Source organism: Cinclus cinclus, chromosome 3 (assembly GCF_963662255.1).
Source record: "Cinclus cinclus chromosome 3, bCinCin1.1, whole genome shotgun sequence".
Taxonomy (NCBI): Eukaryota; Metazoa; Chordata; class Aves; order Passeriformes; family Cinclidae; genus Cinclus; species Cinclus cinclus.
In genome coordinates this window covers 82,957,881-83,029,969 of record NC_085048.1, presented here as the reverse complement: position 1 = coordinate 83,029,969, position 72,089 = coordinate 82,957,881, and the positions used below count along the sequence as shown (strand labels likewise).

General features: G+C 40.2%; 1 protein-coding gene across 1 annotated transcript; it reads left to right on the top strand.

The window, feature by feature from the left end:
• Positions 1–28,887: 28,887 nt before the first annotated feature.
• KCNK5 (potassium two pore domain channel subfamily K member 5) lies at positions 28,888–63,343 on the top strand. The gene is made up of 5 exons (XM_062490337.1): positions 28,888–29,194; positions 54,362–54,473; positions 55,863–56,029; positions 57,140–57,308; positions 58,156–63,343. Exons 1-5 carry the CDS (start codon positions 29,009–29,011, stop codon positions 58,968–58,970), a joined length of 1,449 nt encoding a protein of 482 aa, XP_062346321.1. The 5' UTR covers positions 28,888–29,008; the 3' UTR covers positions 58,971–63,343.
• The last annotated feature ends 8,746 nt before the right edge of the window (positions 63,344–72,089 follow it).

The following is a 72,089-nucleotide window of genomic DNA, read 5'->3' as shown; positions in this document are numbered from 1 at the left end:
CAATGCACTGAATTAGTGCTTCAATGCCCTTCCACAAAAAGAACTCAAACATCAAGCCTCAAGCCCTCTCTATGAGGTAACAAAATACCTTTGCCATATGCTTAACCCAGGATCATGATGAACTCACACAGTTAATTAACTGCTACTTGCCCTTTGGACTCTAAAAATGGTGAGGCTGGACTAGCATTAACTAATTACACACCCTCATTGCCCAGCTGCACCGAGTATCCTATCCTGTAGTTCATCTTCCAAATTGAGTTTATACTTTTTTGGGCTTTTCAACCCATTTCAGACTGAAAGCACAGAAGGACTACATCTGTACTTGCAATAGGGTTAAAATAAAGCATATATACTGTCTTTGTCAGTGTCTGGAAATATTTCTGTGTTATGACTATGAACTTCAAACATACTTTTAGGGGAGATATTTCACAATTTAAAATCAAAAGCACCTGATAGTACTCATTAATAAGAATGAGCCAAACGGTGACTATTTAGGAAACATTTTCAAAGATAAACAGTGATACCTGATGGAAAGAATGCAGATAAGGAAAGGTGGAAAATCATAAAGTACTCCATAAAGTGAAGCATCAGAAGAAAAATATGTTGTTACTTTTCCCTGCTGTTTTCCTCTGCCCAGGAACCTTGTTGTTAGTGTGTGTGGTGCTCTGCAAGGAAAAAAGAGATGCCTCTGTGCCTGTTAAACCAGCTGATGCTGATCTGCCTTCCTGACCTCACTGTTCCAAAGATGGGCTATTTTTGGTGCCTGAGGTCTGCTACACACACAGATGCTGTCTGTTGAGAGACATTGCTGAGGGAGAATTGCCTTCCCGAAAACTCCCCATGACAAAGGGCAATTGAGGCATCCTTGGCTTTGAGTAAACTAGAAACACTGAATTGGACTTGCTTTGACTCCAGGTTTTGTCTTGCTTCAGGATCGCTTGAGAGCTTGTGGCAGTGTAAATAGGAAGAAAACAGGGATCAGTGGCAGATTAGGAAATTGAAGGACAGCCTTTGAGACCCATCATCTAAATCCCAGTTAGAAATTCTTTGTGCAGTGTAATGCGGTAGCCAGCCTGAGTCTGGCTCTGTGGAAAAACTCTATCATGACTGCTGGTTATTGCCTCCCTTGAGAGAACTGGGCTGGGAGGCTTTCACCCTGCCTTGTCCCTGGGGGTGGCTGGGGGCTGCTTGTGGCAAAGGTTAAATCACTGCTTTTATGAGCTAGAGAGGAGAAGAATGGGGAAACAAGCGTCCAATAGCTGTGGGAAAGAGCCGAGGACAAAACTGAGAGCAATGGGGAAGGTCTGTGGCCAGAGCAATTGGTATAGTTTGAAAATCTCCTGAATGAACTAAGGCAGAAATCTGCCTTGGAAACAGACTAAAGAATAGAATGATGGTGGTGGACACTTGCTGTAAGAAAGAACATATGGTGCAATGCTGTTTTATTAATGAAAACATGAAGAACAAGGCAGGAAGAGTCATGATCGGAGAAAATGTTAGGATCAGAGTGATTTCCAAAAAAGCAAAAGGACAAGGAATCAGTGGCCATATGCAATTTCATTCTTACCCAGTACAACTACTAAACAGTAGTACAGATACTAATCAAGTATTTGTGGATAGAAAGCAAACACCTAACTGCAGACAACTTGCTTTCTTTGTCCTAGAAGTTTTGAATTAGTGAATTTGGCCTGATTGCCTGAACAGCTCTCAGGCTGGACTTCGTGTGCAGGTTCACATGTATGACACAGCAGTGCACCCACCAACCCCAACACCTGAATCTCATAACAGAGTTACATTAAGACTCAATTGAGGTATCTATTGACAATTTTTCCATCAGGGACAATATCAGAAAAACAGATCAATTTTTGCAAGAAATACAGTGTAATTTTAATGTCAAAAAACCCATTCAGATAGGAAAGTAAAGAAACTGTTAACACAAAAAAGCATTTTCTGTAGAATAAGACCTTCAATCAGGAGTGAATTGCCTTCATAGTGTATGCTAATACTGGTAGGGCTTTTTCTCTCCCTCAGATCTCAGTAAAGAGCTGTAGCTCATGAGGGCAGACTCATTCTGTAGGTAGTGTCTACATGGTTTGAAGTTATGGCAGAACAGATTATTAACTATGGCAAATAGGAAGGAAAAACAGTTAGTAAAAAAAAAAAGCAAGCAGCTAAATAGCGACAATCAGACAGTTTTGCTAGTACTGTCATGGGTTTTCCCATGATAACCTCTGCAGTGATGTCTACAAGAGCAAAAGAATGCTCTGTGTGTTGTAAGATGGTCTTTTATTCACAGTATGTTTGTGCAAGCTAGGAAGTTTTAAGTCCTTGATTTTTTGGGATTTTTTTTTTTTTACCAGATGCAGTCGTGGCTTTAGAGAACTAGTAGGAGTTTTGAGAACTTCTCTGTAAGTGTGGTTTTAAGAAACAACAGGAGCTGAGAAGCAACAGCATTCTGCCCAAAAGAGCTTCACACTGTGGCCTGGATCTGAAATTATATTCAAGTCAGGGGATTCATATAGGTAATATCTCCCTATGTACAAGGAGTAGCAAGACAAAGCAGACTCCAATATTAACACTCTCAAACATGTTCTGAAAGAAAGAATAGTGCTCAGAACCACAGAATTACTGAAGAGACAGATAGGGAGACATGTTCAAGGTTATACCCACTTTTGTTTATCTCCACTGAAATATAAGGCATTTGTGCCTTGCATGAAGGAATAGATCAAGATCAGTGTAACAAGTAAAGACTTTGGTGCATGTAGAATTTGAGTGTCACACAAGATCAGTTATGTTCCTACCTCTTTTCAGACAGAAGCGATTGCTGTGGCTGGCAAAGACATTATATGTGAATATCAGGTGGTATAAATTGGAAATGAGATAGTGTCATTGGACAGGGCAAAGAAAAGTGAGTACTACAGGATACTCTGTTGATATTGTGTTGATATCTGTTGATACTGGGCTACTATGTTCAAACCCACATAGTGTCAGGTCTAATCCATGCATATATTTTTTGGAAACTTTGCAAATATTTAGTAATAAAATCAGCCTTCCTTACAATGATATGTCAAATAAATATATAGACACCAGTGAAGCAAAAGCAGTTTCTTTTTCTTTTCACAATATCTTTTTCTTTTCTGTGATACTTTTACACTCAATTTAGTCACTTAGAAGTGGCTATTATGAAAAGGGATTTTTTTTCTTTTTTAAATGCATGGATATAACTAGGGCTCTTAATCCTTATTTAGCCACTAAGTTTCTGGAACTAGTGACATCTCATCCCTGAAGATGTCCTGGACATTTATCACACTTGGTGTCTAGCTGTGGGCCCATCAATTTAGACATTCATTTTAAAAAGCAGGTGAAGCTTTCCTGTGTATTTGTGTCCAGATTGAATGCCTACTGCACAGCAAACAGGTGAAAGGGCAATGATAGTGAGGTGAAGGCATTGCCTCAGGTATCAGGATATCTGGATATCTGGATTCTGTGCCTGGCTCTGCCAAGCCTTCTTTAAATAAGTTGCATCATTTTTGAGCTTCATTCTTTCCTATCTACAGAACAAGGAAAACAAATCCCAAATTACATTGGCATTGCTTGCATTGTGTGCATTAATTCATTGCTGTCTGTAAAGGAGATCAATCCTCTGATAAAAGGTGCCAGAGGAATGCAAAGTATGTCTATAATATAAATATGAAAATGGGGATACTGTCAGTGTTTGCCTTGGCTAAATCAAAGGTTCCAATGCCAGGTGCAGTCCCTCTGAGAGCTGAAACTGTCTGGTCTTTGGATATGTGGCAGGATATGTGAATTCTGATGAGGGCAGGAATAATATTTAGCACTAACAAAGATTTTCTTTAAAGGTGAAGCTGATGTTTCTTGGTAAGACAGAGCGCTTTACTGTCCAGCTTGTCATAGTTGTGTGATTTTTGTTGCAAAGAACGTGCTTCACCTCTGCTCTCTATTCCTGCTGGCTTCTGTTAGCCAAGGGTACATCCAGGTACTCAAGGACCTGTAAGTGGTCCATCACAGTTCAATGGCCCCTTTTATTTCTTACTATCAAGTCCCATAAGGTTCTTGTGACAGCCATTAAGTCTTTATGACATGTTATGGAAGCAACATAAAAGGAACATTTAGTAAGAGATTGAGTGAAGCTTTCTATTCAAAATTCACCTCAAATGAGGGTCAATGTAGGACACACAAGTGCACAAGCCAAATGTAAGTAATAATAAAGGGACTGTTTTGCAGAAATAGAACATCCAACTTCTGGACAGTGGCTGGAGTCAGCTATAGCTCAGACATATGTGATTCTTGGTGTAGTAAACTAACCTACTAAACATACCCTGTACAGATTTGTAAATATTAGCAAATGCTGCTCTTAACTGCAAGAATGCAAATTTAGAGGCAAAATTTCTCAAATGGTCTGGTCCCATGGGTGAAATAACTAGTAATGAGAATATGAAGAACAGTAGCTCCTTATTCAGGGGAGTGCTGTTAGCAGGGGTAGGGTAAGGATTTTGAGCATGGTCTTGGCCAGCCTTTTGAGGCCTTCGACGGTCAGTCTCACCACTTAGTCCTTCATCATCACACACCGTATTTCCAGTGTGTACCTCCCTCTTGGCCTCAGCAATATTTTGTAATGATTCCAGACCTCAGGCAATGGAGTCTATTTAAGCACCACAAACAGAATTGCTTCTTAACTTGGTTACAACTTTTTCCACCAAATCACATTTTCCAGAAAATAACACTTTTTCACTGGCAACTCCATATTTTATTATTATTATTATTATTTTCCCTCTGGAGACACACTGGTACTTTGAAAGCTCTTGGCAGAAGCCTGTCAAGTTGGCTGCCTGGCTAAAGGTGTGACTGCCTGATGGACTCAGAATCTGGCTGAACTTCTTGCAGAATCAGCCAAATCCCTTGGCTTCCCTGCTTATAGATGAGCAGGTATTTTGGCTGGCCGGTGGACTGAGTAATACCCATTTACTGGAAATTTGGCTCCTGGCATTTTGTCATAAGTACAATGTCAGCAGCCTGGAGTTCTACACAAAGCAGGAGCTGGTATGGTTGGTTTTTTCCTTCCTGCCACCACTAGTCAACAGTGGTGAATGAAGTGATGCCCTTTTATAAGCCATTGCATCCAAGTAGAAAGGTCTTGATATCACTTTTGATCCAGGTTTGTGTTTCAACTCCTGCCTTACACTGGTGGAAGAAGACTGTAGTGATTTCTCATGTGGTCTAAAACATTACTTGTTCTCATTAGTTGATTCATTTTTTCCAAGACTAGCAAAGAAGATAAAAGCTGTTGGGTGCCCCCCTTTTTCCTACACATCTTGTGATCTGTCAATATATTTCAAAAAGTCTCGTGGGTTATATCCTTGACCTTAAGAAAATATTAGAACTTTTCCTCATTCCTGCTACATGTGAGTGCATGTGATGGTCTTGCCTATTTTTGTTTATGTAGCGAAACATCAGTGCCCCAAAGGCACTGGTCATTCATCTACTTATGCCAGCATTCTTGGCACTGTCTTGGCTTTTTCCAGGCAGTCTTTTTGTGCATCAGCATCAACACATGAGACAGCATGCCTTATTACATCTTTTTCAAGGGACCTCTTAAAAGCTTTCCTTATTTGTCTTCTCTACATATTTTTTTGAATTTGAATGTAGCTAGCAAACAACCACTCTGACAAAGAATAGAGATGTCATGTTTTTGGAGATTAGGATCATTACGTTTCCACTGAATTTGTATGAATATTTTTTCAGGAGGTATAACTTTGTATATCTAAAGTGTAAAAATGTTTAGTTGCAGTCAGTCTAATACACATTTTCATTCAATTTGTCTTGTCCAGCCCAGCCCAGGAACGTCTTTTCTATCTCATTAATGTAACTCTTGTATATTCATGCAGACTATTGCATACTGCATACATTCAGTGCAATTACAATTAAACTTTGGACCACAATCCATTTTCCCAGATCCTCTGAGTTTTCCCATGTCACACAAATATATAAAACAGGTACTCCTTTCTCAAGAGTTTGCAAAGAAATTATTTGAGCTGGACAAATTTTGAGCAAAGTGTGTTTGGATTATCTGTCCCAGTGTTATTTTTAAATCCAGTTTGAATTCAGTAGATACCTTTGTCTAGATCCTGGTCTTTCTCTTCTTTTACCACAGAGATAAAGGAGGATGTGACAGATATAGGATTTATGTGACAGCCTGAGGGTTAAGTTATCACGTAAATCCAGTATCTCACAGCCTGGGCTGTGAGAAAGCCTGGTTAGCACCATTACTCCACATTACAATATTACAAAAGAAGACCACAGAAAAGTGTCCAGGAATGAGCCTCCACCTGTTGTGTGAGAAACTTCCTGGAAGGCCGGGGCTACAAATGTTTGTCCGAAGTGAAAGCGCATCAGCGGATAACTGGAGAGTGGCTCTTTGACCACACGTGCTGATTATGTCAATTTTCTGAAAGGTGAGCAATGGAGACAGAGAATAGAGTTGAACCTGGATAGTTCGTGTCCTTTGCAAGGCCAGAGCTCTTGAGGTACTGAAAAAAGGGGCAATTGTATCCTCCAGAGCAGTCCTGAGAACTACTGCTGCTCTACATGTTTATATTTACATTCTGTGAAAATTCTTGAAATTAAATATTTTGAATCAGCCCGAACATCACATGTAAAATTAAATAAATTTCTAATAAATTGTTTGACAAGAAGATTCAAATTCCAAATTTCCACTTTTTATTTGGCTTCCAAGGTACAAAATCAATTATTTCACAGCCATCTGGTAAATGTGTCTGATGAAATTGCTTAGAACAAATTTTACTGAAAATTTTCTGTGTTTATGAGAACATAACTTTCTGTGTTTTTGCTAAGAAAATTGCTAAGAAAATATTTAAACCATTTACCTTCCCTTTGGCTCTCCTATTTCTGTAAAGTTTTCAAGGACAACCAAAACATCCAAACACAGCCTATCCTTTTCTATGAGGATTTCCATGCTCATTATGTGGTACCCTCGAAAGACCTGTGAGAACAATCCGTGATTTTATGGGTGTTTTCTAAAAATGTATGTATTTCTCATTGTGTTGCACACTGAAGAGCAAGATACGTGCTGTCCCTTTCTTTTATAAGTACAGAAAATGAGACACAGGAAGGCAGATTGTTGGCTTGACTTTACCCAGACAAAACACCCAGAAGGGTTTTGGGTCAGAGGTTCTCTTATCTTTAGTGAATTGAAGGAGTTAGCCAATAAAGTACAGTAACTTATCACAGTCATGGTCACAGCAGTGTAAACTAAGGAGAGAAGTCTAGACGTTCTCCAGAAGGTGTCTAAAGCTGTCCACACTCAAATGGTTGTACTTATTCAGCTGAACGGGCAGCAGCTGCTGTTTGTGGGGTGGTAGTTGGAAGCTGAGTAGTGAAACTATTGTACAAATGCATGTAGCCTAATGTTGGGTCTCAGGTTCCCTACTGTTCTAGCAGCAGGAATTAATATGGTCACATTACCAGGAACACTGGCTAGGAACTAATGCAACAGCTTTATCAATGCAACAACTGCAAGAAAAGTGGGTAGTTCAAGCTTCTATTGGAATGATATCTGCTTCCTCAAACCGATGGTGCTCCACCCACATTGTAAAGCTGACCATCTGTCCAATGTCCTTGGTTAAGAGTGACCTCAGGAATTGTTTCAGATAGTTACACAGATTAGCTGAGCAGATGGCTTTAAGTAAACATCCACCCAAGTGGTTAACATGTGCTTATCACCCCAGCAGAGCTAACAGTCCTGTGCTTGCATTCAGAGTGATCAGAAGTCGGTTCCTCTGAGTGGTGCAACTCCTGCAGTGCCAAAAAAACGTACCAACATCAACTCTGATTTAGCAAAGCATTTAAAGCTGTGTGCAAATAGCACTGCAGCAATCAGACTTGAACCTTGAATTAATAATCTTGTTTTATTAGAGGAATACAGGAATTTCCACGAGAAATCAGTCTGAACATCTGGTCAGTCCAAGCCCACCTGAGACTGGCCAGACAGATGGAAATCCATCTGTCCATCAAAAATGGAAATTTCCATTCTTGATTCCCAATGGTAAGCAGAGGGGTCAAGAAGACACATGGAATTTCTCAGCCCCTTTTTGCCATCATGTGTCATCTTGTTGCTGCAAGCTTTGAACCTGAGAACTCTTTGTAGTTCAATATGTAATGGGTTTTTGAGTGAAGTGAGCATTAGTGATGGATCACTAATTTGAGTAAAGTACACATTGAAGGGTGCTGGGACTCAGGGAAATGAATGAGGTCCGACTGATACAGTCAAACTAGAATTGCAGACAAATCAGCTCAACAAGCATGTACAATTTCAGTTCATTTTGCATTGGTCTCAAAGCAAATACCTGTATTGAAAGGCATATGCTGAAATTACAGGTAGGGTTCCAGGCACCTAAAGATGGTTTAAATTTGGGCAGTCTTAATCTTAACTTCCCCTTTTTCTCTTTCTCAGCCTCATTTTCCTTCCTTCTTCCTTGTGCTAAATCTAATATTTATATGTCTGCAATATGATCTGATTGATGAGATCACAGAATGGTTTGGGTTGGCAGAGACCTTTAAAAAGCATCTAGTCCAAACCCCGTGCAATGGGCAGGGCCATCTTCAGTGAGATCAGGTTGCTCGGAGCTCCAGCTCTCAAATGTTTCCAGGAATGGGGCATTTACCACATTTCCAGGCAACCTGTTCCAATGTTTCGCCACCATCATTGTAAATAACTTCTTTTACATATCTAATCTAAATTGACCCTCCTTCAGTTTGAAAACAGGACCCCTTTTCCTATTACAACATGCCCTGGTAGAACATTTGATTTAACCTTCTAAAATTCCCTTAGTGGTATATCTAATTAATTTTCTCTTAGTGTTTGGAGCTGTACTGCATATGGGAGCACTGTATGTGCAGAGCCAAATCCTATGGCCAGAATCAGACCATACTTTTGGCGAGAAGCCACCAGAGTGGGAGAAGCAACAAACCTATTTTTAACAGGCATTTTGGACAAATGTCAGAAGAATGGACAATTCAGAAGAATGTCAACAGACAAATTACTACAACCTGCCTGAACTAGTTCAGCCCTCCTGCAGATGAAAGCCCAGATTGTATTGGGAACGTTTGTTTTGCCATTTTTCAAATATATGAAGAAATCAATGGCGTATATGTGGCACTCAGTAGAGTAAGTAGTTATTTAGATGGACAATCCCCAAACCCTTACTGCTGGCACTAAGGAACTGCAGTTCTGACTGGTATCCATATTAATCCTAATCCGCCTGAGCCACAAATTTAAGATGTATCAACTGCCATGCCTTCATCTATTAGTTTCAGGAATGTGGTTTCTGCACCAGATCCATCTGGAAATTACCCCCTCAAGACAGATTGCTTGTCAGTATCTCCTTAGGGCTTCTCTTCAGTGCTGAACTCTGCTTTTTCTATATTTTTTTTTTTTTTTAACCTTGGGGTGGCTGACATACATCAACTTTCTGAAGATAAAAGGAAAGGTAAAGAATACCTGCAGCCACAAAACAGTTGCAGTGGGACAGGAGACAGAGGCTGGCTGTGGGTTAGACCTTTAGTACAATAGGACTTCATAATCTTAGATACACCTGGGAGCTGTCTACCCTGTCATCTCATTCCTGCTGGCACACCTGAAGCATTTGGCTACATACCCCTAGTAAGACACAGTTAGTTATTCTTTGAGTTTCTTATGTAGATATTTAGATGTTTTTCTGTTCAAATCATCTTCCCTCCTCATGGAAAATACTTTCTTCCTGAAAGCTAGGATTAATGCTAAAACTGTTTATACTCACATTACACGGCAAGGTCTTCAAGTTTAGCCAAGAATATATGATGATGACGACAGACCTTCGTGTCTCAGATTCAGAAACGATGCCACCATGTCCAGTGTAGGTAGAAGATTAAAGTATTCAATCTCCTTAAATTATCAGACTGATGAAAGACACAGGGAAGGAAAATTAAGATCATGAAGCTGTCTTAAGCCATGCTAACATTTTGCTTACTCGGTGTATTGACACTGCCAGAAGCTACATCCTCATTCCTAACTTTTTATGAGTCTACATATTATAAGATAGTTTAACAGCTGGGGTTTTCAGCCTGCATGTTTGCAGTTCTCTCTCTCTGACTTCAGTTTCACTTTGCTTGTCGTCTTTCTCCCTTCCACACCCTGCTCTTTCCCCTCACTAAGAGATGCAAATACTAGATAACTGAGGGTTTAAGAGCTTGTGATCACCACCAGCTTTCATGATTGGAGATCATTATTAAATGAGACATGTGAATTCCTCGGGCATGGAAAAAGTGTAGCTAGCTTAGAGTTCAGGGTTCTCCAGAGAATTTATGCCTGGAGACCTGAGATGGTTTAAATGTTGAAGTTCCTGTCATTTCTGAGTGTGAAGGTGACCTCAAAGTGATCACTGCTCCTAACCAGCAGCTGGGCAAATTTAAATAGTTCTGGTCAGAAGTGTGAGTTCTCTCTTTGATCTCTCTCTGAACTGTTAATTGTTTATTGTCAATTAAATATTTACTTTGGACTTGTTTTCTAATCTAGGGCTTTATGCTGCGCAGTGCAGGTAGAGACTCTTTCCATTTTAAGACCACTGATATAATTTTCAAGATAAGCTTAAGTTTCAGTGTCTTACAAAAAGTCTGAGGCTCTTGAACAGGCAAGTAACTCCTAAAAAGAGTCTTGAACTTATAAGTCACTTTACAGGAAAGAAAACTATAATGATTAGACAGAATACACCCTGATATATAGGAAGTTTTGAGTAGATTTAAGGATTTAGCTTAAGTGAGTAGGCAATTAACTAAAGCTAAATCAAATAGAGAATGCTGTGTTCACTCAGATTATATCAGATTAACATAAGTTTCTATACAAATATAAGACTTACCTGCCTAATACTTTTATAGCTGTGTGAGTGAAACTTAACACAAGGAACTTCTCTGAGAAGCATGACCGTGTCTTTCCGTGGCATCATTGCTATAATGCTGTACTGCACCCTAAATTAAATAATGATTTGGTGTCATGCATTTAGATGAGAATGCTGATGTGGTACAAGAAAATCACCCATTACTTCTGGGTATCCTGAAGTTGTTCTCAGCAGAGAGACCTCATTTTACACAGACTCCCACGTTCTCAGCAATGGCACTGTGAGAGAGGAAACAAGGAAACATTTGGACCACTGGTTTTGAAACAACCCATGTGGCAAAGCAGGGCTGATAGCAGAGGATCTAGGCACCTTGGAGGATTAATGTGAGACACCAAGTCAGCAGTGTGGCACTGACACAGAGCTATGGACTTGGAAGCCCAAGCTCTTGGTTATGTTCCAGACCTAACGGCTGGACTCAGAACAAGCTGCACATCCCCAGTGGATCCAGCCTGCATTTTATCAGAAGTGCACTGACAATATTCTGGTGGAACATTTTGGAATTTATGAGTATATATTTTTTAATAAAACCCTTTTACATTGCAAGTTTCTCACTACTCTCAAAAAATTTTCACAATCACCTTTTGTCATATTCGCACAGTTTGTCCCAAAATATTTGATTAATTTGACTCTGATTGTGTTTGGAGACTGTCTAAAAATTCATTTGCAAGGAAAAATGACAAGAAAAATTAGAAGTAACTTTCACAAATCTTCTTCTGATGCCTGAGAAGATAAAATTATGCATATTAATGACATAATTTTATCTTTCCTTCAGCATCACATCACCTCACAGTGATTTTATTATTAAAATATTCTATTTCTCTCCTCAAATTTCTTGTTTGCTTTCTGTCTTTAGACAATTGTTTTTCCAGAACAAGCATATTCTTTTTATGAATTCTGTTCATCTAGCATGTGGGGAGGATACTGTAATAATATAATAATATATTATTAATATAATAAGCATTTAAAAACAGTTTCTATATTATATTTGTGTGGTAACATTTAACATGCTTTATGGTAAAAAAAATATAGTATAATAATCATTGTGCTGAAATATCAGTATATCTTGAGCTTGAGAATGTGTAATCCAAATGGAGTTTTTGTAGCTATAATAGCAATGTAGCTATTCATTTACTCACTGGGTTCTGATTCATCAGAACTCTTAAGCACTTACCTAAATTCCTGTGCAGCAAAGCATTTAATCTTAGATTAACTTAATGTTTTAAATAAGTTTTTGGTTTTTTTCAAGAAAACACTTAAACTAAATGTATCCATTATCAAACTGAATTATAACTCCGCATTAATCAGGACAGCCAACTGAGCTTAAAAGGAACCATGCAAGTCCTTTGGGCCATGTTTCCACCCAAAAATGGTACTGTTCCAAGTATGTTCTAAATTGAGGATGAAGATACATTGACACTGAAGTGTTTATAGGAGAGAAGTTCACTACAGTATGAGAAGCAGAACACTGTATCTGCTCTTTTCAGCTGCATTTTTCCTGCAGGTTTTAGCTATATAGTTATGCTGACAAAAGTCACACCTCAGACCAAAATGCTAAACAGTCCACACTGAAAATGACAAAGAAATTAATAACTCTATCTGTCAAAGACATCTTGAGTTTGTGAAGATAGAGCTGGATGGAAAGATACTTGCTGTGCCTGAAAAAGTGATCCTACTACTTAGTTAACCAAAGGGCTCCCAACTGATTTACCACCAAAGGGTTCCCAATTGATTTACTTTTTAGGGTGGTAAAGAGAAATCCACCATATCACTGTAGCAAGATAAAATACATATGGGGATAGCTAAGTCTGAAGTAGGACACTAAAACAGGTTACAGATTTATAACTTAATCTATATTGTCAATTTCTTTCATGCCTTGGTTTCTGTTTACATTCACATATTGCAAATGGCATGAGCAGTAGACCGTAATTAAAGAAAAGAAACAGGAATACACTGGTAGGAAGCAGCACTGTAACACAGCAGCATATGCTAAAGGTATATTCCAGCAGCAGGTAAAAACAAGGGCAGCAGCTAAAACCCAGCAAAGCACAGAGAATGCCTGTAACAGCATGTCTGCTGCAAAAGTTAGTGGACAGGATTAATATTATTTTTGACTATTTCTTTTTTAGGGTTGAAATTTTCAAGTAACATGCCCTGATTTAGCAGTGATTTACAAAGAAAAAGTAATCGTTTTTCTAGTTCTCATGAGGCTCTGGAACTAAGAGGAATTCTTAGTGTTATTGTTTTAACACTGGTTTACCTAAAGGACTCTCTGGATGTTTTATAGTAAGCTTTTTATTTCTGTTCGGATTACTGTCATCAGTGGCTGATTAAATAAGATGACAGAATAGGAAAGAAAGAAATATGAACTCTTTAGCAAAGACTTTTTTCATCTAATAAGTCCTTATGGGGCACTGGAATTGTAAATTTGCATAGTAGAAACTGAGTTTTAAGTAAGCAGAAAATCACTTCAGATGATGAGTTTCATTTCTCTAATTTGTTAATGTCCTATATCAGTGTCTGTTTACTGGTACAATACTTTTTCTAAATTTCTCATAATTCTTCAATTTCTATTAGTATTTTATTCCTAAAAAATAAACCAACAAGGTAGACATTCCAGACATTCAGAGGTATCCTTTTACTCTTTTTTTTTTTTCCAAGAGGAGGAAGTGCTGAAGTATTTTTTGTGTTATGACTTAAGGAGAATATTGCAGATTTTAGTTAGTTTTTTTTTTTTTTTTTTTTTATCTTGGTTTCCCAAAATTTCCTGGGAATATTTGAGATTAAGACTTCAAAGTTGGTATGGAATGGAATTTAAGGTAAACATATTTCATTTAGTCCAAAAGCAGATCAGTATGAGGGAGATGTCCCCAGAGGATTAGTCAAGAGATTTATCAATTCCTAATATCTTACACTGATTAATCTGACTTTATTTGACAGGGACTATTCAAATATATAAGTCTATAATACTATAACATAAATCTATGCCTACAGGCATATAAGCAAAGTCACATTCATGACTTAGTAGTAGCTCTGTGGTTCCTGTGAGGAATTTGAAAAGTCTAAATGTGCCATTACTGTTACCCAAACTTTAATCTGATCCTTAAACACAAAGTGTAGGATAACTTTTATAATTACCTTTCTTGGAATTCTCACCCATTTAGAAACAAAAAAAAACCCCATTTTTAGCAAAACAGTTTTGTAAACATGTGAGTGAGATATGTTGTATTTTTAACATATGAATATCTGGAAGATGTTTCTATTCTCATTAGAAATTGATGAAAATTGAATTCTGTGAGGTTAGGCAAAGTATGGATCATTTTAACCACTCAATTCTTCCCTGGACTGATCATACAAAAATACTTTCATTTTGTATTACACTATAGAAATTGATAATACTGACAGAGCTGGCAGTCTTAAACCTTAAGCCACCTTATTTTTCTACATTCATTTGCGTAGCTCAGAACTGTGTTTGTCTGTTTTCTAAAGAAAAGAAAAATATTAAAAAAAGGTCAGTGCCAGAAACTGAGCGCTCACACAGCACTTTGCTAATGACTTGGTGCCAGTAAGCAGCCAGTGGGACTGGTGACACACTTCCTTTCTGAGTACTGACAATAAAGAATGTGAATAGTACATTGCATAACCTTAAGATCTGCATTCCAAAAAATAGCACAAGAGCTGAAATGATCTAAAAACTGAAATCTAAACACCCAGAGTGCATGAAATCAGCTATTCTCAGAGGCCACTACAGTTTGAAAAAAGTTTGCCAGTCTTGCTGTCCTGCTCACTTTCCCAAAATGTGACAAACAAAGACAGCCTTGTATGGAGCTCTACCATCACGTTCTCAATTGGCCAAGCACTGTTACAACTCCAGAAGTGAACATAGGCAGATATGTTCTGTGCATCTTTAGATATAGATATATCTCAACATATAGATTTATAATTTGATGTGATAAAATCCTATTAGGGGAAATAAATACTACAGAAAAGTTTTCAGATTCCACGTTTAACTATCCATAATACACATAGGAACCCATCTGTGAATGCTAAATTCATTTTCACTTGCAAACTTCATAACTGGCTGAACAGTTACCAGACTTGTGTGCTCAGGTAGGGGATTATTTTATCATCTACCTCAAATTGTGTGGATGCAGTGTAGGCGTTCTGCTGAGTTTATGACTAATAACCCTCAGGGGAGACCTACAAAAGGGGGAACATAATCTGTCAAGAACATGCTTAATTTGATTAGTTTAAGCTTAAACATTTGAGCAGCCTTTGAACGTGAGCCGAGATGGTTCCAGGAACTTTCTTTAAGACAAGCACCTCTGACTGCAGGTTCAGGATTGCCATAGGAACATATTGTACATAAAAGGATATTATGCTGGATCTGGAAAGTATTTTACAGGTATGCACTAAAACTGTATTTAGGTACTTGACTATAACATGCACTACTTTCAAACAATACTGTCTATTTAGGGCATGACCCTGACTCAAGAGGTTACATATGGCAGGGTTTGTTTGGTTTTCAGTTCCATTGCATTTTGTGTTTCTGCTTACCACTGTCTTATCTAAATGTTCCTCTTGCTTAACAGATTCACTGATTGCGGGCTTCTTCTGAGAATGTAGACAGTCCATCTCTATGCAAAGAAGTACTTGTTGGTTTGTTGGATTTGCAGGGTTTTTCTAAAGCTGCTTCTCCCCATATGTTCTTTCTTTCTGTTTTTAAAGTTGTTTCTCCCCACATGCTGGACCTCGAGAGAAGAACATACCTTCAGAAGTAACCAGCACCCTTCAAATTCTTATCTAAAGGAATCTCACAGGAAACCTTGGAGCTCTTACAAAAATTTGGACTGTGTGTTATTTATCAGATTAACAAGGACACTAGTCTTTGGCTATCAAGCCCTCCTGAAGCCACGAACTGTTCTCTTCCCTTTTCCTTACTTTTAACAGTAGAGGTTAAACATTGACTTAAGTTTGCATTGTGCCATCTATCTGTAATAAAAAGGTTAACTATAAATGCTGACAAGATCTTAGCTCAGTATTAGTCCTGAAGCCCTGACATCAGCGCCTGCTTATGTCAAGTTACAGGCTCTCTAGCAACTGACAACAAACATTTAGACCCAGCCTTTACAGGGTGGGGAAACTGCAAGAGAATCTTTCTCACAGTAACCAGTGGTCTGCCCTAATTTCCCTGATTTGTTAGTCAGAGACTTTAATGGGTGCACATCTCTCAACATCTTCTTAGTTACAAAGTTCCCAGTATTAATTTTCTCTCGTGTGAAAAGGCCCATACATTTCCTATATATCTGGTTCTTGTGACAAGACAGAAACTGAAGTAACCTCACTTGAGTAACAGAGAAATGTATTATAAAATTATCTTTTTAAGGGTATTTCAATTATATCTTTGCAATTATACGCACATAAAGCACTGCACAAACAGTCCAATGCTTGGGAAAATTAAAAGGGATGACTTGACAGATACAGCCTTTTCTAATGTTTGAGGAGCAACTGGGTTTAGAAACTGTTCTGTGAGTACAATAATATAGTTTGGACTTCTCTGAGTAGGCTTTATTATCCCTCCCTGAGAAAACCTGGTGAGTGGTCAAAAAGCACGTAAATAAAAAATTTAAAAAATAACATTGCATAGAATCATGACAGTGTGTAACTTGATATCCTGTTGGTCAGATGAATTAGTGAGAATGATGGTGACAGAGAATATTATCCAGCAGGAATAGGAGGTAAAACTTTCATTCCAATCTGGATTGATTCCCTGGCCCTTTTCTTGCTTCCCTGTCCCTGCTTCCTTTTGGTTTACTCTTTGTTTTTCGTTGTTTTTAAATTTTGTGAATCAGAGTAAATGACACGACCATATCACAGCTGCCTGTGAAAGCACATTACCACAACTGAGAGCTGTAGCTAGTGCTAAATAGTACTTATAAATTAATTTGAGGTAAAATAAGGTAAAATAAATAAAAGCACCATATTTTATTATTGCATTAATTCTAAGAGCTTCTGATAGTGTATTTTGCGCTAAATCCTGCTCTGCACCTCAGAACAGGGCAAAAGCCTATTCAGTCCATGATTATTTTGTATTACTTCCAACTTCCTGAAATATATTCTATCCACAGCTGAAGAGCTCCTGATGAATCCAGCTAGTTTGAATCTAAGAGTGCTTGAGTGGTTATCACAACCACTGCACTCAGAACTAATTTTTCTACATTTTCACCTAGAGTGATATCTTGTGCACACTGTTTTCTAATAAACAATCCACAACAACAGAGGGTGAGTTGACAACAGAGATGGGTCTGCTCCAAAACTCCAGTTCTGAATGTATCTAAACTTCAGTAAGTTCAAAGAGATGTGAGTGCAATGAAACTCAGCCCGTTTTATAATGTTCTTTTTCCTGACTCTCTGGGTTCCATTCATTTTCTATGATACAAATTAGTTCTCACCTGGGGCATTTGCATTTACTTTCCTGAAAGACAATTTTATATTGAAGCAGGGGCTGGGAGGAACATCCTGCTAACACCGAAAAGAGACCAGGTGGCTTAGAGACAGAGATGCTGGTTCCTCTTTTCCTTGCTGGTTGAAGGGACACTTCTCATGCCACTCCTGCTCCTTCCTTCAGCTGGCACCATGAGACTTCCTCTCCTCGTCCACACTTCTGCAATTGCTGACACCCTTCTGAGAGTACAGAGAGCCTCAGTTCCTGTCCTTGAACAGAAGTGCTTTTCAGAACCTTGGCTGCAAAACACAGGAACCCAAAGAACTTGTGTATTCTCTGACCTTCTTGCTATATTTTTTTAAAGTTCCTTAACATATGCTAATCCCTTGATAATTTCAGTGTTTTTCTAGGGGAAAGGACACATTTGCTCTGTGAGGAAGCTGCAAAGAGGTTAGTAACCTCTATATAACACATTCTCTTAACAGGACCTCTCTAATCAAGCATGCAAAAGCTAATCTTTCAGTAATAAGATACAAGACACAGCATTTTTAGGCCTTGGGCTGATCTGGTAGGAAGAAAGGCTGACAGGTTACAGCCATTTTGGTAGGTAAGCCAAATGACATCCAAGAAATATATTGTTCACTGGAGAAATTTCAAGAAAAAGTCAGCCTTGGTCAGTATTTCTGCAGTTATGAAGGCAGTGACATGGTCCTTTGGTAATGCCAAGAGAAGTCTTGCAAAGCCTGAGGCAATTTGAGTGATTTCCTCTGCTGCCACTCCTCCACTTACAGTAGCATCCTCCCGTGCCCATCCCTGCAGCAGCACCATCCTCCCGTGCCGATCCCTGCAGCAGCAATCCCCAGGGTAGGAGCTGTTGCCAGCACTGCGGCTGCCGAGAGGAAGCTCTCCAGCCTGGGGCTGGAGCAGGTGGAGGAGAACCTGCAGGAGCCAGCATTCAAAGTAACCTTGTTAGGCAGCACGCACCTGCCAGCAGTGGCATGCCCTGTGCATCTCCTCCGTGCGTGAGCCGACATGCCTGGTGTCAGACCAGGATTAGGAGCTGAGATGTGGGCATGCATTCTCAAGCGATGATTCCCTCTGACCTCCTCCCCTCTCACGTGGTGCAATCGCTCCAGAGTCTCGATGTTCCAGGCTTTTGACAGTTCAGAGGTCTGCAAAGGGTTGAGCCAGACTTGTTTTGTATTGCAGCTGAAATACATCTGGGACAACGGTTAATAGGAGACCTGTATGTCTGCAAGACTTGGAGGATTTTAGAGGTATGAAGGGCTTCTATCCATCTCCTACATAAATGGAATTTCTGAAGGAATAATTGGGCTCTTTTCCAATGTGAGGCTTGTTGCTTTTTACTTGTCTTATTCCAAGACACTACTTTTTAAGCAGCATATTTTGTTTAGCAAGTGCACTTGGGAGCCTTCACTCATGTCCTCACAGCCACTGTGCTCAGCTGAGCCCTTTCACAGGACAGAAATGCCCTGTGCCAGGCACCATCTATGACACAATGCTCTATTAACTATCACTGCACAAGGCAGACACTCAAGCAGGAATATTTCTGAATAGAAACTGCATTGTCCAAGCATGAACAGTGTATGGAGATGGACCCCTCAAACAGGACAGAGTGGTGGTGTAAAACCTTTCGCTTTCCCCCACATTAGTTGCAACCTTTATTCTTTGTCTTTATAGTTCAGCAGGCAGAAGGGCTTCAGTGGCCCTTTCCAGAATGGGAAGAAGAAATAATACCCTCAGTCTTCCCAAGTAATCTTTCACTGTCTTTAATCAAAATTCGTCTATGTGCGAGTCTTGTGTAACAAGATTTATTTTCCACTTAGAGCCAACCTGAGCATTCAATAGAAGTTGGGTACTGTAGAGACCATGTGCTAGCCCTGTACACAGGGTAGAAATTCACTCAGTATTGTGCTGTGCACAGTCCTTCAGGGAGAAAGTCAGTACAAGGAATAAAGACTATACAGTATCACTATTGTTATCCTGTATATGTATGTGATTCCACTGTCTTCCCTGTCAGTCCAGTAAGTGTTGATATTACAGCAGAGGCAGCTTATCCAGCTAGAAAATAAGCTGGCTGCAGGGCTAGCCATAGAGAAGATACTGTGAGAAGAACCAGGGTATGAGAAGCTGCCAGAGCTCAATGGGAATAAGTTATGTGCCTAACACTGCCCCAAAAGAACAATAAATCCTTGGAGTTTGGAGGACTTTCTGTTATAGAGGACTTCATAGCTCAGCTTTGTGAATGTGACTGTTTCAGCTGAGGGCTTTCCATGTCACAGGTGGCCCATATTGGTTTCAGTGGTTTTTTACAGGTGCTTAAAAGTGGATTTGTGAGTTCTGATATATTGCCTTCCATATGTGAGACAATACTTAGTGTTACAGAAAGATATGATTTTTTGTTCCATGCATTCCAGCTCATGCATAACCTCCCACAGTCAGTTTTACCTACCTTACCAATATGGAATTTGCATTTAAGAAATAAAAATGTACTGGGAGCAGGGCAAGTTCTACTGACTTTCTAACTTCATGGCTGTACAATATCTGCCTTTCTGTGGAGCTGAGTTAAAAAGTTGGATCAGGTGTGCTAGAATCTCTTCTCCTACTCAGTCTGTTTAAAAGCAGGCATAAATGGTGTAAAGAGACTGACCAAAAAAGGCAGAGAACTGGATATGCAGCTTTGAAATTAGTTCAGGAGAATATCAGAGTCATTCTTTCCATTGTTATTTGAACACACTCATTACTGCACAGTACAGTGTATTCTTTGGAAAAGGAGTGCATATGGGGGAACAGATTGGACAGTGTTACAGTCTAAAGTTATTTGCTATTCACTCTGCAAGGTACAACTGAAAACATAATTCACTGCAGGGACTAAGTAAAAGGTGTGTATTACTTGTGTGTGCATTGGCAAGCTGTCAAGGTGCTGCTGTGAGCTCTTCCCTACCCCTGCTCCCTGGTCCTGAAGTGGGTACTCAACTGTCCTGCAAAGCTTATGCTGAACTGAAAAAGCTACATATGAAAAGATCACAAAGTTATTTGATCTGCCTCTTTAGCAGTGCTAGATCCCATCTGTTATATTATATTTTATTTTATATTATTCAAGGCCTTTTTCTTTTGCCTTTCTTTCTCTGCACCACTGTTTGAAGATATTTGATCCTTCTATCCACATAGGACCAAATTCAAGCTTTATGTCCAAACCACGATCAATGTAAACTATATTAGATTTCTAATATGGAAAACTGCCAGACTCAGAGGAATGCTCCACACAGTGGGGACCATAAGGAAATGTTCAGACTTGAATTGGATCTTAAAACTTGCAGTCTCTGTTCAAAAACAGATGAGTTTGCATCAAGGTTCAATGGAGAAAAAACATTTTAGTTTAGTCACCCCAGACAGGAAAACCAACTTGTTTCTGGAAAATAAAATTATATCTGGAGTATGTGTTGCTAGAGTATCAGGGTGGCTCTGTTGCCCACAATATGGCCAGCAAAGGCCTCCCATGGCAACCAGCCTGCACAATGCTTCCTGTAGGCTCCATTCCCACCCTTTCTTCCAGTGCCCAGCTTATGGCAGCAGCAGCCTCTCCACTGTGTCTTGCCAGTGAACCACCACAGCAGCTTCTTCCATGTTCTGTCCTAATGACAGATATCAAAATCCCCTCTCTTCTTTACCTATCAACCCCAACAACGTCCTTACCACACTGCTCTCTGTTAACAGCTGTCAGACTTCCACACATTATCATAATAATAGGTATTCCAATTGTGATCTTCCCATGTCTTTTAGGCAGTATGCCCTACAAGCAGTCCAGGTATAAAGAGAGGCAAAGGAATTTAATCTCTCTAAATGTCATACAAGGAATCTGTACAGATTTGATAGCTGCAAAATAACTCACTCCCCACTGCTGAGAATAGATATTTATTAGTTAAGGTATAATTGTGTAACTAAGGCATTTCTCAGCATTAGAACAAAATTTGGGAGGCATGTCTTCAGTTGATACATGCAGGATTAATGATCTTGTCCAAACTACTTGTAAAAGACTAGCATTGAGACAAGCCCAGAACTAAATGAGGCCTCCTTTATTAAGCAACGCTGCTGTATTTGCACTAGGGAGCACAACAGAAGAAAGACTTCTCCGACAGCTCATTTATTTATCTGGCTTAGACATTACTTATTTGTCGATTATCAGTTCCTTCAGTCAAAATGGAAGTTGTATTGTCATTTGTTTATAATAGACACACATTGAAGAAACATACAACACAGTTACTGTCAACTGGAAGATCCTGGCCACTTTTGTCTAGTGAAAACAGCACAGTTTCTTCAACCCAGCTATGAAAAATGATGCCTTCGGTAGGGCAGAGGCAGATCTGTGATCTGCTGTATACCTAGTACAATAACTTCAGCATGGCAGCCCAATGTGCTTGCGACACAGTGGCAGTAATGAAAGACTGTAAGCTCTAGACTACTTTTAGACTAATCTTGGAAAAGGGGGAGTGAAGGGGTGGGGGAGTGTAGTTTCTGCAGGACACATTTCTGCACACTGATATGGGCTGCTGTAATCAAATCTCTCTTAGGAAAATTAAGGGCTTCGGGCTTCTTGGTATATTGCCAGGGCAACCTTTACTTGGACAAAATGCTGCTGCTCCTCCTTCCCCTGTGAAAATTTCATCAGAAAAGATGATGATGCAAATTGCTCTACAGGATCACAGACACACCTTTATTAACTCTGATTGTCACTGAATTGCAAAAGACTGGGGGTGAGAGCAGGGACTAGTGAAGCAAGGATAGAATATGAAGCAGACATAAGAGCCAGGCTTCTCTGTAACTTTATTGTTACAAGTACCAACAGTCAGTGAGAGTTCATGGCTGCTGAGCTGAATGAGCATTTGCAGATTGGTCCCATTATTTGCATACACTTCCTTGTTCCAAAGAAATCTTGCAAAAAAACACATGCAGGGAAAGCGATGAATTTTCTGTCTTGACTGAAGCAATGCCATCTGCAGAGTTCACCCATCTGCTTATTGACTTGATCTTATAAAATAAATTAACTAACCCGTTTAGTTTTTATTTCCTCCTCCTCCTCCCTTTTTCGCCTGCTTTGGCAAAAGAAATAACTAATATTCAAAGGAAATGAGTTGTGAAACCTCTAACAGGCTGCTAACCATTAGTTTCTATAACCCATGTTGGCAATGCAGTATTCCCTGGGGATGTTCAGCCTCAGATGGTCCTCTTGAATGAACAGAAAGGCTTGGGATGTTCACCTCTGTTTGGATGCCCTTAGAGAGCACCACAGCCCTTTATCTTGATGGGGTCAGTGTTCCCTCCCCCATATTCTCCCTCTCTCTCTCTCTCCCAACTGCTTCAGAGAATTTGCAGAGGCACAGGTATAGTTAGGAGTTGTCTATTCTTATACTCTGTGCCTTCCCTCAACTCTGCTTCCTGTCAGGCCTCTCCCACACCTCATTGTTGGCACCACTGTGAGTCTGACCTGAGTTACCGAGACCTCCCCATGAACTCCCAAAGGAGAACAGCAACATGGGCAATTTGAGTCTGCTTCCTTTCACTCACTGCTTCTTCACTTTCCCTGGACTGTATTTCAGTTGTGAGGCAGAATGATAACACAGTACTGCTGAGGTGCTATACAACAGGAGGAAAGTATCTAGCGTCTGACTTGCTTTTCCACCTCAGTCATGGCTTATATTGCAATTGACTGTGATCATGCACACACATCCCTACAAAGTCAGAGAGCCAAGAGCATGGTGTTCACCATGAGAACTGGAAGTTGGGACTTGCAGAAATCTTCTACACTTAGAGCAATGACAACAGTCCTGCTGTTGACCAAAGCACCAGACCAGGTGGACTCTTTTCTGATGCTCTAACCCAGTCACTTTTGTGCCAAGTTACCTCCCAAGAGTCATATCTGTGAATCACCTGGATTTGCTTGCCACTTTTACACTGGGTTTTGTCATGCGGGAGGCAAACTGGAAGGAAACCACTGGAAGGCAGTAACACTGAAATCCAAGTTCCTCTAAACTCTCTTAACACCTCTCCTGACGATGGTCTAGGAGGGTACAAAGCAGCAGTTAAAAGCACTAAGAGCTCTGTAAGGCCTTCACTTGCAGGACAGCTGTGGGTGCTGCTGCTCAGCCTTTGCTGTCTTCTTTCCCAATACTACATGTGATGGAGGAGGGATCACAAAGAACCATGTGACAGGCTAAGGGGGTGTGGTGGCTGACTATGCCAGGAACTCTCTTCTTCCAAAACTGCTTTAAACACAAAAGGCAGAGGCACATGCATAGAGACTGCATGGTTGATGACCCTTCTTTCATCCCAGGACACCAAGCACAAAAGAAACTTGTGTCCATAGGAAAAAAAAATCTTAAAAATCCATACTCCTTTAAGTGCATGTAGCCAACTCTTACTTATTTACTCAATCTTTTCTTTCCCTAGACAAGACTCAATCTAACCTCACAAGCTGCTGCTGCAGGGTTTGGAACAGGAGAACAAGATAAAAATACGATCCTTTTCATTTATTTTTTTTTGGGTATAGCTGTCTTCATGTGTTATCCACGAGGCTCTATTCACCCAAGAGGGGAAAAAAAACAAAACAACAAGCCATCAACCCTCCCTCTGCTTTCCCACTGCCAAAATTAATGTACTGATTTTTTTTTCTATAAAAGGGAAGAGTTAGGTGGGAACAGCTCTTCCGGCATGTTGACTAACAAAACGTGAGCGCTACACACCGTGCATGGAAGGGAGCCCAGTTTGGATTTGGGAGCTGCCCAGTCACATACAAGGCCCTTCATTGCACAACCTGGCACACAGACACGCAGCTGTGCAACCCAGCTGGGAGACAGGGGAGGCCAACAGCTCCTTGAATTCCCCCCTGTAATCCGGCACTGCCACATTCAGGCAGTAACACCGGGGAAGGTATGCACTGCATGCACCGCATGACACTAGATTGATAAAAGTTAAATTAAACTGGTTCGAGAAACAAGTCTCAGGACAATGTGCAAACATTCATCCATATTACTATACACAAATAAAATTTAATTCCTTCTTAATTACCCAAAAATAAGACTTGACAGTGATGTTTTATCTAACAAAATAACAGATTGTTGCATATTCACTGACTCTTGTTACCATGGTGCTCAGCTATCCTTGAGCATATTATCTAGAAGAGTAATGTCCTAATGTCCTCCGGGTATCATGGTGGTAAAAGCCAGTCCAGGACTGACATTGTACAAGTCGGTCTTTTTTGCAGAGCTGTATTCTGAAATGCTTAGATCACTGACATGAATGTCAGCATGAAGGACTGCCATAAAGCTTCTGGCACTACCAGTGAGGTCATGGTAGAACAGAAAGAGAAGGCCGGAGTTTATTTTTAAAATATTTTGAAGGAAAAATGTTTCATCATCCAGTGACTGCTATGGATGGCTGAGGAACAAAGCAGTCAAGGAAACAGATGCAGAAAAACTCTTGAAATACCTAGGCTTCTTCCTGATGAAGACATTTCTCTCAAGCACTGCAGCACCTCTGTGAAAAACAGATGATCCAGATGCGTATTTTTCCTTGAACATATTACAGCCATTCCACACAGGTATTGTACTCATCACCAGTTATTCATTAAGCAGCATGACTAATATCTGTCATGTGGTGTTTGTTCACTCATTATCTGTCCATGGGTGAAGAAGTCTGTTGCAGTGGTATGCAGGTTGTTTTGGTAAAGGTTTTTATTATTTTTATTATGATTTACTATGTGTTACTGTACATTCAGAACATAAAATGTGCTTTAGTAAATACTTAAGCCAAAAGGTATGAACAATCCCATGGAGAATTTCTGAACTTTCCACAAATGCCTCATAAAATTCTGCATCATCTGCAGACCATCCTTCTCCTCTCTGTGTGCACTGGACTGCATCAAAGAAGCAAAACAGCTCACGATAGTCACGACAGTGCACTTCTCAACTTAGTAAATCATACATGGCTGGATGCGTAACACCTAAAGGCAACGTTGGAGGTGTCTAAATTTCAACAGTTAAAACAAAATGAAAGATGCAGACTTGACAGGCATTGAGAACAGTCATCAACCAGCTAAAAACAGACTTCCAAGTGAAAATGGCAGAGGCTTGAAGAGTGGCCCACAGCTCATACTCAGTATAATGTGCGGCCTTTGCCACTACATGACAGGTCTCTTTTGCCCAAATAATGTCTTTTACTTGCTCTATCTAAAACATTTTCTGACATTTATTCATTCGTTCCAGGCTGTCCTAGGAAACATCTGTACAGCAAATGTGTCTTAGACATACAGCTTGGATGAAAGAGATTTCCTTTTGGACTGGACAGCCTGAAATAATGTCCTATGCAAATAATACAAATGATTGATACTTGTGGTATTGCTCACCACAGTGCTTTCTGCTGTTTCTCCCTTGACTTTTAATGAGATTTAAAAGCCTGTGAGTGAATAACCCCAGCCTTTTGATTAACTTAGCTAGCATGAAAAGCTGTGGGGCCTATGTGGCAGGTGCTGTGGGTTGACAATAGGGGTACTGTTTAATCCAAGGGAAACAAAGGGGAGAAAAGGGCCATGAATAAAAGGATATGGGATCTTTTCTGAGGTCAGGAGAAGCATTTTAGATCAGGAGGTGCAAAGAGAGGCCAGCTACACAAAACATTCCTTCTTGCCTGCACCACTTGGCCAGCAGCATAAAAGTATACCTTGTAATTTGCTCTGCAAAAGACAATGGAATCAAAGTGAAGTATCTAAGTGCCTGAAGATTGTTGATACTTAGTTGATCACCTCTACTTGCAGGAGTAGCTGGTTTATGGTTCCTTGGGGAATAAACTGCTCTCCTGGATGTTGCTCCTTACCAGGCTCACCTCTTTTAAACCCGGAGAAACACAAGGAGATAGTCTAACAAGTGCAATAGCATTTCATCACAGGGAAAAATGGTATGTGACTTACAGGTCTGTTTGTTTTTAAATACCGACTGACTCAGTTACTGAGACTACAAATTATGCAATCAGCGATTGGGAGTTTAGAGTGGAAAGTAGAAATATTGAATGAATCAAAATCACAAACAAACTTTCTGGAAAATGCCTGAAAGTGTTTTTGCTCTTGTCTCTGCTCTCTGTAACTGCAGTGGGTTCGGGGTCATTCGTGTCATTCCTTGTGCCTTTAAGATACTGTTTCAACATATAAATGGGCCTTTAGAGACTTAAAGACAGATGGAGAAGAGTACAGTTTCAAAATTTAATCAAATACCTTCCAGTTACCAAGCACAGATGTTCAGGGTCAGGAACACACAAGTGCAGCATTGCTGTAATGTGTCAGGCTACTGCTGCTGCTGCTGTCAGAATAACCTAACCACTTGCAGGTGACTCACAAGAAGGTGCAAGAGCACCAAAAGGAAAATTATATCATAACTTGCCTACTGAAAATTCTTCAACACTTTCAGTCACTTGCCATAAGTACTTATACACAATTTTTAACTTTACTTTTAAATCAGCGAGTGAGACAATGACAGATGCTCACATTATAATTTATGTGGCCAATGGCTCTTCAAGTTTTGCAAAGGTCTTGGGCCAAGTGGGAATAATTTTCATGTGGTAATTGTACATCATGAAATTATTTTTTTAATTAAAAGGAAATTACAGACTTTCAAGTTCATGAAGCATCCCCCATCTTTACCTTAATAAAAAAGATTAGCAGTTTCTTTATGACATTCAAAAATGTTTATAATGATGCTTTTTTCTTGCCATTTTCTCTAGTTTATATAAATTAATTTTTTTAACAGTTGGAAAATATTTTTTTTAATGTTTAAGTAACTGGGAAATCCCGTGCAAAGACTGATCACTTAATATGCTTGTGGATTTTGTCCTGCTTTTAGGCTGCTAGGAACCTCTTGCAGATGTATTTTTATTGAGCGCTATATACATTAGTAGGAAGGACTCCTTAAGGATCATGTGATTGCCTGGGGGTAATCTCACAGGAGCATCCATTGGGCATGATTCAGTTTTATACAGGCATTCTACAGGCATCTCCGTGTACCTTCTAACCAATGCATGTTCCTCTGCCTTTTACGAGTTCTCCTTTTTGTTTTCTCATACTCTCCTGAATATTTTCTACCTCTGTCCTTCCCTTTCTCCTCCATTCCCCCTCTTCCCATTTCAACTATGTGCACGGACTTGGACTTGTCATAGCCTTTTAGTTTGTGTACTCCAGCTGAGTACCTAGACATCCCAAATTTCTTTGTGTTGATGCGGTTGATATGAACTACACTACTTCTTGCATGTTTACTGCTGGTGTGGGGGCTAGAGGAGGAAGAGCTAGTTTTTATTACACCCACAAAAAGAATGCTTGTAAGTTGAACGGTGTTCATACCAGAAGCACTTTTTTTTGTTCTTAACACATCACTGTATCTCTCCCTGACCCATTTAACCCCATTTCCAGCCCCTTTTCAACACGGAAGGGCGAAGGCTTGTGCATGGCTGTAAGCGGCTCCTGGAGAAGACTTCACACACAGGGTGAAGCTTCAAGAGAGCTTCAGCCTGGAAGATGTTTTCAGCATCTCATGGGAAATCACTACCCGATGTCTCCCCCTCCCTCCCAAACACAGACAGTGGACATAGCGATATTTATTGAAGGTACCAAGGGCACGAAAGAAATGGAGACGCAGTTTCTGCTCCTAATGATCTGTAATGCCCACGTGTGGACATCTCGGGGAAGGGGTGAAATCTGGGACGGACACCTTTTCTCCTCTGAGCTCCTGCTCACCTTCCCCCCACGCTTACACGCATCCAGGAAAGCCACAGATCGCGTCTCACAGCCTCCCGGCGTCGAAAACGAGTAATTCCTCTGAACCTGCCGGCACGAGAGAACAAGTAAAATAAAACTGAGCTACGTTACCCCTTCTTACCCTGACTCTGGGGAAAGCACGGAGAGGAGCGCACGGGCGGTGCGGGCGCAGGGACCAGCCGCGCTCAGGGGGAAGAGGCCGGGGCCGGGCTGCCCTCTCGGCCCCACACCGCCCGGCACGCAGGGCGGGAAGAGCGGGGGTCGCGGCTCCCCTTTCCCCAGGCGGCCCCTCGGGGGCGGGGGATGGCGATGGCCGGACCCCACCGCCGCCCTCCCGTCCCCGGGGACCGCCCGTCCCCGGCCGGGCCGCGGGCCGGGTCCCGGCGCGCCCCGCCGGCCTCTCCCCGGCGGCAGCGCCGCATGCGCGGGCGGGGGGGGGGGTGGGCAAGAGAGGAAGCGGGAGAGCACCAGATTCAAATCGCTGCTCTGGAGGGAGGGGAGAAAACTGGGGGAAGGAGACAGTCCGGGGGGAGTGGAGCGGTGCGGAGGAGGAGGAGGGAGGAGGAGAGAGTGGGAGGGGAGTGTGGAAGGGGAGTGTGGAAGACTCTAAGGCAACGCGGCAGAAGCCGGGAGAGGAGGCACGGCGGCCGGCCGGGGCCGGCAGAGGTGTCAGGGGCAGGACAGGGCGGCTTTGGGCACCCACGGCCGCAGCGCGGGGCACCCGCCCAGGCTCGCCCACCCCGCCGCGCTCCGCCCGCCCTCCTTGCCTACGCCGGCACCATGGTGGACAGGGGCCCCTTGCTGACCTCGGCCATCATCTTCTACCTGTCCATTGGGGCGGCGATCTTCGAGGTGCTGGAGGAGCCCCACTGGCGCTCGGCTACCGACAACTATAAGCGGCAGAAGACGGAGCTGCTCAAGCAGTTCCCTTGCCTGGGCCAAGAGGGGCTGGACAGGATCCTGCAGGTACAGCGGGCGCCGCCGGGGCGGGGGCCGGGGCCGGGGCCGGGGGGTGCCGGCGGCAGCAGCAGGAGCAGCAGCAGCAGCAGCAGCAGCAGCAGCAGCAGGTGCTGCCGGGCGCCCTGGAGCCGAACACCCCGCGCTGAGGAATCAGCCGGGACTGGGCACAACCCGAGCGTGTCTGTGCCTTCACAAAGCCCGGTGCCGAAAAAACTGTCCTTCGAGCGGGAGCGTAACCTCTTAATGGTTCCTAACTACTTAATGATAGAGCCCTTAAATGGGTCCGCGTTGCCTTCTCTTTCTCTCCTGGTCCTGAAGGAGCTGGGGGTTGATTCCAGCGCTAGCTGGCCGGCCCGGAGGTGCCGCCCGCAGTGTGCTCCCGCCCGCTGCTCAGCCCGCGCCCGTGAATGCGGCTCTTGTTTTAGCACCCGGGTGGTTGCTTCTGCCTCAATGGATGTTGTGCTAAGGGGAAGGGAAGGTGAAGCCAAGTGTCTCGATCCTCTTGTGTTTGGTTTGATTTTCTTCCCTTTCTCTTTTTTTTGTTTCTTCACTTGCTAAATGCTGGAGAGGTGCCTGGGGGTCCTGGGGTTCAGTCGGGGTAACTGGGGGAAAGGGTGCACGGCTCGCACGGAGGGATGCTCGCAACTCCTGCGCCCTTATACTCCAGGAGACTGACTTTTTTCCAAGCCATAAAGAGTTGATAATCGTCCTGTCTCGCTCATCTGGCAGAATGCCTCTTCAAAACTAATTATTAATCGATAGCGTGTATTAAATACGTGAGCAATAAAAATTTATAGATGTGGAATCCGTTGAAATGTCATGGTAAGCATTAATGAACTATGAAACACAGGCTGCCTAGATATGCGGGGCTTCAGTGGTGAGAATGGGCCATTTGGGACTTTTATTTCAGAAATGTTTATACCGAGTAGATTTTCTGTTCATTATGTTTCGTTTTTTTTTTTAATTATTTTGTTTTTCAAATTCACTAGAAGTCCATTAAAATGCTCAAATACAGAAGAAAGGCAAAGTGGCTCTTTAGTTTTCTTGGTGTAATCGATACAGTGCAAGCTTAGAAAAGTATAGGTTCTTTATCCTAAAGGTTTGTGGTTTAAGTTCCCTTTCTTCGGTTGGTGGTTTCCTTCTGTCTGCTTCAGATAGAGCTTTCTGGTGGCAGTGTCCTTAATCTTACCATCTTAGTGCCCAGTCTTTGTGGTATTTAGTGGAACAGGTGGATGGAAGCTTGTAACTATAAAGAGATGTTGGAAAATGAAAGACATGCTATGTGTTTGGAGTATGTTTTTGCTGTTCTGGAGTCTTAATAAAATCTTACTCTAGATTATATCCCAAACCTGTTTTTATGTCCTCACAAAAAAAAGTCTTGTTTGGATTGGGATGTGTTTGGCTTGCTTAACTTGCTGCAGACATAATGCAGAGTTTATATTCTGCCTCAATTTAAGATGAAAATTGTGTTGGTATGAGGGAATAATTATGGGGTTTTATGTTTATTTGTTCTCTCCCATGATGCGTATCACAACGAATCCTGAAGTGGCAGAAAGTTGGGGGTTTTTGGTTTGGGTTTTTTTTTCTTAAAATATAATACAAGGTGACAGTAGAAAAATGTGGAGGGCCTTCCCTTTTCAATGCATTAGCCCCTGGTGATAATCTTATACTTGGTTTGAGCTTTCCCTCCGCAGTTCCAGTCATATCCTACTTCCCTGTCCAGTCTTGCTGATCTGATGATCCCACTTAGATACTATGTTGTCATCCTCAGCTTGGGTTAGCTCAAATGCAAATGCCTTTATTTCACTTTTATTGGTAACTGCAAACTCTACTGCCTGCTTTATTTTAGACTTGTAGTTTTGTGCCTGTTCACATTCAACTTCTATGTAAAAAGTGTTGGGAAAGAGGGGAGTGTGTCACATCTGACAGAGGATGATGGCAGGGTGAAATCCAACCTAGCTGAAGTACACTGTGTTGGGGGAAAATTATGTAAGGACATCAGGATTCTGTCCTGAGTAAACTGTAAAGTGTATCAGAAATAGTCTTTGTAGTTGTCCTTTCTTAGCCACTAAATGCTGCTTTTGTTGGGTTCTGCCGAATCTTTAAAGCATTGCTAGCATCTCTCACAAATCCTGATCGTGCTCTTCTCTTATTAAACCTCTAAATTTATTCTCTTGTAATAAATCCAGAACGTTTTTGATTTGAAAAATGGACTTTTAACACTTCCCCATGCATCCTTATCCCAACTTCTGTCTTGTTCCTCTGAGCCTCTTCCTCTAGGTTCTTCCATAGACTCCCTAAACTTGGTTTTGGGATTTTGCGTGGTTTAACTCATTTTTCTGCTGTTGTCTCTTTTTTGTAGGTGATTTCATCTTGAAGCCTTTTCTTTTGCTCTGTTTTTGTTCCCCACTGATACTCATGTTACTTTACAGAGCCATGTTGAGCTTTGCTGTTGCTTCTCTGATGTTCTATTTAAGACCCCCATTTAAAACATCCTGGATAAAGTTGTTCAGCAAATATCACCAACTATAGAATTTTAAATGGGTGTTGGTAGAATGAAAGGATGCCAAGAAATGTTCAAGTTGAAATAACAATACTAATTTTGTTTCCAGAAGCAGCCTGAAAGGTGACAAGGACTGACTTTTTCAGAGACCGGTCTCTCTGCTGCCCTTGTTCCCCACCCAGGTTAGCTCATGTGTTCCTTTGAGCCCAATGCTAGCTGTAAGTGCAATGGAAACTGTGTGGAATGACTACAAAGCTAGATCTGTAGTGTTGATTTTGAGCACTTAAAATGACAAGTAGGTTATCAGCACAGGTTCTCAGCTCATGTGCAGACCAGCATCTCTGTACCAGCAGTTCAATTGATTATTAAGTGGGCTGTATTTGGTCAAATACTGTCTAAAGTTTATATTCTGTAATAAAAGTTTCACAATGTATTACAGTAGAAATGCACCACAATAAATGTTTGCTGAAATCTGTTTAACACACTTGCAGAAATTTACAAGCTGAGTATCGTAGGATATGCTGGAAAGAAAGCTTTTCCCTCCATTGTGAAATGCCTAAAAATAAACTTGCTTAAAAGCAACTTTTATGAGTCTCTTGTGTGAGGAATCCATTTGCTTTTGATTGTTGAGAGTACCATATTACTTATCATAACTGTAAGAGGTATAGAAAGTACTCAAACACTTCTTGGAATAATGCTACGAAGACCCTAATTTTAAAGGTGACTCACCCTGGGCAGTGTGTAGGCTGGTTTGTGCCTGTCCATGTTCTGGGTTGAGCTCAAATTGCATAAATGTAAATGTGGCTGACATGCCACATTATTTAAGCCTCCAAAGACCCTAAACCACACCTGTGTATTGACACAAGGAACTGTGTGATCTTCCATCTCTGTACAATTACTTTGGAAGAGGAATGTCTCATAACGCTTTGGAATATATGCAGAAATTAACATTGTTAGTATTTGATGTCACTATACCATATTTATAATCATTATAGAATCTTAAAAGTAGCGTAGCAACTTTTTCTGTTGATACAGTTCTAAGGCTTGTGATTGCCGCTTGTTTCAGTGGCCCTTAGTCCTGGGACTCTTTAGGGAATGCAGGAAAGCAGGGATCCAGTGATGACACCTTTATCTACCATTCTGTAGGAGGGAGTTTGGAAGACTGAACCAAATATAAGGTGGTTCAGTCATTTCCCTCTTCTCCAGTTCCTTACTTTTACTCTTTGTTGCTCCATCCTGGTTGTGAAACATCAGCTTAATGATAAAGGAGCTATTCATGTAAGGAGGTGCCCTCTTGACCCTCATGTCTATTCACATGAGCAAAGGTTTGCCTACCCTGGGCCACGTCTTATTTACTGGGAAATCTTTTACTTGCTCGCCAGAGTCATTGAAAAATGATATGCTTCCCACTGATAAACATCAAGGCTAGTGAAAAGAAAGGGAATCATTTGCAGATGAGTGAAAATGGTTACTTTCAAAACAGCAATAAAATGAAAAGAGAAACTGCTGGCTGTGTTTAAGGGAAGCAGACAAACACACTGAGTATGAGAACAAATAGTTGACATCTTTATTTGAAAAGTGTACAAGACTCTAAACAGGCCTGAGATATAACTTCAGAAACCTAAATGTTTAGAGTTAAAGCCCAGTGCTGTGAGCAAACATTTTATCAGGCTTTTAAGGATAGCTGTTGGAATATAAATGGCACATGATTTATGCTAAAGGAAATAACAGTTAAGTGGATTAATAGTAGTTTTCCCCCCTGTTTCTTAAAGTGTCTTTGCTTTTCACAAGTACCTACAGGTGTATTTCCAGGATTTTGGCTTTGTGTTTGAAGATGGTGAAGCTTGCTTCTAGATTTCAATATTCTTGGAATTTATCTTAAATTATGAAAATTTAAGAATATTTTCTGATTCTGAATATTGTTTCCCACATTGCTTTACTTTCAAGCTGCTCCCTCAAGGTTTAAAACCTATGTGCAATACTTTTGAGAGTCTGCAAACTAGTTTCCTTAAAAACTTGAACTAGGTTTTCAATGCTTTGTTCAGCATTTAACAGAGAAGATGGCTTTTGCTTAGGCTTTGTAGGGTGATTTGGTTTTCAGTGTAAAGTTAGCAGGGGCATCTTTTTCATAATATTTTCCAATTTTTATGCTTTTCAGTAGATGCATCATGAGATTCTAGACTTACTTGGGTTTGTTTGTTTGTTTGCTCTTTACCTTCCTGATCCCTTCTGTTGAAGATAAGGAAGGTGAGGTGGATAAATAGGGGACTGTATTAATTACCTGGAATGCCAGTTGACTTGTGTCTTTCAAGGCTAAGCCTTTTTCATAGGTTGAACAAAGTAAAGCCAAGCATCTTTCGGCCAGGGACAAGTGACTGCCAGTGAAACAAAGTTAACTACTCCTAATATCTTTCATATAAGAACTTGACAGTGTAAATTAAGGCTTATGAATGCTTGGGAAGTAGGTATTCCTAGATTTTTTGAATTTATATATTTAGTTATGCATCCTCTAAATTCAGCAGGTATGAACTGAGATGAAAATGTAGGACCATTGTCCACAGCTCACTAACTTCCCCCCAAGTGTGAGTTAGGGATATTGCCACTGCAGCATTAGAAAATAATTGAGCACAGGCAGCACAGATTCATTTAGGTTGGAGAAGACCTCTTAGATCATAGAGTCCAACCTTTGACCAAACATCAACTTGTCAAATGGACCCTGGCACTAGGTGCCATGTCCAGTTGTTTCTTGAACACCTCCAGGGATGGTGACTCCGCCACCTTCCTGGATAGTCCATTCCAATACTTGACAATTTCATTCTATGAAGAAATTCCTTCTGATGTCCAGGTGCATTACCCCACAGCTTTTCTTTGTGTGTTTCTACACATAAAACCAAATGTAAGCAGGCATGCTTTTCTGTTGTGTTTCCTTTTTTTCCCCCCCTGTTTAACCATTAAATTGTTTGAACTTTCTTGGAACATAGTTAAACAAAGCTGATAGTGCATACACTGCAACTCTGCTGATGGAGCAATAGCAATCGATCAGAAGCTATAATTTTTCTGCTATGGGCTTTTCCTTTTCCCTGTTATGAACTTAATCCTGGAGTGTTCCTAGTATGCTATCCTTCTGTTACCTTAGAATTGAATGTTTGTGTTACCTTTCATGTTGCCTTCTGGTACTAGGTATGTTTTTGGCAAGCTCTGCTCGGGACACCATGACATGCAAGTAGTTTTGCAAGTTATCAACAGCTTGTTCTGTGTTTTGGTTCCTACTGTATCTATGATTCTTGCAAGATACCTTCTGTAACCAGACAGATTTCCTTTCTAAAAACAAATTGTTGTTTTTCCTATTAATACTAATTAAACATAATGAATTGTTTTGCTTTTCTCTGAATGTTGTTGCCTTTCAGAACAGTTAGTTGTATTCATTGCTTGTAGTGCAAGTAGATGTCAACATAGTAATAGACAACCCAAAAACAAGCTGGATTACAAGTGACAGTAAATAATCTGATCAGCTGGGAAGCAAAGAATACTTTTGCACGTTGGTGCTGTGGATCTGCTGATCATAGTGCCTGTGTTTTGCAGAGGTTTTATTTCGTCTGTGGCACTTGTTTGATTCTATGGATTGAAAACATATGAATGTGTAGTTGAATTTCTTCCTGGAGTAGGTTGGAGTAGTATGTCTTTAGACTTTTTTTAGTCCAAACTGAGCTCAGATCACAGACTGAGTCTGCTCTGTCATATATAACAGAATGTGGTAACAGGTAAAGTGGAAGAGTTGCTCCTTTCACTTAAATTAAAATCCCGCTTGTGGTCACACCTGAAGCACCTGTGGTGCTACAGACATTCTCAGGAGAGCCACACTTTGAGGGCGTTTTAACGTTTAAAATAAGCATGCAGTATGTACTCTGCATTTTTGCTAGCTCTGTCTACTGAGGGGATGTCTTGGGCTTGAAGGAGCTTTGTCTTCCTTTGTTTTCTTGTGTAGATTCTGTCAGGTCCCTCATCAGCACTGCTGGTTTTAGCATTACTAGATCTTTACACCAGGTTCTTTAGCAGGTAACAACTTCAGGCTGGCTGTTTGTTTTCTGTGTCTTCCCATCTTAAATTATCACATCTTTGTATCGGAGTTTTTAGATTTTACTCTGTTAGTTATGTACTTGCCAGCACTTAAAACTGTAGGTAGGAGAGATTGTTCCTAGGCATGTATTGCCCTAGTAGCTTCATTTACAGTCATATCAGTAAGGAAGTTATTCTTTCTTTTTTTTTTTTTTTTTACCTCCCCTGCATTGTGTTGTGTTAACTCAAGTGGATCAGACATTCTTGGGTGCAAAATAGCTTCTGAAATGTTTTTAAATCTAACGTCATACACTGATTTTCTTAAGAGAAAGAAATGTGAGTGATAAAAATGAAGTAGGAAACAAATAATAGGTTATGTTTCCTTTTCTAACCATATGTGTATCTGTAGTGTTTCGTATGATGGACCTATTTTTTTAACCTCTCTTGTGGGATTGATTACTACAGATCAGCCAGTCTGTAGGACTGTATTTCTGCCTTAATGAAAAGGTAGACACAGATTATGATTGAGCAAACTGCCAGATACTAAACTGACTTTGTTCTGTGTTGGAATCTTGCAAGTACTGTGTAAGCAGTTTCTAACTGCTCAGAAACGAAACCCAGACCTGTGTGTCTCATTGAGGTTGCAAGAGGTGCAAAAATGTTCCAGTTGGACCTATGACAGGTCTCTGAATTCTGATACTTCCTAATAACAGGGACAGTTAACATTCCTTTGGACTGCAAAGTAAGTCATAAGATTGTTAGATAATGGCAGCAAGTGAGTAATAGCTCATGGAACTTGAAAATAATTCTGCAAAGGATTGTGAAGATCTGGAGGTAGAAAGCATAGTCAGATATGATACAGTATTTTTGATGGCCTGGCTAAAATATCAAATTATCAGTGATGACTTCTGTGTGACCTCCAAATGCTCATATTGCTTCTCCTCTTTGCTACTCCCAGCCATCCTCCAAAAAAGCTTTGGAGCAAAGTTGCTCAAGAATCGTATTTAGTCCCTCACTAGAGAAGCAGTGGTTTGTAAGTGGGTTAGTTCTGGCCTCTAATGGAAGTGAGGTTGATGAGTCTCCTCCAGGCACCAAAGAAACAGAGGAGGCATTTGGAACCAAGCAGCTGAACAAAGAGAAGGAGTCAAATCGAGCTCTTTGTGATATTGACTTCTCCCTTAGCCTCTCTTGCATTAGTCTGGCTGGAATGCTCAGCCTACCACATGCCCAGCTCTTACAGTTGCTGTTAACCAGCTACAGACTGTAATGCAAATATGTTAAAATCAAATTAAATAGTTGATCTATGATAACTTGCCAGTTAAGGCTTCAGGCCTGTCTAAGTGGTGTGTACGTGACTGCAGAATGACAGAGGGCAGTCAACGCTTGCCTTGTTGCAACAAGGGTTTTTGAAGGGCACTGGAGTTTATGCTTCACTCTTTCTTATTTTTATCAGTGCACTCTGAAAATTTTTCACTTGTGTCACTTTTAAAGTGCCACCTGCCCACTTCCAATTTTCTTATGACTTTTCAGGTGGAAGGCAAGGGAAGGGAGAGAAAGCAAAAAAATTTTGAAGTTGCTTATGTTTAGTAGCAAACCCAATAGTCATCTTTATTGTGTGTCTATGTTATTTGTTACAGTAATACTAGAATTTCAAGTAGTGTCTTAACTGGATTGTGACTATAGAATAGCAGTGCTTTTCATGTCTCTGCAAGGTCCTAAAGCTGTCAACTTGATTAACAAAATGAGAATATATGTCTTTATCTTATATTTAGAGGAAGTAAAACATAGACTTTGAGAATGCCTTGGCTTTGTTTGCATGTTTTAATAATGCTTGTTCAACTCTGCTACAATTAGACATTTGGTTATTTGGACAGATGTCCTCACAGCTGGCTGCTTCTTGTCTCCTAGTGGAGAAACACTGTCATAAAGTAGTTTCACACTAGGCATTGACTAGGAGCTTTCAGCTGAATTCTGTGTATCTTAGAAAAACCATCTCACTTATTTGAGTTAACTGCAGCTGTTCTGTGGTTTTGTTGACTCCCTTAGCATCTTGTATGTGAGCAGCTTTTAAGCCTGAAGGTTCTCTACTTAAAAATGTACTAGTGCTTCCTGTGTCTCAGCTTCTGAGAAGGTAGTAGATGCTGCTGAGCAGTCACAGATGTCAGTTGCAGGAAATCCGGGCTAGGAAGGAAAAGAGTAACAGAAGGCAACAGCTATGGTACTTCTGCCAGTTGATCCCTCTTGCCTTTAATACAGTAGCAAGAAGACAAATTGGTTTGGCTTTCATGCATCCCACAGGGATGATACAGTTGAGAAGTGATGGGGCACAGAGCCTGTTAATCACCTGCCAAACATCAATGCTGTACATCAATGCTGTACATTACTCTTTGCCTGCAATTTGTTTTGTGCTAGCTGTTCAGGGGAAACCTGCAAATGGGAAATTTTGTGAAACTGAAAGCATGCATGGTTTGGTAGTCTTAAAGTAGGAAGATTTTTCAGTTGACTAAGCTTACTTATTAACTTACTTAAAATCCTTTCTAGAGGATAGATGCAATTTCTAGTTTACCGGTGGGATTTGACCAGGAAATAGATGTGGTACAGGACTGAAAATATTATTGGAGAATTTTTGAAGCAGTATCTGTTCTGCTTTCTGTCAGTTAGTGGTTGGAAGCTCCCTTGGCAAGAAAGCCCTTTCTGTGTACTTATTAGTATAGTGCCAAATGTATTAAAATAGCAGAAGATTTTGTTCTAGTGAATGTGTTGTGTGTGTGGTTTTTAATGCTTTACAGTTCCTGGAAAAAAAAATAGGAGGGGTTTGTATATATGCTGACACTACTTTGTTTAAGAAATACTCTAATGCACATTCAGCTCTTAGCAGCAAACTGATATTATTGCCAGTCTAATTCACTCACCCAGCAGAAGAAATAGACTAGGCAAACCAAGCTATTACAGGTCTGAGAGTGTCTAGGTCAGACTGTTTCCTAGTCTTTTATCTCAGTTACTGATCACACTTCTTTCTGATCACACTGTGCCAGCAGATCTCTGTATTTGAAAACATTTGTTCAGTGCAGCCTCCACTCTTTCCCCAGTCCTCTTGAAAGATAAGACTTGAGTTAATCTAGTGTTGAAGAGATTTATAGTAAGTAACATAAAAAAAATTATTTCAGGTTAAGCCCTGGATAAAGTTAAATACATAATAATGGAAATCTCAAAACTAAGAGCCTTTCTGTGGCAGGTTTTTGCCCTTGTTGGACCTCTTAAGATAAACCCATCACCTTGCTATTCATGCAAAGCATCCTGTCCCTGTTGACATTGGAAGCATGCCTTGCCTTGCCTCCTCCTCCTGCTGCCTGATACAGGAGTGATATAGGGAGATAGACTGCTGTGGTTGAGGTTATGTAAAGTTTTTGGTTGGCCCTGGAAACCTGGTTGGTTGTTTGGCTTAACAAGGTGGCTTAGTGAAGGTACTGCTCTGAAGAGTTAATAACCAGCAGTGTGTCTTTTTCTTGTTCTGTCCTGTGGTTCAAAAGTCTACCTGATTAAAAATATTGTTGCAAGCAGTACTCTGCTCCACCCAAGTCTGATCACTTTTGGTTTTTTTATTTGATACTGTTGGGACAAGCAAGATTTTTATTCTAGCATGTCTAAGATCACTGAATTGTCAGACAAGGAAGTTGTTTTACAGCAGCTTCTAGCATGTCTTCAAAGATACAAGACCTTTAAAGTTTTATTGAAATTCGGGGATGAAATACAAAAGTGCTTGTGAAACAAGAAGTCTGACATTTTCCTCCTAGTGCCTAAGAAACTGAAGAGTTTTTAGAGTGTTCTAAACAAGTAGCTTTCTGTCAATTTCTTATCCTGAAGGATATTTTAATGCATGTCTGTAACTGGGAGACAATGTAGTATGCAGTGTTACTTTATGCTTCAGTTCACTCACTGAGTTGAAAAGCTTACTGGCCCTCTGTAAGAAAAGCTGTCAAGCTTGAATCACTTGTGTTTTGTCTTGTCCTAATTAACTATTCTTATACACTGAGAGCATGGTGGGCTGGGGGGGAGGGGGTGGCAGAAAGCTTCATTTTAAACTCAGTTTCCTCTTCTACTTCTCCTGTGTAATAGCAGCCTTTTCTTTCCAACCCCTCTGCATCTAGTAAATTAATCTCAATCAACTGTGTTTTTATTGACAATAGGACTGTTTTGGTTTCATTTAAATCTACTTAAATCAATTGCAACTGAACTGAAATCTATTATTTTGGAAACAGACTGCTGCATGGGTTACCATCTGCTTATGCAATTGGTACCAGCTCTGTCGCAAGAGTCTCATGCAAACACTGTCTGGTTCTAACCCTGCCTAACATAGGTCACCAGCTGGTGTGAGGTCTTGATTAAACTCTTGCCTCTTCTGCTTCCACTTTCTTATCTCTGAAATGGGGACAACAGCATTTTCCAAAGCCCTTCTAAAAGGGAGTTGGCTGCATAAGTCACCATGTATGTATTCAGATAGGAAGGAAGCCTAATGTGGTATTACAGATTATTCCAATGTCTTAATTTCAGTTGATGCAACATGAAGGTTGCTGAAATACTTTTTTTTTCTTTTCCCCATCCAAGGCAAAGTGTGTTATATTAGAACAGAAGCCCACAAAATTAAGCTATACTAGTGAAAGCTATGACATAGTCTGATAGGTTTTATTTCTGAATGAGAATGATTGTGGGCCAATGAAAAGTAGGGACACTCAGCATCTGCCAAACAGCTGCAGTTCTCATGCAGCAATAACCTTTAGCTAATTTGTCTTCAAAACATGTCTATGTGGAACTTGGGAAAGTGAAAAGGAAACATTTCTATTACTGCATTAATCAAAAGAGCAAGGGAATGCTGGTAAAACACTGAATATGCTTTTCATCAAAATAGTTTAAGTAGTTCATAAAATTGGAATCTAGTCCTGAAATTAATAGGGGAAAAATCCATATAAACTGCTAAATTCTGTAGTCATGATCTGTCAAAAAAGCCAGATGCCTCTTCAAAACAGTTGGTATTTACATTCATTACACATAAATCAAAACGAGAAATAAAATTAAGCAACATTACTTTGCTGAAGCATAGGATCTGCAAGTATCACAAATAGGGAAGCTTCCGTATTCAATTCTGCAATGACAAAATAGTTCCAGTTAACTTATTTGCTGAATTAAGAGTTTCACTTATTATTTAACTCTGCAGAAAGTGACAAAAAGGAAATAACCTTGTTGATCTCTTTCCATTAATATCCCTCACATTGTTTGTCCTATGAATTATGACTTATAGGAAAATTAACAGTCCACATTATACATCGTACACAAGCAGGTCTTAACCAGTGTATGCTGTAAAAATATTGACATGCCTCCAAGAGGTTAATTTCCCTACGGATTAGACCTTTTTTTCCAAAGGAAACAGTAACACCTATTTGTACTGCATAATAGAAGTGGAACTCCAGTTGCTGAAATTGTTTTTTTATGGACTCTTACCACCTAAATCTCAATGACTTCATGTTTCACTCTAAAAGAGCAACTACTCCAAAACTTGGGGGGGGATGTTACTGCAGAATTAGTTAATTCTTTCATCACAGTAGTTTACCCCTAGTCTTCTGTTTTACACATCTGTGCTGGGAGATCCCTAATCAAGCCTGTTGTTAGCTACTGGTTATGTCAGAGAGAAATTAGCAGCAGGACAGCAGTGGTTGATAGTAAGGGAAAGGTTTATTCATTCAACTGTAATGGTTCAATTTGCCAAAACCCCTCAAAATTCACCATGTAGCATCTCACAACTGCTCACTTTCTGATCATTGGTGCTAAGTTTCACTTTCTCTAAAAGGCTTGATTGCATGTTTGATTTCATGTTATAGAAAGAGCAACAAATATTTCCAAATACCTGACTACTCTGTTTTTCTGTCAATTCACATGGGCAATGCTGGCTTGGCCTCGATTAGACTCAGTGAGGAAGTGTGCTGAGGTCCTACCCTGTTTGGGCTGAACATCCTTCTGTGATTTTATTCTTGAATTTTAAATGAATTCATGAAAAATGAAGCCTTAAATTTGGACATTCCTTTCAGTAAAGGTAGTTTGGGAAAGCAATGGGAAGTTTCCATGAGGATGGAGAAAGGCAAAACATAGAACTCCTTGCAGACCATGAAATCAATAAGCATTGTCCAAATCATATCTGGGCAGTCTGCAACAGGTTTCCACAAACACTCCTGTGCACAATGTGAGGACTTTTTAGAAAACACATATGTGTGTTTTGACTGAAAATGTCTTATACTGCCTATTTTTAAAACACTATTTTGTTAAATAGATGGTTATGATGGAAAGCTGCAAAGACAAATGTAACTATTGCATTGCTTCTTATAAAACAAAAGAACAAAATTATAGAATGTTTTGGGTTGGAAGGAACCTTGAAGTTCATCCATTTCCACTCACCCTTGCCATGAGCAGGGACACCTTTCACTAGAACATGTTGCTCAGATTTGTGTTCTGTTTCCATTGTCAGATGGAATATTTTCATGCAAAATTTGCTTAATCTTAAGAGCGCAGCATTTGTGTTATGTCTGTAGCTGTAGACGTAACACCAATCTGTAAACCTTCAGTAGAATAGCACTTGGTACAAATAAGGAGTGCAAATTATCATTACAAAATCAGTAATCTTGACATGTACTTATTTTCAATGTGACCTTAAGATAAGGCTTCACAAAGCCAGTTGGGAAATGCATCCACTTTGTAGAAATGCTAGTATATTCGGTAAAGGAAATTATGTGTATTTTATATGGCTCAGACCTTACTTAAAGATCTTCTTGTTAGAAGTCTGTCAGGAGAAAAAATGAATCAAGCTCATGCTGCAAAAGCATTAGTCTTCTGTTTATCAGTAGAGTTGTTTCTTTCCAAGTAATTTGTTTTGCTCTTCACCATTTATCTCTCCGGCACTCGGCACTGTGTCCATCCTTGAGGAAGAGAGCTCCTGCATGCCTTTGAATGGATCCCCACAGAGAATGGTAAAAGAGTAAACACTTTCTCCCAACATCATTCTGAAGAACTCCTTTTCTCTTACTAAGACGATTTTACTAGAGGACAAAAATATGCTCCCTGGTGCACTACAGTAGTAATAAGGAGTCCAGATCCAAAATCTTACCTCTAACACCACATTGCAGAAATATTTACATTGGCTAAACTAATCACTGTTAATCTGGATCTTGGTGTAAGCACAAGGAGGTTCTTATACACTACCATGCTGAATACTTTCATTAACAGCTATTACCTGGTTTAGAGCCTGTTTTAATTTGTAGCTTAGTTTTACTCAGGCTTATTTTTTGTTGTTGTTTATTCTTATACCAAACTGGCTTTTTGTTTAAATGGCTTTTGTTTGTGGTCTTGCATTATAGTTTCTGATACAGTACTAAGAAAACAGCACTATCTCCTCTCACCTTTTGTTTTTGCAGTACAACTTGCTTATCTTCTCTAAATAAAATTGATGACAAAACCTATATTGTTCTCAAGGGCAATAAGGTCCAGTTTCAAGATACAGAAGTTTTGGAACTCTCCTCTTAACTGCAGGCTAATTCAAGGAGAATTAAAGTCACAGCATGTACTGAAGTAGGAAATTAAATAAACTACATGCATTTAAAACTGTATTTTGCTGGTCTGTTCTCTCTATAATGGAACTACGTCAAATGGTTTTTCCATGGTCCTCTTCTACAGGCAGGCACTTTCTGTTATTGAGAGGCTTTCCTGGAACTACTGTTTTTCTATTACTTTTCAGATATTGCAGAAGTTGAGAAGCTAGAAGGGTTAAGTTGGATCTCCACCCATTTGTTTGTCCCACAAGAGATAACTCGTCATTTCAATAGGGATTGTTTCCCAGGATATTTTCCACTAACTTTAAAACTCTCAGTCTTTGTTCTCCATGCCAAGTGATGCACAAAAAAATGTGCACTTGCATCTTGGGAAGCATCATATCCTCAGGAAGGCTCTCTTGATTAGGTTTATTACTCAGCTGTAACTTTCCCTGCAACACTCAAGCATATCAATGCACTTTGTGATGTTTATGTCCACCTTGGAGGGAAGGAAAAGGTGGTGGTGGTGCTAGTTACCAGCACTGATTGAGCAGCTAATCTTGCAGAACATTACACAATATTAAGACTGTTTGTCCAAGTAGAAGCAACCCTAAGGACTTTTTTAGGTAGAGTAGAATTTATTGCAGTGATCAGCATTTACAGCTGTTAATTACTAAAATGGCTAGCACGTGAATGTCTGGTTTTAATTGGGGCATAGGAGGGTAGTGGGTGGAGTGCATGCAGGGGAAAAGTAGGTGAAAAAAATATTCAATATAGGAAACGCTGGCACTACAGAGTGCCATAAAATTTTTATCCTCAAGTCTTATGTATTCTGTTTCCTGCTGCTCATGCTTTGTCTAATTTTGATCATTTATTCAAGCAGGAAATAGCCAGTAGAATTATCTACATTTTCTGTTTCTAAACAATGATGTAGAATTAATTTATCTGTAAACTCACAACTTGTTTCCACTGGACTGTGTCCTGAAGTTTTCAGACTCATAAATATTATATTTAAGCCACAATTAAAGTTTTATATGTCTATCAGGTTCAGGCATGTAAAAAGACAGTTCTTTACATCTCCTCTAAATTCATGATTTACTGCATGGCCTTCAGATAACAAGCTAAAACCAGAGCAGAGCATATGTCTTCTAAATTTGTATGTAAAATCTTCCCCCTCACCGCCTTGTCTCTGACTAATGAGAGCTATTTCTGGATAATAAATTGAGATTGTGCTTGAAGAGCATGATTTCTGCTGTCTAATATGGGTTAATTAACAGTTTACCTTTCTAAAGGATCACTTAGTCTGATTAAATTTTAATTGAAAAACAAGAAAACAGATGAGCACTTAAAAGACTGAAATAAGGAGTGTTTTGATCTGTGAGAGATGTGTATTCTCTACCCTCATTCATTTTGCCTACTAGGAAATATATAGAGTAAGAGGACACAGAGACAAAAAGAGGTGCTTGTGCCTGTACTACTGTCTTCAGTGAGACTGCTCTTTACATGGTAAATCAATTATTTCCTCTCTTCACTGGGTTGTCACTGTCAGCAGGTATGGATCGATAAAGCTAAGTGCTTGGTCCCTGTTACAAATTTATCATTTTAGCATTGTTCCCACAGATATTCTGCACTTGCAAAAACATAAAACCCAGGAGAAAAAACCCTGAAACGGCCAGATTAAAATTTGTGACTTCCTTTTGAGACTCAGTTAACTGAAGAACTTTCTGCATTGTTTAACATGTGTGTGATTGGTGCTGCATTTAAATAATGATGCCAAAGAGAAAGGGTGGAAAAGTTCTTTCTTTCTTTCTATCTATCTATCTATCTATCTATCTATCTATCTATCTATCTATCTATCTATCTGTCTATCATGTGTCTTGGAGAAGGTGTGGGAAAACGCTTTTCCACTTGGCAGAATAGTTAGAAAGCAGGTCTATTCTGCAAAGTCAGGATAGATTTTTAAGCCACTAGCCTTAATAAAGGTAGGGAGCTGTGACAGTATTATCTCTTATGTTTTATTTATAATGGCAATGTATCTAAACACAAATGCTCTTGAAAAACTTCACGCACAATTTTTTTTTAAGGTCCTGGAGACTGTCTGCAACAGTAAAATATGGTGGGTTGACCCTGACTGGATGCCAGGCACTCACCAAAGTCTCTCTATCACTCCCCTCCACAGCTGGGCAGGAGAGAGAAAATACTGTGAAAGGTTTGTGAGTTGAGATAAGGACAGGAAGAGATCAGATCACTCACTGATTACCATCACAGGCAAAACAGTTTCAACTTGGGACATTAATTGAATTAAGTACTAACAAAATCAGAGCAGGTTCATGAACAGTAAAATAAATCTTAAAAACACCTTCCCCTCACCCTGCCTTCCTTCACAGGCTCTCCCTCCTCCCACTCAGGATCTCAGGGAGACTGGGAGTGGGGGTTTATGGTCAGCTCATCGCACGTTGTTCCTGCCACTGCTCAGGGAGATGAGTTGTTCTCCTGCACTGCCATGGAGTCCCTCCCACAGGAGATAGTTCTCCATGAACTTCTCCAACCTGAGTCCATGTCATGGGCAGCAATTCTCTCTGAACTTCTGCAGTGTGGGTCACTCTTCCATGGTGTACAGTCCTTCAGGCACAGCCTGCTCCAGCGTGGGTCCCCCATGGGGTCACAAGTCCTACCAGGAAACCTGCTCCAGAGTGAGCTCTCTCCGTGGGTCTGCACATTCCCGTCAGGACCCTACTCTAGCACAGGCTTCCCACGGGGCCACAGCTTCCTCTCGGACACCCACCTGCTCTGGTGTGGGGCTCCTTCACAGGCTGCAGGTGATCTCTGCATTCCAGGAACCTCCATGGCTGCAGGGTCACAGCTGTCTCACCATGGGCTGCAGGGCAATCTCAGCTCCAGAGCCTGGAGCATCTCCTGCCCCTCCTCCTGCACTGCCCTTGGGGTCTGCAGAGCTGTTCCTCTCGCATTCTCACTCCTCTCTACTCTGGCTGCAGTTACATCTGAGCAATCGCTTTTTTTCCCCTAAATTACATTATCATAGAGGTGTTACCATCGCTGCCTTGGCCAGCAGCACATCCATCTTGGAGCTGGCTGGCATTGGCTCTGCTGGACATGGAAGAAGGTTCAAGCAGATTCTCACAGAAGTACCCTGCTGAAGTCTCGGAACAGTTTTCCCACTTAAATCAATAATGAATTTTGATAAAATGACTTAAATAAGAAATCAAGAACAGGACATGTAAAAAACCTTCTGGGTGTTCTATGCTGTAAACTAACAGCCAGAAATGATGTCTTGTTTGCTGTCTGTTGTATCACAAAACTATGCAGAGAGAAAACCAGGCATGTATTTACATGCATTCTTCAAATATCAGGCTTAGATGTAGGGACAGCTTTGTATGAAGTGGCATGTGCTGGAGGCTCAGTTAGGTAAGAAGAATTCTGCTTAGGTGAAGGCACAAGCTCCTGACAGACAAAAGTAAAGCAAAATGAAGGGAAAGCAATAGAGTGTCTTGGTTCTGTAATTCATTTATGCATTAAGAAGCACTGCATGAACAGAACAAAATACTAAGAAGTTGGCTGGGTAAATAAAGAATCAACAAGATTAGCCAAACTTTTTCTGCAGAGCAAGTTCAATCTTGTTAGATAACCTTTTGGATAAAGTGCGTTACATACAATGCATTCGAACTCTGCGTATGCTTTCCTATTTTGTATGCTGTAAGATACTGGTAGGTCATTTAAAGTCATTTGTAGCAAATTTAAATAGCTTTTATAATTGCCTTATTAAAAGCACGCAAACAAACAAGAACCACCCACATGCTGAAGCAGTTAAAAAAAAAACTTACTTGAGTTCTTATTTCTCCAAAGGCTGTGGAAAAGTGATAAGATAATATTCTATCTGCTTTATTGATAGAAATGTGAAAATATCATCTCATTCTGGATTAAATCTTGCTGTTGTTGGAAAAAACTTCTCCCTTGGAGCATGTTAATTCATATTTTGCCAGGATTTTTTCCCCCTACTGGGAATTTTCAAAACTTTGTCCTTTGATAAGAGAACTATATTTTAAGACCAGACTGTTGATTGAAAAATGCAAAATATGTATGTACTTGCAATAGCGCTTGCACTGCTTTTATAAAGTGATTGGTTATGACAGCAAGGGGAAAACTTATCCCCTGCTATTTGTAGTCAATCTACATAGGAATGTAAACCTGGGGAATGACACTTGCTTTCCAGGGTTTGCTTTTACTTTTTTCTTCTATTTCAATTAATTGATAGGGGGGTGGGGGGTGGAATCCTGTATACTCATGGTGGTCTCTCTAGTTTTTTGCATAATTTTAATGCATTCTTTTGTGTGTATTATTTATATCTGTCAACGTGAAGCATGAAGCTTGTAGAGTTTTTTTTCTTCTAGAAGTGAAAGTTAACATTATTCCCCCAATGACTACTTCCCATTTTTTGCTTCAGTCTTAACTCTGACCTTGTGGTAGGTGGCTACTGTCTACAACACCATTGTCCTGTTAGAAACAAGCTGTTTCTGCCACAGATTTTGTTTGTTAAAACAGGCTATATAAATTCTAGGATTATCAAGAGTCTTGCAGAACCTAATTTAATATAGGCCAGCTGGGTATTCACTGCTTTATGCTTAATTGATGCAGAATCAGACCTGTGTAGTCAACTGATGTACTCTCTACTTAATGTGGAATTTACTAATTCCCACTGTCCTTCTGTAATGCAGGTGTTGCTGACTCATATCCTGCACCTCTTGCCCCAACCACCTTCCAGCTCAACTCTCTGCATAGGTCAGTAAAGGACAGTAAAACTTTCACAGGTTAGCAAGATACAGGGGTGTTGCCTGTCAGACTGAGACAATGTGGTTCATTTGTCTTATTTTTCTTTCTCAAAAAAGGTCGCAAACCATTCCCCACAGAAGAGAAGTAGGAAATCCAGGACTCAGCTAAAAGACTTCTTTTTACATCTGGCATGGTTCTTGCCCTGACAAACATGAAATTCATACTGCAAACACTGATAATGCTGAGAGGGAAATGAGAGGTCAGCTATCCTAAGTCCTGCTGGTCTGTGTAATCCTGCAGAGATTGTCAAGTAGCAAAGGCAGCCTCAAAGGCTTGTCCACTTGGCCCCGTGTGCTGGCCCTGGTCCTATTGCCAGCGTGATTCAGCTGCGAATTCTTGAGTCCAAGCGAGCAGTTAGGGTAAGTCTGTCACTGGAGTGAAAAAAGATGACAGGAACGACAACCGTGTGCTTTTCTAGTGGCTTAGAACTGCTCAGAAGGTGGTTACTACCATCCTTTCCTGAGAACTCTTGCCTTGAGCACATTACATATTAAAGGTGCCAGGTGCCAAGTGGCAGAAACGTGTCCAGATAGGGTACTGCTGTTTTGTATTCTAGGCTGTGTGGGTTTTTTGTATTCTAATCCTTAAAGATTTTTTTTTTCCTTTCCAAGAAGTGATGAGCTTCCACTTCTGTGCACTGACACATGTATAGCAGCCATTCTAAAGATGACATGGGAATAACTGATTTTTCTGCTGCCTCGATGAAATCATTTCACCGTATGTGAATTCTCTCAGCTTTCTGCAGCTCTGCCACGTTGTGTCTCTGGCTACCAAAGTAAGCAGCGTGTCACTGCAAGATTTTCTTAGCAGTACTGCATCTGTCTTTGAGGTTGGGAAGAGAGGTGAAAGAATATGAAGTCTTTATAGAATCCAAACAGGAAATTTTAATAAAACATTACTTGTGTGCACCTCATATATCTAGACATGAAAAGTAATTGGGGAGAAAGAGTTTTTTATTCGTTGGTAAAATCATTAGTTGCATAGTTGGCTTCACTTCCCTCTTCCTTACCCAAAACCCAAGCTGCCAAGGTATTCCAGAGAGGAAAATATTTTCTCTGATGGACAGTATCCTCCATTCAGTTGGGGCACTTGGGGTGCAGAGTGAAAGCCAATCACCTTCAATATCTAACTTGTTTGTTTGTTGTTTTCTCTTTCTCTGTTCTGACTATAACTCAGAGCAATAGATTATGATGTTTAGTACTACATTAGGTACATATTTTTTATTTAACAATTAAAACCACAAACTTATTCAACAGTTGAGCTATGGCAGCTGTAAGCCAGGATTAATATAGTCTAGTTTGACTGTGAATCTACAGCGTGACTATGAAGTACTTACAAAATTCAGACCGTGCCTGTGAAATAAATTCTGCTAATTTTCAGGTGCAAGTAGACATCAAAGTGCAAGATGCCAACAGGACAGGAAACTTCTGGCCATGGTCACTGTGCTGCCTGTCCACATAATGAGTCTGAGGAAGCTGTCCTGTCAATCTAGCTGTGACCACCCACAAGCATTTTTCCTTCAAAAGGGTTACTGGCTGAGAGGGTTTCTTGTCTCTTTACATACATGAAGTCAATCCTGAGACAGTATTATCCAGGTCAGCAGAACTTTGTAATGTATATTATGACCTTGGAGTCTTAACATGTGACTCAGGGTTTTATTGGAAAGATATTCATTAGCAATTAAATATGTTTTTATTGCATTTAAAAATATGATTATTGTAAACAGCTGACTGCTACTGTAACTTTATAGCTGGATCCAGAAAACCTAAATCACTGTAAAACCCATGTGGGAAAAGTAAAAGAGTGTGCAATTTGCATGGCATGGATTTTAACTGTTTATATAGTTTTAAAGTCACTATGAGTTCTTTTAGGCTTTTTGTTCATAGAACCGCTTGTACCACTTCACCTATCCATTTAACCCTGCCACGACTGGGTTTGGTTAAAACTGAAATCTAGTTAAAGATGAATAGCAGTGTGCTGTTCATCTGATAGTTTTAATTTAAAATTTATTGCCCAGGACAGTTTTATTGTGATTGGCTAAGTTGTCTGTATTGTATGTACCTATGATTAGATAGCTACTGCATGTTCCTGGTTTCTTCAAATTGTATTAAAGGTTTAGATGTCAATGTGGAAAAAGATTGCTGTTAAAGGTTTTATTCCTTGTAGAAAAGTTTCTGAAGTACTAAAACCACTTCGGTGGTTTTCAGTGCCCTAAATCTTTACATCCTTGATAAAAGAACGTGAGAAAGAAGTGAAGTTGCTCCTGTGTTCCTTTGGAGTCCGAACTGAGGACAAAGCCTAGGAGTCCTCAAAGGATGTGCCAATTGTTGGTTTAATGGATTCAGCTTTTGGATCTAGTAGCGAGCTGTGGTTGTCCATTACCCTGTAATATTGTTGAGAGTAGAATGAAAGCCATTGGGTCTAATTTCAGGCTTAATAGTTCAATTACATCTCCTTTCTTGTGGAAAAACAGCATTTCAAAAGACAATTGTTCACACCACTGGGAGAACCTTAAAGCTGCCATTAGATCTATATGTCAGATCCCCGGGGAATGCTTTGAATAACATGGGAGGCTTTAGCCTCTTCAAAGGGGAGACCTGGCTCTGAGCAATATCTGGCTGTTCTTCCTGTATGTATGGGTGCCTGTGGGGCAGGATCTGTTGCTCTAGTTTATATATAGCCGGTCTATTGTCTTCTGTTTTCAGTCTGGTGTATTACTCTACTGGCCACTAGTACCTTAGAAGTCTTTTTCTCTTCTGTTGCTTATTGTCATCAGACCCAACTGTTCCTTCCCAGAGTACCTTAAGATTTTCTTGCACTCCTTAACTCCTAGAATAAAATCAGTGTGTGACCTGTATGGACCAAGACTTTGCCATGCTATTTTAAAATTTATTTTGAGAACTTTCCAGCCCTACTCTTACTCATACAGGAGGGATTCAAGTGGCAGGTGCCTAAAACATCTGAGAGAAGTTCCTCTTCTTGGTCCAAGATAGAGGAGATTTAACAACTCTTTCCTGTGATACCTGGTGAATCTGGAGTTCCTCTGGTCATTAGAGGGTTAATAAAAATGTCACCAAAGGCAGAAAACACAAGGCTGTATTGGAGCAGTGCTGGGGTTTGTGGAGAAGTGGGAAGGTACTTTGCAAATGGAGCTTATTGTGTGCTTGGTTACTTCCAAATTACATCCCTTTTTCTCATGTGTTAATGTCACCAGAAGAGGTAGTAGTTTTAAATCTAACTTTCAACGATAACACCAGAATCTCTAAAATTGTTTCCCCTTTTTCCTTTGCCAAGAAGCAGAACTGGAGTTGTAGGGAATGAGGGAGAAGAGGGTTTTGATTCTGTGAGGCAAAAGACATTTGACTGAAAATGCAGTCCTGCCTTTATCAGTATGAACTGTCTTTAGGTGAGACCTAAGGCGATGTATAAATTATGAGTTATTTTCAGCTTTTGCATTCGGGAATGCTTGAAAAGATATTTTTAAATTACATCTCTCAAAATACTAAGAACACTTGCACCCTTTACCCTCTTCTTCATCTTCATCCTTGATTCCTATTTTACAATCCAAAGACTTTTTAGAGGAAGTTTTCTGTACCTTAAGAAATCAAGCACAGCCAACTTGGGGCATTCTGTATCCTAGTATATGAAAACAAAGGCATCTCTGACATTAGAACCTAACACATTTGCCAAGCCAAAAAAACCCCATGTTTGCAGTTCAGTTGTATAGTGTCCAGTCACTTAAGCCAAAATCTTTAATTATTTCAGTATGGGCAAAAGTTATGCTGCTCGGAAAGCAGCTACATATTTCCCACAGCACCAAAGCTATATAAGCATGTTTTGTGACCATCTTTGTTCCTGCAGTGGGGATGCATATCATGCATTCAGACTTATTGCAGGCATAATGTAACTTAAAAGACTGGACTGTAGATCACAGATGATTGTGTGCTAATAACCAATAGCTGTGTGCAAATAGGGACAGGAAGAGGGTGTCAGCTGTGTCTGGAGAATTATCTGTGGTTCACTGTACCAAGGGTTCATATAAATTGTAGAGCTGGCCATCTCCCCCAAAATGTTAGCTGCCTGGCTCTGAAGGGCAGCTGTGTGCCACTCAGTCCAGCCACTTCTTCCCCTCAGACCTGGGCCCTCTTTAGACCTCCAGACCTCAAATTCTGGCAAATCTTGACATAATGGGAAACTGAGCTCATGAGGTCAGGCCAAGTGGATTAATGCAATGAGATAATGGCCCATGACTATGGGAAAGGATAGTTCACTGGCTCTCTTGGAGATTGCTTGCTCTGTGAGGAAGCAACAACTAAAAAAAAAAATCCAAGTCTGCTTATGAAATGGAAAATGACTGGAAAACTGGTGCTTAGTGTAACATTTAGGCAATGGAAGAAGTCAAGACATTTTTTCAAGAATAATAGATAACAGATGGTGTTTTTCAGGTGATTTGGATGTCCTTTGGGACTTTCAGGAAGTTCCTCTGCAGACCATGGCAGAAATGAGTAATTGTACTTTGATTGGTTTCTTCTCAGATGTGCTCATGTGATCCTTTTTTTTCGGAAGAGGGGTGACATTGTGTGTTTTACTCGGCTTGCTCTCAACCTGTCTGTTTTAGGGCTGCTTCTCATTTGTTCAGCAGTTTCTCATGGTAAATGAGTGTCTTGGTGAGAACTCTGTTCTCTTCTATCCAGCGCCTGCAGGCTATGAAAATACACTGTATCCAGTTTTTACACACACTTGGAGTTTACCGGGAGAAAAAAAATCTAGTTCTTTACCTTCATTCACTTGCAGTGCTTCTCCTTTTATCTTCTGGAACAGCCTGTGTGTTGAATGTGCATTTTTAATTAAATTGTTTGCATCTTGTATATGTACAATACATTCATTTTGAGGGCATTTTTATTACAGTAGGAGGGTGGTGATAAATAATAAGTCTCAAGAATAATTAAAACCTGTATTAACTTGTGTATGTTTTCAGTTGTGATTGAACTTTGTGTTGAGTCTCTGCTGAGTCCAAGATCAGATCTTAATCAAGTAGAAAAGGAAGGAAGGGGTTGTGGGGGAAGGAAGAGTTGGTTGTAGTTACCTTTGTAAGTTCTTGCCAGTTTAAGGTAAATATCACCTGTCATGTTTATTTCTTAAAAGAAATAATTTTAAAGTATATGGCTTCAAATTTTTTAGATATTTAGCTGCAGATAGTTTTTGTGTTTAACACTTATTGAGGGAGAAATGTAGACAGTGGGTAATGTTGTAAATCAACATTTGGAGATATCTTCACCTTTTCTGTGTATGGGTATAGCCTCAGAGTTTTGTTCAATGTAAAGACTGAAGGGAAAAAAGCAGAGTAACCTGGTAAGGCTTTAACTGCATCATGGTGTGACAGAGCAAAGATTTAAATTACTACAGATTTCCCAGAGAGAATTTGGTATCTGTTTGTTTTTTTCCTTTTACTTTGGGGAGATAGAAGTGCACTCCAGAATCAGCAAGATGCATGGTTTTGATCTGAAACTTTCGTTTTCTGCGCTAAATAATAATTAGTGCTTTGCATTCATCATGGCATACCAGATCCCAGTGTGGGAGAAAAAAGTGCTTGATTCAAAGACAATGATTTGAATCCTGTTGCCTGAAATACTGTGGGAAAAAATGTGAATTTCTCTTGTCTTTGAAGAGCATAGTTTTGCACCTTGCTTGTGGATGGTTTGACTTTGGTAGAGACAGCAGGTGAATTAACATGAATCGCATGAGCTTTGTCAAGGATTCTATGACATTCATACTCAAGCCAAGCTGAGGCATGTAACAGTGTTTTGAAATGGATAATAGTTTTGAAGCTGTCCCTAATATTAAACCAAATTTAAGATCTGCACTGGAGGTTAAGTGCTAGTTGAGTCTGCAGGAGTGTTATTTGATCTCTGGAAGAGATCCATTTGTTTTAAACTTGTAAGTCAAGTAAAAGTTTGTCTAATTAAAATTCCCTATTGAAATGTCAGAGCACCTGCATTATTTTTTCTTGCATGAAGCAAGTTTTCAGTATTTTGTAAAATTGTTGTTAGTGAGTATACTAGGCTAGCCTTCACAAAACACTCAAGAGGTTATTTTGAAAGTATGACCTAAGGGGGAAAACCTGAGAGGGACAGACACATTTCTTTTTTAGGCTGCTAGGATTTTGCAAGCTTGATTGTTACTTTTTCCTTACAGATTGTGTCAGATGCTGCTGGACAGGGGGTTGCCATCACTGGGAACAATACTTTCAACAACTGGAATTGGCCTAACGCTGTGATCTTTGCTGCTACTGTGATCACTACAATCGGTAAATATTTACTGTGTCAATCTTCCTAGCTGTAGTTTTCTGTAGGCTCTACTGTGTTTGTTCTCTCCCATTTCTGTGTCAAGGTAGCCACCAAATAAAATCCCTGTGGTTGGAGCTGTCTGAAGTATGTGTTCACCTGCAGATTGACAGAGTTAAAAAATGAGGGTTTTGGCACTCTCTCCATCTGTGTACAGAAGAGAAAAGTGTGCCTTTCCAATCAGTAATGGAATAAAGGTGCTGTTGGGGTTGGCTCGTGTCATTTCAGTTCCATTGATTCATGCGCTTAAATTTCCAAATCATAAAATTCCAAAACAAAAGCGTAGCAAAGCATTCCATTGAACTAATACCTAAAGCAAGTGCATATGAGGTTTTTGGATTGCTGTCTTGTTACACTCACGCATCCTCTTGAGCTACTACTAAATTATCAGTGTTTCTGGCTTGCAGAACTAGCTAGACTTTTTATCCACCTCTTAAAAAAACAATTGAAGCAAAACTGTTGCTTTTTAAATATCACTACTGATTTGTTCTTTTGACTTCTTCCTCCTGTGATATATAGGTTTTCAGAACTCAACATCATTTGCCTTCTGCTTTGACACAAAAATTTCTTTACGTGGTGTTGTTACACACTTGTTGCACCTACAATAATAAAAAAAAGGAATGCAAAATAACCAAAGAGGACTGAATCTAGAAGTCTTATTGTTAAATCATATGCAGTACTATAGTGTTCTTTATTATTTAAAATTCACAGTACCCAGCTTATAATACAACTTAGGAAAAAATGTTGAAGTCAGTAACACACCTAAATAAGTAAACGTTGTCAGAAATTCAGAAAATAGGCTGCTGATTTTAGAGCCTGAATCTGTAATGTCCTGTTGGGTTCTGTGACCAGCAAAGAACTAAATTCCTTTGAAATATCTTGTACTTACTTGCCTTGCCTTTACCTTAACTCACAGCTCTTGTGACCTGGTACCTTTGCAGGATAAGTTAAATGTGTATAGTGGATCTTTAACCTGGGAGCTTGCTTCAGGATGAATTTCATTCCATAGAATTAAATCAGTCAAGTTTTAACAGTGCTGCTTAAGTTTGGAGCAACATATTCGAAGTTTTGAGATGAGCTTTATTTTCTATTTATCCCATCTTGTCCAGAAAAGGGTGCAGAAAATCTAGGCAAAATTTGAAGTGCAGTAATGGAATATATGTTTGTTAGACTGGACTTGGAAGGCATCCAGTTTCAGAAGATGAGCAGCTGGAGTAAACTAAATCCCTTTTAGATGGTGAAGTAAGGAGTGCCCAATACAGTGGGAGCCCAGAGAGTGTTGTTTTGTGCACAGATAGAAGTGAAGTGAATTCCCCTCAAGAACAAAATGAGGACATACTTATCTCTTTCAGGTTACGGAAATGTTTCCCCAAAGACACACGCTGGGCGTCTCTTCTGCATATTTTATGGGCTTTTTGGAGTCCCTCTCTGCTTGACATGGATCAGTGCTCTGGGGAAATTCTTTGGAGGACGTGCCAAGAGGCTGGGCCAGTTTCTGACGAAAAGAGGAGTAAGCTTGGTAAGCCCTTACTTGTTTACCCTTGAACTGTGTAGTGTTGATGCATGAATTAAGCTTATACTTCTTATCTTGCCGTCTTACCTTGTAGTAAACAAGCATTTGCACAAATACAAATTTTCCCGAATGTTGTTGCATTGAAAGAAATAAAAGAGGGATGGGGTCTGATGTGTTAGTTCTGCAAGAAGTTTAGCAAAATGAGATCTCATAAAAACGTTTGGTACTACTTCTTATGTTGAAGACCTTTAGGACAAATGTACACGAGGCTCCATTTCATTCAAGCTTCTCAGGCACATAAATGAAAATAAGTTGCTCTGCTTGGCTCACACCTGCCTGCATGCTAGCACGAATATTTCCTGCTGTGCAGTGAACCTACTGCAAAACAATATTTTGTTCTGAGTTACTGGCTTTTGGTTTTTTTGTTCGTGGTGTTTTGTTGTTTTTTTGGTGATGGTTTGTTTGGGTTTCTTTCTCCCCCTCCCTCCCTTCCCCACTGCAAGTGAATTCTCAGTTCTAGCTCTGCACAGAAATGGGAGGCAGTGCAGAGTCATAGTGCCTGGAGGGCACTGGCACTGCTTTAGGTCCTGGTTTCAGAATCAGAGCAAGAAATTTCTTGGGTTTGCACCTGAGAAGAAGGTACAGAAAACAACAGTGAAATGCATGTGTATGTGCAGGTTTGTACAGAGGTTGGCATAAGTGGCAAAGGGAAGGAAACAGAAATAGGAGAGAAACACCTTAAAACCGTTCTGATCTTCTATATTCAAATGAGTAAAAGGAAAAGTAGAGGGTACTGATGGCTTTCTGGACTAGAGTGCTATGTCCATATCCCAGGCTAGTTTATGAAATACCAGGGACTCCTTAAATACCTCCAAAAGCATAAAGGAAAACTATGAGCAAATAATCCCTTTTGAGCAAACAGTTGTAAGAATAGGGAATTCTGCCTGAAGGAAAAAAAGTGTGTTTACTTCAGTCACTTTTAGTGGCTTTTAATTATGGTAGCTAAATTGTTAGCACAAAGCTGAAATATCTGCTACTGTCATATGATTCTTGGTGCCATGGGTGGGAAAAAGTATTTTGAGATATTTTTCTGATTTTTTTCTTTTTTCTTCACAGAGGAAAGCCCAAATTACATGCACGGCTATTTTCATTGTTTGGGGTGTCTTGGTCCATCTGGTTATTCCTCCGTTTGTCTTCATGATAACTGAAGGATGGAATTACATTGAAGGCCTCTATTTCTCATTCATCACCATCACCACCATAGGATTTGGAGATTTTGTTGCTGGTCAGTAATTGTATTTTATGTATTATTTCATTGCATGCATGGTGTGGCAATTCTACTTCCAAACTTAATTTGAAAAGATGCTTTCTAAGCTTTTCCAGCACATTATGCAGCATAGAAAATTCTGCTGGGTACTGTTTCAGTGGACTAGATGTGGCTCTTCATTGTTGGTGTAGACACCTAGGGCTTTTGTTGGATTAACTTTGCAGCCAAGTTCTAGAGTCCATAAGTCCTTCTGGTGCCCCAGGTCTGTATTTCAGGCAAGGAGCTACCCTGCCCACCATGTTAGTTGTGCACCTTTGGATGGGATCCAGTATACTAAGCAGGTTGTGTAGGCATTGGGCAATGCTTTCTACACCTGCCTATAACTAATCAATGGGGAATCCTGAGCATATTCCCTTCTCCCTCCTAAAGCTCTTCTTTCTCTAAAAATCCACTGTTTTGTTCAGCACTTTGGTTCTCATAAGTGGAACTCTGAATCTTTTTCTCAAGGGAGGTACCTATATGTATATATACATACTTGAGTGGCTGGAAGAAGACTTGTAATTTTCAAACAGGAAAATGTTCACTTTTATATCTATTAAAGTCACCCCAAGACATTATCTTATAAGGAGAGGATAAATATACTTAATTTTTATTTTCTTAGTCCAGTGGTCAGAATATATATGGCCAAAAAGTGGAAGATGGGGGTACAACTTTTTCTTTCATTTCCCCACTTTCTACCTCTCTGGCCAGTGCTCAAATAACAAGGCTCTTTTAGTGAGGAAGAGAGCAATTCTCAGGGCCACAACTTCAAAGGTTTATCAGCTGTGAGTCTTCTTTCAGTAATGTTTTTTTTAATTTCCTGTAGGTGTAAATCCAGATGCAAACTATCATGCGCTTTACAGATATTTTGTGGAGTTATGGATCTATCTGGGACTAGCTTGGCTCTCGCTCTTTGTTAACTGGAAGGTCAGTATGTTTGTGGAAGTCCACAAAGCAATCAAGAAACGGAGGAAAAAAAGAAAAGAGTCATTTGACAACCATCCTCGGTCTAAAAAACCCCTTCAAATGGGTACCTCAAAGGATGTCAATATTTTCAGCTTTCTTTCAAAGAAGGAAGAGACCTATAATGACCTTATAAAGCAAATTGGGAAGAAGGCACTGAAGACAAGCAATGACAAAATGATTATAGTGGAAAATGCCAAACAAATGAATGCCAGTATAGATGTTCAGGTGACTTACACAAAGACAGAGTCATTTGAGTATGATGAGGCTTCCCTGGACATTCAAAATGGTCATGTCCTGAGACCCCTCCATGACAAACGGATTGGAGACAGCCCTCTAGAAGGAACCATGTTCGTGAACCAGCTGGACAGGATTAGTGAAGAAGAAGGTGAAGTGTGGGATTCCAGAGACTACCGACCCTTAATATTTGAGAATGCCAATATAACATTTGTAAATGAAGAAGATGATGAAGAGGAAGATATCTCAGATGATGAGGAAACGTCAAAATCCTCTATGGATGACAATCTTGCAGAGGAATCTGAAACTGCAAAAAAACTGGTAAAATTCCCATCCTCTGATGAATCTACCTTTACCAATAATGAGCTAGAACTTTCTGTGCCTTATGAACAACTGATGAATGAATATAATACAGTAAGCAATGTGAAGGCTGCTACGTGAAGCATGCTGGACAATGGTTTTCCAAAAGTGGTCAGTGCATATTGAACATAGAGCAAGGAGAAAAGTAGGTTTGCAGTTTCTCCTGTCTCTTTGAAAACAAAATCAAGTCCCAAACTAAGAAACTCCAGTATCCTTTTTCCATCCTAAGTTGGCTTCTGAGCCCGTCAGCTTTGCTTTTCTGAAAGACTTGTAAAATAACAGTTGAATTTGGAGTCCCACTCCTTCTTTGGATTTTATGGTTCTTGAACAAAATAGAAAAGATTAGTTAATACACTGGATCTGCTCTGAGTTCATGCATTTCATTAAGGAAATATTTTTGGAATGTAACTATACTGTTGCAAGACTGTTTTGGGCATCAGATATGTTCGGTTACTCCATTAGCCTTTCACCTCTGAAAACCTGAATTTGAATCCTGCTATTATCACAAATGAAATCAAGGGGATTGCCCATTGTTAAGTTGTTACTGCCAAAAATACGGCGCTAGCACACTGTACTTAATGAAGAACTTTGGATGGGATGCCAGGACACACAGATCTGAGCTGAGGTGTGCTGGTAGGCTGAGAAGGAAGCTTCTGAAACATCTCTGTAGTGCTTGTCAAATTGTAGTGAATTCTAATTGCATAAATAAAATACTAAAATTAATAGTTCCAAAGGAATGGATCGAGAAGGAGCCCTCTAACAAAGAAGAATCATCTGGGATGAAGCTCACCAGTTGGGCTGCTAAGCTGCACATCAGCCCCAGAACTGTCAGAGAGTAAAATGACTGGAAAACTGACTGATTAAAGTGTGTATGAGCACAAGCAAGATGCAGTGAACTTTTTTAGTGTTGAAAGTGTCCTTCCACTGTCCATTTCCTAAAGGAAATACTTGAATGAACCTTATACAGTATCTGTGTACAGGTGAAGTTTTATTGACACTGTTCTTCTTAGGAAAAGATCACCTTTGGAAGCACAGATACTCTCCAAATGCCCCAATGCCTGTTAGAAGGGACCTATAGCACTGCTGCTGATCTGGGCAGTGTGTTAGTCAGTATTGTTGTTGGATGTTCCTCCCTGCTTTGGTACTTCAGACGTGACTTGAATGGGAGATGATTTTTGAAACAGTTGATAACACTTTGTATATTTTTTGGTTGTTTTTAGAGTTTGACTTATGTGCATATACAATGGTTATTCTATCCCACTTGATAGAAGGTTGGGCAATATCAAACTTTGGGCAAATTGAGATGTGATCAAGTGACTTCAGGCCATAAGGCACTTGTTTTAGAAGGAATGTTGGCTCTAAGCTTCTAAAAGTATTATGTTTTGACTTGGAGATGGGCTACTCACTAGAAGGAAACACGTCTGTTCATAACATGTGTGCCCAAATTGTTTTGGCTGCAAAGAAATTTTACCATAGTTTTATTTTCTTTCTTTTTCTATATCTATGCATTAACCCTGACAACTCTTTCAAATGAGGCTCTTGATTAATATGCTGGCAAAAGGTACTGACTTCAGTTTTATCCAATATAGTTGGAACAGAAAATAGCCAAGACCTTTAAACCTTAACATGTCAGGTTCTGTTGATCTGTTTGGTTTTAGAGTATTTAAGTCATTCTGGTATGTCCGAAAGTTTCCAGAGTTCAGCGAACAGTTAAAAGTTGTCTCATTCTTGTTTTCAGTGTAATGCTGGCAGACTCACTAGCTCTGTAAGAAGACCTTATGGAACCTTGCAATGCTAGTCTTAAATTACTGGCTATTTCTGATAACTGCAATACTGTCTGCAGCTTCAGTTGCTGGCCTGTTCCACAGAGGGAAGAGGATATATGGGGAGCTGGTACTCTGGTTGGATAGCCTTTAGATGGGAAGTTTTGAAGTTACCTACTTGTGATAACAGTAAGGGAAGAAAAGGGAATGTGTTTGCTCTTCTGTTTCTTTCCTAGAATTTCCCACATATATGACATTTTTTCAAGTAGAATGTGAACACAATGGCCAAATTGTGGCCAACTCATGTCCACCTCTGTTATACTAAGCATCTGTGGAGTCACCGTAATTTGATTTGTATTTCATCTGCAATTTATGGTAGTGTTGTTGAAGAGAGATTCTCATTTGCAATCAAATTTTACTATATTTATGCTATTTGGAGTATAGGTGGCTGGATTAATTTAGCTTGTATCTGACAGGAAAGAGGGAGAGGCCATATCAAGATGATTCTTACTTACTTCTAGTAAAATATTTTAATCCCCACTCTTCTAAAATTACTCCAAGCCCTTCAAGTTTTGCATCTGAAGGGTTGTGGTTGACAGCTGTACTTTATAACTGTAAGAAATGTTAGGTAGGATTATGTGCATATGCGCAGGATGCTTGTGTAGTCAGTTTAGCCTTCTCTTTTTTTTGTTTATTTTAATATTTTTTGTTTTAAAAAGTACACACTAACTTAGAAAATGAGAAAGCACTCCATATAGCTTTTGTTGTCCTCCAACTTGTCTTCCATTATTGATGCAAAACTCAAAGTTTTAGTAACAGTTAGAAAGCTACAGGACAAAGGGGAGAGAAAAGATTTTCAGCAAGTGCATGGAATAAAAAAGCATAGTCCAATCTTCATTTAGAAAACAAGAAAAAAAAGTAAGAAAAAATTCTCTTTAATACCAAAATAATACAACCCAGACACTTGGCTGGGCAGCTTTGATTGGGAGGGGATGTTGCACACTGGAACCCAGACTCTGTTCTGCGTAGCAAAGTGCACTTGTACGCCAGAGCTGAGAATAGATGGGATCTGTTTCATATTATCAAGCTAGATGTGGCTCTCTGGCCTTTCCCAGTGTAGTCAGCATAGACTATAAGTCTGCATAATAAGTATCGTGGGATTTAAAGTAATAGTTTAAATTTATTAAAACAAAGTACAATATTCCCAGTTTTTCGGGGAAACATGATCACACCTCACAAAACTGTTCTCAAGCTTATCCCACCATGTGCCTTAATGTAATCTTAACACTGGGAAAAAATTCCTCTTTACACAGGGGCCAACAGAATTGGTCTCATTAAGCCCTACATGTTTCAGAGTTTTGGAGGGGTTTAGTTGGTGCATATCTTTCATAGTGGCTCTCTCCAAAAAGCTGAACCATTCCCAGGGTTTTTAAAATTATGGTGCCATCTCAGAAGTGCCGAAGTGCTAAACAAGACAGCTTTTTGCCTGCCTGTCTTCCACATCTTGAGAAAAGCAGCTGCCTGGGGAATCTAAACTGATGTCTTTCTGCCTTCAGATTTACATGTAGTGACTTAGAAGGGTGTCCAGGCTGGATTTTGTTCTATTCAGCTCCAAAAGTGTCTCTGAGTGAATTCCCCAGTGCTACCTGGTTATGTCTTGTAGTTGTTTCAGTTATTTGGTCAATCTGGAAACATTTTCTTTGAATGCCAGTTGATTTCATTTGGCTAACTAATAATGTTAACAGTTTCCTTAAAGCTGTGGAGTTGGTTTTATAGGTGAGACAGATCTCTTCCTGGAAAGAGAGAAAAGGGGGATTTTTAAACAAGGAAAAAAGCTTAAAAGCATGTATAAGGGAGGGATGGAATTGCAGTGAAAACTCTTCTTTCTAGCTATTGCCTACAAGTAGTTTTTATTTCCAGCCACATCATGTGAAGGATGGGTTCACTTACTAATTTTGCCAGACATGAGCCAGTACTTTCAATTTTATTCTTTTTTCAAAAATTAAGTCCTGAAACGTGACCATGGAAGTCTGTTCCTACAAAAGGCCTTTTAAGTGCTATAAGACTGTGTGATCCCATTCTTCATGACATCGTTGTGATGCTTCTTGGGTTTGTGTTGTGCTGTTGAAGCCTGTTTTTACCAGAAGGGCATCGCTTCCAGATACCTGTCTCACATCAGGCAGCCTGACACATCTGATATGCTGGTACGAAGTCACTGAGGAAATACAAGATCGGAGTGTTAGATTTTTGTGAACTAATGATTCGTGAATCTGTTGCTGGCAATGGATATCACAAAGCATGCAGAATTAAAACCAGGCTGATAACAGATCCATGGTAACACAGCTGTATATGCGAAGATTGTATTTTTCCTCCAGTTGATCTGGGAGAGTGTAAAGACAGACGAGGAGAGCAAAAAGCAATATGTCTGTTGACTAAGCAAAAGAACTTTGTAGACATGTAATTTTTGTGCCTCGTGGGATTTATTCCATTTGTGATGGATTTAACTTTTAATAGCTTGTCTTTCATACAGCTTTTGACATTTGTGCAGTTCTGACTCTTATCACTCCATAATATGCTTGTCTGTCTGTTTTTTGTTGCTGATTGTCACTGGAATCACACTGTATGTAAATATTTGCTAAGTCTTTGTAAAATGTAATTTATTTTAATATTTTGCAATAAAAAATTTACAATTTATCCTCTGTCATGAGAAGAAAGGCAATCAGTATTTCTTTTTCCAACTACCTGCACTTGCAATGCACCTTACAGATGAGACTGGTCCTGGCCCAAAGAGCTGGAAGGTAAAGAGCCAAAAAAGTGAGTTGTTTTATGCAGGCAAAAGCCTGAACTAGTATGGGATCTTGATAAATTCAGTTCAGTGGCATCTCGTCTTCAGTTAGATATAGCATAGTGAAGGAAACATTATTCAGTGTGGTTTTTGGACAGCTGTTGAGAAATAAACTGAAGTTTATTTTAAGGACTGTGTTTTATCAGTGGGCTGATTTTAAAGAAGATGCACAGAAATGGGAAGTGTTAGAATTAATCAGTACTGTGGTAAAATGAAATGGACATTTATGACTGGTATCTGAATCTCATGCCAGAGCTATTAAAATATCTGAGTAGCTGTTTATGAATTTTCGCAATACTTCTAGTAGCAGTGCTCACCCTTTTTCAGGCTATAACTATTTACAGTCCTTCAACTCCAGCAATTCCCTTGGCAACACACCAGAAAATAGCTAACCTGCCTTAACAAGCAGCAAAATGTGAGTTGGTGATACCCGTGATAGAGATGGAGCTATCTGAAGAAATTGGGACAACCTCAGCCTGTAGCAGGAAGAGACTGAACCTCAGCATTTAGACATCTGAGTGGAATTGCTGAGGCACGAGCCAGGAAAGTGGGGAGATGCATGGGAACAGGAGCGAAGGGTAGGTGCTGTCAGATTTGAGTGAAGGTAGCCAATCTCTGTTTTTCCTCCAGCCACACAACAGGAGCAGTGAGGGAGGAAGTGCCTGACTGGTGACTGATGCCAAAAAGAGCCAAAGAGGGAGGTGGCAGCTCCTCATGGAGCTGAGGGCAGCACATAGCATGGAGTCTGGCAAGCACCCAGTAATATTTCTATCAGCTCCCAGCAGGATAGGGACTATTGTTCACCTTCTGCACTCAGAATTTTAGTAGTGTCATTAATTTATAGAGGGGAGGGTAGCAAGAAGTAGGAAAACAGGACAAACCTGTATCTGTTACATGGCTGTTCTTATGGTCCATGCCTGGCAGCGGGTTCTCTGAACACAATAGCTTAATAGATAGATAAAATCACAGACCAGCTGGCGCTTAAAAAGCCTGATATGTTTTCACTGAATGTATATCATAGGTGTTTACAGTGCCTGGTGCAACATGGTACCAGCAACCTGCAGCTTGTGGACACAGAGAACTCAAACCTTTAATTCTGAGAGATGAAGACGGTAAGAAGGCAGGAGCAGTTGTGGTTCTGGACCATTTTAAACAGGGAAATGTTGCTCCATTCAGGGCAATTTCCTGTAGCTGGACCTCGGTCCTGAAGAACCCATGAAATACCTCTCTCAGCTTTTCTGCAAGGAGGTGGTGGAGCTCTCTTACCTATAGTTTAAAGAGGAAGGGTTTTCTTTTTAAATCTGTGACTTGTACCTTGTGCCTGTCAGCAAGGGTTGGCTGGTTTTCAGGGTTTTTTTGGTTGGTTGATTTTTACTTTTTTTTTTTTAAACCTATAAAAAGGCTGTATTTTTTGCCTCTACCTGCCCTTGGTAAGATAACTAACACTGTGATATATAAGAATAAAAGGTTGTGGTGAGTAAAATGTTCCTTAGATACTTACTTTTTTGTTCTTGGAGAATTCCCTTGACCTGCATCCAGACTGGGCTTTCTCCACATACCCTGCCTGGCTTTACTGGCTGATTGTGGGCTGTGGCTTCATCCCTGAGGAAAAAGGGTGAATGGGTGATGGGTGAATGGGAGTAAATCCAGCCCTGACCAGAGTCCTCTGTCTTGCTTAGAGCAAAGCCATGGCATTGCCTCTTCCTGGCAGGCCCTTAGCTCTCCACTCAAACTTGTTCATCACTAGGTTTTGTGCAGCCTGGGGTACTAAAGGGATTGGTGAGGGATATTCACTTTCTTTTTGGCAAATACCTGCTTTTGTGATGCAACTGGTGCAACTCCTGCTGGCTTGTGGCAGGAGGGCAAAGGCTTAGGGAAAAAGAGGTGCAATACTGCCTTTTGCTGCCTTGATTTTATTCCCAGCTCCCAAGGAAACAGTCTCATAAGGGGTTGGGTTTTTTTGGGGGGCAAGGGGGTTGATGTTTTGTAGACAACAGGTGTCCAAGTAGGTGTTGTGCATCTTGGGGTGAACAAAGTAGCAGCCACTGGTTATCTTGGTCTACGCAGCCAGCCTAGCACAGGGAGTGGTACCACGACTGATAGGAGCAAAGAGGTCCAAAACAGAACACCCACAAATACTCATCTAACTGACCAAGGGAATTTGCTCTTTCACACCAGCAGGGTTTCTCTGGAAAGGGAGAGTTAATGTGGACTGTGATGCTGGAGGCATTATCCTGCACACAGGCTCCCTGAAATTCAGGTATCACATAGTTGGGAGGGCTTCCTCTGATAGCCAAGATTCCGAGTACAGCCCATAGCCAGAACTCTTTCTGGTTAATAAAAAAAATGAGTAGATAAATGAAAAATATATGAAAACATATGAGAAGCATTCTGATTAAAATGTTCTGATAATAATTTTGGATTTTGCAAGTTAAACAACTGTGAAGTCAAAGAGTTTTGGCTTTCCATTTTTAGAATATATTTTATGGGATGTCAGAATCTCTCTCCCTCTTGTCACTCCTTGCTGCTCATAGAAAAGAGCAGAAGAGTGATAACTCACTCTTCATATTTTGGTGGTTATTTTGTTTCCTACATAGAGAAAGCTGTGGAAAATATACCCTTTCCCCTCTTTACTCCTTACTGGGGTAGGGCTGCGAATAACAAAGCAGAAAAAAAATTGAAAATATGAATTCTGAAAAATTTAAAATCTCTGAAACTTTGAATTTCTCCTCTGTGAGGAGGTTAAAACACAAAATATCTTAAGTACAAGTCAGTATTTTTCCTACAGACATTCTGTGAAATTTCCCATGCTAGCTTTAGTAACATTCTTTCGTCTACTCTCCTACAAATGCTAAACAAAAGCACTCATGTTTTCAAATTACATCTATGCATTATTAATTCAGGTAAAATGTAAATACTTTGACATACTTTTTAATCTTATTTGATAAAAAAGTATAGTGTGGCACCATAACATGCCTATAATTATAAGGAGAATTAATGCACTCAGTATGAGTGACCAAGAGCAAAAAAATCCTGTTTAAGTCCTGTCAACATCTTTGCACCATTCTGTGGACTTTTGGCTTTGGACACTTGTTGATCACATTTCTGTTTATCTAGTTAAGCTTTTTGGGTGTATAAGGAAGTATAATTCTTAATGCCGCTAAGATCAGAGACAAAAATCCTCTTCTGTGCTGATTTGTGGGTTGGGTGCTATCCATACTGATCAAAATAAACTGTGCAGAGGAGCACTTGTTCCTACATACTGCTGGTTGCTGGGCAGAACTGAAAAATATGTGCATACCAATGTGAAATAAATCTGTGTTCACATTGAAATAGAAGTCACGAGCTTCTGTAACTAAAGTATAAGTGTTTATTCATAATGCTCTGTTGTCTTTCTCTGGCAACCTTCATATTTGTGGCTTACGGGTTGTTGGCAGCTAGCAAAAAGTAAAGGAACAAATTAACACTTCAGATGCAGACAATCTCTACTGATACACTCTATTACTCTCATCCACAGACTTTTGCCAACTCGTCTCTGGCACAGCTGGAAAGGAAGGAAAAATAGTAAGCTAATTGGCCTGCTTTTTAATTGCTGATTAGAACGGGAAATTAATACAAAAGCAGGAGTAAGCAACACACCTGGGACACCTGAGTGGGACACTGCACTCTTTGGCTCTTTCTGTGGCTGTTAGTTTTTAATAAATGATAGAAAATGGATGGCGTAAAGTGAGAATGGCTTACAAGGATGGCTTTCTTTCAGACAATGAAGAAGAGTCGAGTTTTAAGGTTTTTTTCTGTGCTTCTTCAGAAAGTGAAATTCACCAATGTAAATTGTAAGACTAGACTGAGATATTTGATAGAGATCAGGTGAAGGCAAGAAGGTAAAGCAAATACCTGATTTTAAAATTTAACCTTCAAGTTATCTGTGATTTTGTGGTGTAAGTTCTCTGTCCTTCACAGCTGCTCAAAGTGAGAGAGCCTGACATTTAGCTCCAGCTCTGGTAATCCCATCATATCAGTCAGGCAAGGTTAAAGAGATGGGATGTTGAATTAAGAAAATTTTTTTAGGACGAGAGATAAAATTTGTATGAAGTACATGAAGAAATCAGAACTACAGTAGCTGAGGAATCTGTTAATTGTGGGGAGATTTGCTCTAAAACACTGATAAATTAGTTTTCTGGCAAATAATTTCAAGCAGTTTTCTGAAGATGTCTGGCTGAGCAATATTAATGTCTCTGGGGGAGTTTAATTCAATTAATTCTATGATGTTTGTCAGTAGATGCAAAGTATAATCTTATGGAGGCATAACAGCTGAAAGCTGAAAAATCTGCAGGAAAGAACTGGCAGCCTTTTAAATGTGTCGGCTTAAGACAGGCTTCTTTCAGGGAATGCAAGAAAAATTTAAAAAATAAAAACTAAGGTGGAGATGGATTGTAGCTCTAACTGGCTCTTATTTAAAAACTTCTTCCCCCAAGTATTACTGTGCCTTCAAGTGCTATGTGGTTTTGGAAATGCATGGAATAAACTCTGGCACAGAGAGACGAAGAAACTTAGGGGTTGCCAGAGTGTATTTACTGTAGAATGACCATTCTTGAAAGCAATATCAACAAGACTCAGGGTGAGGAGAACTGTGACTGGTTTCAAGGACACATTCTAGTCAGATCTATGCGGTAATGACCCAACTAATTTTTCAAGGAAGGATACCACTTCCAGCACTTTGGTCTATATCTTCTGGTTCCCATCACTTGTCTTCTTGCTCATATGTCTTAAGTTTCCCTTCCCTCAACTGTGTTGCAGCTGTCCCATGCCCCCTAGGAACATCAGGGCTGCCTGCAGGCAGGACACAGCAGCCTTTTGGCATTTGAGGCTGACAGGCAGAAGATAGACTTGGCTTCTCCACTGAAACAATGTCAGTCTGAGCTGCTTCAGCTGCAGGAGGCAGACACTGAACAACCAAGGCACCCAGCTGAGTGGTCCTGGCTTCCTTCAGTGAAAAACGCAAGTTTCTGCACACTTTCAGCCATGCTATTTTTATCTGCTGGGGATTAAGATTTGCCGGGATATAATTCAGTATAGGGCACAGGTAGAACTTCACCAGGGGGCAATGAAGTGGACTAGGCTAGCCTATTGAAATACAGGGTCTTGTTAGTGAGGCTCCAGTTCAAAACAGGTTTTGAAAGAGGCTATGCCTATTGTGAATTTTAGTTGCACCTTTTCCAGCTCCATGTTCCTCCTCCCCTTCTTCCCACTCCATTTCCCATTTACTACCACTCCTCCGTTCCTCTGCCCCACTTCATAAACACAGCAGTCCCTACTGCTGCAGCCTCTGAACTGGGAGGATGAAGCTTAGCTCTTTCTAGTCTGGAGCTCTTCAGAAGTCTTCCAAACCTTAGATACACTTTAGCTTGTCGTTATTGTGCTCAGATCTCTTGGCATGACTACATTTGTCTTTGTAGAGGTGACCTAAAATCATGCTACCAATCCACCAAGTAAGCAGCAAAGCTGTCACCTGTTTAAATAAACCTTTGGCTCCTAATCAACAATTCACCAGAAAAGAAATTGAATAGAACAAAATATGTTTGATTATTTACTAAAGGCATAATGGCCTGGAGACTGAAAACAAAGAGTGGGACTGAAAACCAGATGGCAACCAATATAATCTAGACAGCCTACATATCGAGCCTTTAGGGTACAGAAAACTCCCACAGTGGAATCTTTTTAAGCAGTAGAGAAATCCATAAGTGCTACTTTCCTAGTTACAGTAATTCCAAATAAATGCCAAAGCTGTGACTTTAAAAATACCTTAGATCAATGTCAGGAACCATTTATGTGTAATACTTGATTTTAATTGGCCTCAGAATGCCAGTGAGAGGGGAGGAGTGGGAATGGGGTCTCACACCAGCTCTGTGCAGAAGCCCCCTCCACGAGATTTGCCACTTGTGTTATGAAGGAGTCCATAGAAAGCTGATAATGCATGAGAGCACAAGCTCATGGTGCTGGTACCACGTGCCATAGCTGAATTTTTTTTAGGGTGTCATGGTGCCAGGGAGTGTAAAGGGACCATTTCAGACAGGGACAATCAGCTGATAACAGGCACAGAACAGAATATGAATAGCAGCTGCCAGTGGCCCCAGGTAGAATTATCAGAGATATTTGTATAGCTTGCATTGCTTTTGGCTGGTTAGTCTCAAACTGAGGTAGGGGAGTCTTCTTCAAGTATCAGGGATATATTAGGCAGCACCGAAGTCATTGGACATGAAAATGAAACCCTAGGAATGAGAAGCAGGACTGGGTCGAGACAGTCACCATCCAAAACTTTGAAAAAGAGGAGGAAAATGGAGCAACCCTCACTCCAGAGCACCTGCACACAGCAGGTATTCTGCATGAGGGGGAATAAGAAACTATGTCAACTATAGGTGACAAAGATTCTTCTACATCCCCCTGTCCTGCTAAACAGACCTTTTCTTGGACTTATGTTTAGGCCGGGCTAATATTTGGAGTGGGAAGGATAAGAACATGAGTTTGGGTGGATTCAACAGTTTTAGAACACTGTCTCTTCTATTTCTTGTTGCAGCTGAAGTATCCCTGTTCACTGGGACTCTGGGATGGAACTTGTTCCCTTAACAGAAGTCCACAGGCAAGCAGGACAGGGCATGCCCTGCCATATGCCAGCTGCTGGGAAAGGACTTTGAAGAAGCAAAAATTGTCATCACCTCACAAGAAAGAGTTGTTTCCTCCCTCCCACTGAATCACCACAGTGACCCTCAAGGGTTAAAAGGAGGTAAACCTATATCTTCATACTGAAGGTCTCCATTAGATGACATTCAAACAAAGAATGATGTACATATGCTTCATGAGAAGCATGCAACCCTCTCTTGTTGAGAAGACTCTCCAGGAAGGCAGCTGGCAGTGCCTGGAGCCATAACTTTGTTCCCTGTTGTTACAGACCATGAGGTGTCTCATGTCCTGCTGCTGCTCTACACTCACCCATCCTCTCACCAGGGTGACAGTGGTGCTGCTTCCCTCGGGATCAGACCAGAACCCAAGTGTGTCTCCTTCACAGAATCCCTTGTGCAAGGTTCATTTGCTCTTACCCATTTGTATGCTCTTACAGCCTTGGAAGGCCATGGAGTGTGAGCAGACCTCAAACCCATTTGACACCATGCTGACAACAAGTAGCTGTCTAGTTGTAACTTTGGTGGGACCCACTGGTGCTGTTTCCACCACCTCCCTCAGCAGGTTCTTCTTTCAGATAACTTAGTAATTTTTCTTACACGTAACATGCAACTCTCTGAAGTTTAATTCTGTGATCATTTTATGTTCCCATTAGCAAGTAGAAATAATTGGTTCCTGTTCTCTTCTCAATTTTAATTTTTCACTGTCCTGGGTGCAGAGACCTCTAGGCAGCAAAAAAGGAAGAAACTAAAAACAGAACTAATGAGAAAGAAACCAACATGCAACAAGCCCATATCAGGAAATTCTTAAAAAATCCCATCCTCCCACCTCAAGAAAGTAATTTCAAATACTTTAAAGGTAATTAAAATCAAATAAAATATCTAGAATAGCATCAGAATTACTACTATATGAAAGGGTATGGGAGGTGTGAAAGATCCCCCACCAAACACATCAGGTGGCTTCCAAAGCCCTAATTCCTGAGATGGATGAGGAAAATTAGAATGTGTGAGAGATGAGAAGTATTGTTCCACTCCCTAGGATGGTCCATGGGGCTAACTTAACTCTTATATCAGATAAGATCATCAGATTTTAAGGAAGTTGTTGGTAAACTGAGAGCAGCCAGTATTCCAGCAACAAAAAAATGTTTTAAGAAAGAATGACATTTGAGAAAGTCATTAGAAAAGGCTGAGAATGTTTATTCAGACTAAAAAAGAAAACAAAAGAACCGGTACACATAAGTTTTCTGATGGGCAAAAGACTGCTGAAGACTGCTAAACAGGGGCTAAACTGCTCTTTTGTAGGCCTTGGAGAAAATAATGAAAGAAATCTGTCAACATTGCAATAAACATGACAGAGCCTAGTGCTACAACAACGTGATTGCCAACTATAAGAACAATAAACTCCTAGATGGACATGGACTTCAAATTCTTGGAGAATTTGCAAATGGTTTAGGCAAACAGCTAAACTGTCAGGGATAATCTTGCTACAAGTATGGTCACTCAGTGCAGAATGGCATATTCAGCTATCTCTTGAGGTCCCTTTCAGCTGTAGTTTGTGTCCATTGAAAGTTTGTCTATGTTTCTGTAGTTTGTGTCCATTCTAAGAGGTCTGATCTGTTTTTATCGCTCTCTAAATTATTGCTCTTATGTATTAGGTTTACTCGCACTAATGAGACTCTGCTATTAATCAGATGCAGTATTTCATATGCATCATAGAAATAACGTAGTCTTTTCTCACTCTACTTACTTAACCGACTACCCCAACATGGTTAGAATGTACTAACACAAAAGAGAACCAAAACATGTAAATAATAAAAAGACAAGGAGACTTCATATCCTTTCTATTTGCTGCACTTCATTAGTTGTCAAGGCCACTGGAAAATGGTACCATGTAGGATCTTCTAGTTCATTGTCTGGC

Excerpts from the sequence above, each read along its gene's own strand:
- KCNK5 (XM_062490337.1), top strand. The coding sequence starts at position 29,009 with ATGGTGGACAGGGGCCCCTTGCTGACCTCGGCCATCATCTTCTACCTG. Across the intron at positions 56,030-57,139 it reads CGAAAAGAGGAGTAAGCTTG|AGGAAAGCCCAAATTACATG; the intron begins GTAAGCCCTTAC and ends TTTTCTTCACAG. Across the intron at positions 57,309-58,155 it reads ATTTGGAGATTTTGTTGCTG|GTGTAAATCCAGATGCAAAC; the intron begins GTCAGTAATTGT and ends AATTTCCTGTAG.